The sequence below is a fragment of the Salvelinus namaycush genome, chromosome 40 (genome assembly GCF_016432855.1).
Source record: "Salvelinus namaycush isolate Seneca chromosome 40, SaNama_1.0, whole genome shotgun sequence".
Taxonomy (NCBI): domain Eukaryota; kingdom Metazoa; phylum Chordata; class Actinopteri; order Salmoniformes; family Salmonidae; genus Salvelinus; species Salvelinus namaycush.
The window spans coordinates 22,276,848-22,348,936 of NC_052346.1; the positions used below are offsets into that span (position 1 = coordinate 22,276,848).

Here is a 72,089-nt window from a genome sequence, read left to right on the forward strand (position 1 = left end):
AAAACGAAGGTTGTAAAAGTATGCTAGACATTTAAAGTATAAACCATATCTATTTTTATATTTCTGTGACAATCAATGAATTAGTTACAGATTTCTACAATGATTAATGGCTTTTCGCAAATGTCTGCTGAATGTCCGAATGTGTGAATATAAAAGCAACTTTACCTCGGTAGTAGGCAGATTATCTTCTTCAAACAACGGTAAAACTGATTGACTTTCTTCCTTCTTTCCATCTACTACACGGTTTAGTGCTCCAACCACTCGTGGAATCTTCTGCTCAAGACGATGAAACTCAATATATAACAAAACCCCAGATATAACACCCTTTTATTGCTGACCTGCTCCGAAAAACACAATGCTTTCTCCTTCTGCTCTTCTGAGACGCATGAAATCAAAACAAAACCACTACTGGTCACTCTGACTGACTACCTTTCCTAATGCCTCCTTTATCATCTTTCTGGCCTCAAATTATCTCCCAAAAATACATAATTGTTGATGAATCGCGCTCCAAAAGAAACCGATGTTCGTTTACAATATAACAACGGAATGTATTACAATGTATAACCGTCATGCCTCAAAACTGGGAGAAAGAAGCAAGTCATTCACCCGCCATTTGTTCCTCAAGACGTAACACAACGACACGCGGATAATTGTAAGCGTCAACATTTTTGAAAACATTTGTAATTTGATAAGGTTGCTATATTAATGATCAGTTTCCGTTAATGTCGCAAACTATTATTTCTCTAGGCCAACATAAGAAACTCTGCCTGGATACTTGCATGCTAGCTAACATTAACACTAACTTAGCCTTTTCTCAATAGGGGGTGCTGTTTGCACTTTGTAATAATTTCGTTCCCAAATTAAACTGCCTCATACTCAATTCTTGCTCGTACAATATGCATATTATTATTACTATTGGATAGAAAACACTCTCTAGTTTCTAAAACCGTTTGAATTATATCTGTGAGTAAAACAGAACTCGAGTTGGAGCAATTTTCCTATGAGGAAGTGAGAAATCTGAAATCTGCAGGCTGTTCTGAGGTCAGTTTATTAATTTGCATGTATTCTATTGGTTGAGATGCACTGCATCGCCTTCCCCTGGATGTCAGCAAATAGTGAGAATTGGAATGGAGTTGCTAGGCAGATCTGAAGCCTTATAAATGGGCTGGCAACGTGGTGTCCTTTCTTTTTTCCCTTCGCCATGGCGCAAGACAGACCTCAGGATGGCGTTCTAGAAAGCTCCCGTTATAGCCCTTAGATATATCCGGCTCTGATTTTATTCGATATAGGTGTTAAAGACATCATAATGTTGTTATTTTAAACCGAGTTATATCAGTTTATATCAGTATATTGCGATTTTCGGGTATTTATTTGTGCTGCGTTCTAGGGAGTTGGACACGTCTGGCCCACATGGCTAATGTTTACTGCTAATTCCAACGTTGAAGGCGACAATCTACAACCGAGCAACGATTCTTTTGGAAAAAGGACAACTTGCCCAAGATTCTGATGGGAGCTCATCAAAAAGTAAGAACTATTTATGATGTTAATTCGTTGTTCTGTTGAAAAATGTAAAACTCATATTCCGCCATTAATTTCGGGTGCGGTCTCGCTTTAACGCACGCTGTATGTCGTAGTAACGTTAATTTTAAAAATCTAGCATTAAGAACTAATGTATCTTTCATTTGCTGTCCAACCTGTATTTTTTAGTCAAGTTTAGGATTAGTTACTGATTAGACTAGGTGCCTCTCCCAAGATTTCTCCCGACATATTGTTGGCAGCTTGGCTACTATTCTCATTGTATAACCACGATTTGTGCCGCTAAATATGCACATTTTCGAACAAACTCTATATGTATTGTGTAATATGATGTTATAGGACTGTCATCTGACGAAGTTTGAGAAGGTTAGTGAAAAAATTAATATCTTTTGCTGGTTTATTCGTTATCGCTATTGTTGGCTTGAATCAATGCTGTTGTGTGGTTGGCTATTGTAGTAAGCTAATATAATGCTATATTGTGTTTTCGCTGTAAAACACTTAAAAAATCTGAAATATTGTCTGGATTCACAAGATCTTTGTCTTTCATTTGCTGTATGCTGTGTATTTTTCATAAATGTTTTATGATGAGTATTTAGTTAATTCACGTTGGTCTCTGTAGTTATTCTAGTTGCTTTGGTGAGAGTTGTGATGGTGGCTGCAATGGTAAACTATGATTTATACCTGAAATATGCACATTTTTCTAACAAAACATATGCTATACAATAAATATGTTATCAGACTGTCATCTGATGAAGTTGTTTCTTGGTTAGTGGCTATTTATATCTTTATTTGGTCGAAATTGTGATAGCTACCTATGCAGGAAAAAAATGGTGGGAAAAAAAGTTGTGAGTTGTGAGTGTCCTTTGCTATCGTGGTCAGCTAATAGATTTACATATTGTGTCTTCCCTGTAAAACATTTTAAAAATCAGAAATGATGGCTGGATTCACAAGATGTGTATCTTTCATCTGGTGTCTTGGACTAGTATTTAGTATTTACTTGTGTGTTTTGTGTATTTAGTATTTACGTCACTAGTATTTACTTGTGACGCTATGCTAGGCTATGCTAGTCAGCTTTTTCACTGATGGGGGTGCTCCCGGATCCGGGATTGTGTCCAAGTAGAAGTTAGCTGCTCTAGCCTACTATGGTCATGTCCCTCTGGCCTGGATAAACAAAGCGGCAATGTTGTGTATTGTATATTTTCGTAGCTGAATCAGAATTAGTTAGATAACATAGAGGAATAAGATGTTTTATTTACTTTATACTTGTCATTAGAATGTCTTCTTTTGGACTATACTGTTGGCAGTTGCATTTTCCTATCTCCTCTAGGGAAAAGTCACTTGGGGCCCAGAGAGGGGAGAGGTCAGGCTTGTCTTTTACATGTCTGGTAATAGGCAGAATATCAGAAAGGGAGAAGTCAGGTTTGAACATTGTCTTCATTATGAATATATCTGTGAAACCATGTGAAGGGCTCCATTATGTCTGTACTCCAGTCATTCCCTCCTTTTCCCATTGGGGGGAGGAGTATGGCAGTGTCTGGAACCCTTGTATGCCCCCTCTGATGTTGCATGAATCTTGAGATAGTATATGACCTAGAAGTCACTCCCCCCAGGGAGCTTGTCCAGGGGTGGGTTGTATTTGAGATGGGGTATCTAGAATTGACAATTGATATATGCCATTGGATGAGGTAATGTTTTGGTAATATGAAGTACCAAGAACGAGAAGTAGAACCTCGTCTAAGAGACCAAACTGAACGATAATTTATAGCTAACGCTATCTGGCTATGGGATAATCCTCTTTCAAGTAAAAGGCCCTTTGTGAAGTTCCTGAGATATGTGGTTCGTCATGTGAGTTGAGAGGGGTGTATCTTGGCTATAAAAGATACAAAGTATTCTTTTGTAAGCACTCTCAGAGAATTCATTTATAGACACTGAATTGATCTGAGAGTCAAAGGGCTATGGTGAAACTCATATAATTAAAGATGGAGTTTAAAATATAACTGACTTGTGTGTGGTTTGTAAACTCATCATTTAGTAATACAGGAAATTACCATGACAATATACAGTATTTAACTAAAATCAGTTTATTTCATTTAATTATACACATGAGAAAAAAGTGGCTGCCCAGCATGAATTCATGTACAAACATTATTTTTCATTACATTCTTGTCATTTAGCAGATGTTTTTATCCAGAGAGACTTACAGGACAAATAAGAGTTAATTGGCTTGCTCAAGGGCACAATGACAGATTTTTCACCTAGTCGGCTCAGGATTCAAACCAGCAATCTTTCAGTTACTGGCCCAACACTCTTAGCCGCTAGGCTACCTGCCGCCAGATCAATTAACTTCAATACAGTTATTCAAATACATTCATCATCAATGACTAAAATAATGAATCAAGTATTAAAAGACAAATTAATAAACACAAGTAGTCGATTCATAGCCTGTTTATCATTAAACAAAATTGTTTAGTAATATAAAATAATCCACCCAAACTAATGCTGAAAAGTGATCACCACAACATCTTTATCTGATATACACTGAGTGCACAAAACATTAGGAACGCCTTCCTAATATTGAGTTATACCTCCTTTTGTCCTCAGAACAGCCTCAATTAGTCGGGGTATGGACTCTCCAAGGTGTTGAGAACGTTCCACATGGATGCTGGCCCATGTTGACTCCAATGCTTCCCACAATTGTGTCAAGTTGGCTGGGAGTGGATCTCTACTCCGAATAGCTTGATCCATCTCCTCCCACAGATGCACAATTGGATTGAGATCTGGTGACTCGGCAGGCCACTGCATTAAGCTGAATTCCCTGTCATGTTCTTGGAATCAGTTCTGGACAAGCCTTGTGGCGTAATCCTGCTGAAAAAAATCTATTTGCAGATGGATACACTGCCACCATGAAGGGATGCACCTGATTGGCAATGATTTTTACACAAACGTTGCTCCACTTTTATCAAGGGGCCCAATATGTGGCATGAAAACACACCATCATACCACCACCACCAGCCTGCAATGTTGTACTCGTGGTTTCCTCCCATCAGCGTGAAACAGCAGGAACAGGGATTCATCAGACCAGGCAATGTTTTTAAAATTCTCCAGTGTTTTCATTCCTTAGCCCACTGCAACTGCAGTATCTTGTTTTCTACTGAAAGCTAATGGGGATCCAAAATAAATACAACAACAACTACATCATTAAGGATTATAGTTTTCACCTGGGTTCAGCTGGTCAGTCTATGTCATGAAAAGAGCAGGTGTCCTTAATGTTTTGCAAAATCAGTGTATGTTGTGTCTACCAGCTCATTCCCACAGAAAACTGCAGAGGGAAGCAGTACCACCCAGTCACCCATCAGAATCCATTGTGAGACGCCTCACAGATGATATTCAACCCTAAAAGCAAATTCAAGGTAATCTCAATATCTTTACAGTAGAAGCTAACAAAACTGACAAGTGGCTAACATTCTATAACACTCCCTTTCCTCTGCATTGTTCTCTCACAGTGAGAAACTATAGGATTACAATAGTGTTCTACACTTTCTTCATTTGATCCAATTCAACGTTGCCAATTATTTAATGACATGAGAATTAAGTGGAGTGTCTAATCTTAGCTGGTCTTGAGAAAACTGATGAGGTTTCTCTCCTTTATGTATACATTGGTGTCTTTTTAAATGGCCCAATCTGTAGAATCTCTTCCCACAGTCAGTGCAGTGATAAGGCTTCTCTCAAGTGTATATCCGTTGGTGTGTTTTTATTTTGCCCAATTGGGAAAAACTCTTGCCACATTGAGAGCAGAAGGCTTATCTCCTTTGTCTTTTCTCTAATGACCTTTAAGCTCAGCTGGTGTTTAACATTTTCTATAGTCAGATCAGTGGTAAGGCTCCTCTCTTGTGTTTCCCTTGGTGTCTTTTTAAATGGCACATTCAAGAGAAACACTTTCCACAGTCAGAGCAGGAGTAAGGCTTCTCTCCTGTGTGTGTATATGTTCAGGTCATTTTAAGGTGTCCGGACGAGAGAAACTTGCCCCACAGTCAGAAAAGGAGTAAGGCTTCTCTCTTTTGTGTATACGTTCATGTTGTTTTAAGTTTCCCAGGTGAGAGACAGTCTTTCCACAGTCAGAGCAGGAGTAAGGCTTCTTTCTTGTGTGTATACGTTCATGGTTTTTTAAGGTGTCCGGACGAGAGAAACTCGCTCCACAGTCATAGCAGGAGTAAGGCTTCTCTCCTGTGTGTATACGTTCATGTATTTGTAAGGTGCACGGTCGAGAGAAACTCTTTCCACAGTCAGAGCAGGAGTAAAGCTTTTCTCCTGTGTGTATTTTTAGGTGTATTTTTAGCTTTGATAGAAATGGGAAAATCTCCTCACAATGTGGGCAGTGGTGAGACCTCTTTGCTCTGTGTTCTTCCTGCTGTTGCTCTCTGGATGTAGAGAATGTCTCAACATGGTCTCCTGTGTGAACAATATCAGAACAATCAGTCAATTGGTGTGATATACATGTCAATCAAATGTATTTTATGAAGCTCTTTTTACATAAGTTGTAACAAAGTCCTTTACAGAAACCAACCCGAAATCCCCAAAGAGCAAGCAATGCAGATGTAGAAGCACAGTGGCCACAAAAAACTCCCTAGAAAGCAGGAACCTTGGAAGAAACAGAGAGGAACCAGGCTCACAGGGGTGGCCGGTCCTCTTCTGTCTGTACCGGGTGACATATGTATTCATATCAGTAGGCTGTACAATACAGGGGAATAAAACTATTCTAAAAGTGGGTAAGAGATGAAAGCTAAAAAGGGGCGTGTCATCCTCCACTCACTGTCACAAGGGTTAGTAACTACACAGACTCACTTCATAGAACTTTAAAACACTGGCAGTTTGTCTACTTCACTTCTTTAGTCTACTCTCTGATCACTCCAGATAGCTCAGTTAATAAAACAAATGCTGGCAATACTGGTGTCAAACCATGCAAGTCTCAGTAGCATGAAATAACATCTACCTTCTCATTGAAACAGTTCATCATGAAACAGTTCTACTGCAACTTTTCATACACAGTGGGAATGTTGGAATGAACAACAAACTTAGTTAGAAAGAACCCTGCTCTTACCATGATTAACAGATGTCCCGATCTTCATCTTTAATGTTGACATTCAGCTCCAGTGTTTGACTGCAGTCTTCCAGTTTCACTGATGCCATCTCTGGATCCTGCAGTGCAAACTGGTCCCCACTGTCACAATCAGGACCCAGTAACTGTGGGTTTGGACTCAGTATGGAACGAGAGAGGCAGGCTGGGTTTGTCGTTACTGTTGATGTTACCGGCCTCAGACTTAATTCTAGTCCTGTAGTAACAATGTGAGAAACACACACAAAACGTTATTGTCTTGACAGTTCTGGCACTTTCTTTATTCTCAAAAAATATATTATATGTTCAATTATCTAATTCAGTGCTTGACTTGGACTGAAATAGGTGCCGGTACTGTTTATATTTAGGCACAGGAGCTCCACAATACTGTTGAGCTAATATTCTATAAGAGGAACTGTCACGACTTCCGCCGAAGTCGGTCCCTCTCCTTGTTCGGGCGGCGCTCGGCGGTCGACGTCACCGGTCTACTAGCCATCGCCAAATCATTACATGTTCAGTATTTAACCCTCTGTTTCCCACATGTATGTGTGCGTGTTTGTTCTATGTTGATGGCTGTATCTGACGGCTGGTATTTTGTTGCCGGGCTTTGTATGAACGCCCGTTTATTTGTGGTACCGGTATATTTCACGGAACGTTGTATTGTTTCTATACTGGTGTTTTTTCGTGTATTAACTAACTTGTCCACGCATCTCAACTCTCCTGCGCCTGACTCCTTTTCACCAGTTACCCAAAGCCTTGACAGGAACATGAGCTCAAACAGTAGACATTTGAGGTGCCGGTTCTCAGCTCCAGTGAGCTCCTGTCCAAGTCAAGCACTGATCTCATTTCAATGGATCAGGTAGCTAAGCATTGACAACAAAACATTAATTAATTCATATTACACAAAGTACACACTTTAAAATTAGTCTACACAAAGTAAGTGCACTTAAACTAAAGTAGATTTCCCAAATTCACATAAATGGCAAAAAAACATTTAGTACAAGTTTAGTTTTAACCTTGTCTTCACTTTATTATTTTAATCAAAAACCAATTGTATTTCCCGTTCACACCATAGTAACATTTATAGATAAAGATAGAAGCAACTGAAGGTGTCTGAATATTAGTACACATGTAGAAAACTGATGATCATTACATTCAGCTTCAAAACTGTAATGTGACCGTGAAATTGTCTCTCTGCACCAGCACTGAAGTCCGTTGGCGCAGACAGAGTGAACAGCTCCATTTTACCAGCTCGTGAATTTTACACAAAACCAATAACATGCTATAAACAAACTCAGAAAGCTCAAATACTTGTATTCTTTATTAAAACTACCATGAGGAAATTATGTAAATGTATTCAGACAAACCAAAAGCTTCTAGCTATGTGACTTGTAAAATAGTTGATCATAATCACTCGGTTTCACACAAAAATAAAACATCAAACCTTTACCAAACGTGATAATACCTTAACGGGATTGCAGCCCTAAAAAGTTAACGGGATCGATATGACAACAGCCAGTGAAAGTGCAGGGCGCCAAATTCAAACAACAGAAATCTCAGAATTAAAATTACTCAAGCATACAAGTATTTCACACCATTTTAAAGATACACTTCTTGTTAATCCCACCACAGTGTCCGATTTCAAAAAGGCTTTACAGCGAAAGCACCACAAACTAATATGTTAGGTCACCGCCAAATCACAGAAAAACACAGCCATTTTTCCAGCCAAGGACTGGAGTCATAAAATTAAATCATTAACCTTTGATGATCTTCATCAGATGACACTCATAGGACTTCATGTTGCACAATACATATACACTGCTCAAAAAAATAAAGGGAACACTTAAACAACACAATGTAACTCCAAGTCAATCACACTTCTGTGAAATCAAACTGTCCACTTAGGAAGCAACACTGATTGACAATAAATTTCACATGCTGTTGTGCAAATGGAATAGACAACAGGTGGAAATTATAGGCAATTAGCAAGACACCCCCAATAAAGGAGTGGTTCTGCAGGTGGTGACCACAGACCACTTCTCAGTTCCTATGCTTCCTGGCTGATGTTTTGGTCACTTTTGAATGCTGGCGGTGCTTTCACTCTAGTGGTACCATGAGACGGAGTCTACAACCCACACAAGTAGCTCAGGTAGTGCAGCTCATCCAGGATGGCACATCAATGCGAGCTGTGGCAAGAAGGTTTGCTGTGTCTGTCAGCGTAGTGTCCAGAGCATGGAGGCGCTACCAGGAGACAGGCCAGTACATCAGGAGACGTGGAGGAGGCCATAGGAGGGCAACAACCCAGCAGCAGGACCGCTACCTCCGCCTTTGTGCAAGGAGGAGCAGGAGGAGCACTGCCAGAGACCTGCAAAATGACCTCCAGCAGGCCACAAATGTGCATGTGTCTGCTCAAACGTTCAGAAACAGACTCCATGAGGGTGGTATGAGGGCCCGACGTCCACAGGTGGGGGTTGTGCTTACAGCCCAACACCGTGCAGGACGTTTGGCATTTGCCAGAGAACACCAAGATTGGCAAATTCGCCACTGGCGCCCTGTGCTCTTCACAGACAAAAGCAGGTTCACACTGAGCACATGTGACAGACGTGACAGAGTCTGGAGACGCCGTGGAGAACGTTCTGCTGCCTGCAACATCCTCCAGCATGACCGGTTTGGCGGTGGGTCAGTCATGGTGTCGGGTGGCATTTCTTTGGGGGGCCGCACAGCGCTCCATGTGCTCGCCAGAGGTAGCCTGAGTGCCATTAGGTACCGAGATGAGATCCTCAGACCCCTTGTGAGACCATATGCTGGTGCGGTTGGCCCTGGGTTCCTCCTAATGCAAGACAATGCTAGACCTCATGTGGCTGGAGTGTGTCAGCAGTTCCTGCAAGAGGAAGGCATTGATGCTATGGACTGGCCCGCCCGTTCCCCAGACCTGAATCCAATTGAGCACATCTGGGACATCATGTCTCGCTCCATCCACCAACGCCACGTTGCACCACAGACTGTCCAGGAGTTGGTGGATGCTTTAGTCCAGGTCTGGGAGGAGATCCCTCAGGAGACCATCCGCCACCTCATCAGGAGCATGCCCAGGCGTTGTAGGGAGGTCATACAGGCACGTGGAGGCCACACACACTACTGAGCCTCATTTTGACTTGTTTTAAGGACATTACATCAAAGTTGGATCAGCCTGTAGTGTGGTTTTCCACTTTAATTTTGACTGTGACTCCAAATCCAGACCTCCATGGGTTGATAAATTTGATTTCCATTGATAATTTTTGTGTGATTTTGTTGTCAGCACATTCAACTATGTAAAGAAAAAAGTATTTAATAAGAATATTTCATTCATTCAGATCTAGGATGTGTTATCTTAGTGTTCCCTTTATTTTTTTGAGCAGTGTATGTTTTGTTCGATAAAGTTCATATTTATATCCAAAAACCTCAGTTTACATTGGCGCCATGTTCAGAAATGCCTCCAAAATATCCGGAGAAATTGCAGAGAGCCACATCAAATAACAGAAATACTCATCATAAACTTTGATGAAAGATACATGTTTTACATAGAATTAAAGATAAACTTATTCTTAACTTCTCTAGGGTACGTGAGACGGTAGCGTCCCACCTCTTCAACAGCCAAATTAAAATACAGAAATACTCATTATAAAAATTCAGAAGACAAAACATATTTTACATAGGTTTAAAGATTAACTTCTTGTGAATCCAACCACGGTGTCAGATTTTTTAAATGCTTTACGGTGAAAGCATACCTTATGATTATTTGAGAACATAGCCCAGCAGACAAATCACTACAAACAGTAACCAGCCAAGTAGAAGAGTTACACAAGTCAGAAATATAGATAAAATTAATCCCTTACCTTTGATGATCTTCATATTGTTGCACTCAGCAGACATTCATTTACTCAATAAATGTTCCTTTTGTTCGATAAAGTCTCTTTATATCCAAAAAACTCAGTTTTGTTCGCGCGTTTTCTTCAGTAATCCACAGGCTCAAACGCAGTCAAAACAGGAAGACAAAAAATCCAAATTGTATCCGTAAAGTTCATAGAAACATGTCAAACGATGTTTATATTCAATCCTCAGGTTGTTTTTAGCCTAAACAATCGATAATATTTCAACCGGACAATAACGTCGTCAATATAAAAGGTAAACAAGAAAGGCACTCTCTCCGTCGCGCGCATGAAAAAGCTCTGTGACACTTTAGGGTCCACTCATTCAGACTGCTCTTACGTCCTCATTTTTCAGAATACAAGCCTGAAACAATTTCTAAAGACTGTTGACATCCAGTGGGAGGCATAGGAACTGCAATTTGAGTCCTAAGTCAATGGATACTGTAATGGCATTGAATAGAAAACTACAAAACCAAAAAAAAAACTACTTCCTGAATGGATTTTCCCCAGGTTTTCGCCTGCCAAATCAGTTCTGTTATACTCACAGACACTATTTTAACAGTTTTGGAAACTGTAGAGTTTTCTATCCAAATCTACCAGTTATATGCATATCATATCTTCTGGGCCCGAGTAGCAGGCAGTTTAATTTGGGCATGCTTTTCATCCAAAATTCCGAATGCTGCCCCCTACCCTAGAGAAGTTAATGCAACCGCTGTGTCAGATTTCAAAAAAGCTTTACGGCAAAAGCACAATATTCAACAATCTGAGAACAGCGTTCAGCCACAAAAGGAAGCCATACAGTTAGCCGCCAAATTGTGGAGTCAACAAAAGTCATAAATAGCATTATAAATCTTCACTTACCTTTGCTGATCTTCATCGGAATGCACTCCCAGGACTCCCACAAGAAATGTTTGTTTTATTCGGTAATGTCCATAATTTATGTCCAAATAGCTACTTTTGTTAGCGCGTTTGGTAAACAAATCCAAAGTCACGAGGCGCGTTTGCTAAAAGCAGACGAAATGTCAAAAAGTTCCGCAACAGTCAGTAGAAACATGTCAAACGATGTATTGAATCAATCTTTAGGATCTTTTTAACCTAAATCTTCAATAATGTTCCAACCGGAGAATTCCATTGTCTTCAGAAGTGCGATGGAACAGAGCTCCCTCTCATGTGAACACGCATGGTCAGAGCATGGTCAGCTCATGGCAGACCTTACTCATTCCCCTCTCCTTCGGCCCCACTTCACAGTAGAAGCATCAGACAAGGTTCTAAAGACTGTTGACATCTAGTGGAAGCCGTAGGAAGTGCAAACTGGCCCATATCCCACTGTGTATTCGATAGGCGATGAGTTGAAAACCTACAAACTTCAGATTTCAGACTTCCTGGTTGGATTTCTTTCTCAGGTTTTTGTCTGCCATATGAGATGAAAATTACAGGCCTCTCTCATCTTTTTAAGTGGGAGAACTTGCACAATTGGTGGCTGACTAAATACTTTTTTGCCCCACTGTATATATATATATATACACACACATTTTGTAAAATGTCTAAAAAACTGTTTCTTATTTGTCATAATGAGGTATTGTGTGTAGATTGGTGAGGGAAATTAAAAAATATAGATATTTTAGAATAAGGCTGAAATGTAACAAAATGTGGAAAAAGTCAAGGGGTCTGAATAATTTCCCAAATGCACTGTGCTGAATCCTTTCAGCAAGGTTGCTTCCCCTCCTCTCTAAGGAGTGTTTTACTCTCATTCTGAAGCCTGATAAATCCCCAACAAGATGTGAAAGTTCAGACTGATTTCTATTCTGAACTAAAGAATTAGTGCTAAAGCCTTGGCCAGGAGATTGGATGGAGTTCTCCCATATCTAATACACAAAGACCAAAATGGCTACGTGAAAAACCATCAAGGTTTTCACAATGTGAGGAGAGTACTAAACATGGTGCACATGTCACGGGTCCCCTGACCCTCCTACTGCCATACTCTCACTTGATGCAGAGAAGGAATTCCATAGAGTTGAGTGGTCTTATTTCAAGTGCTTAAGAGATTTGGGTTTGGGAACTACTTCTGTAAATGGAATAAGATATGATATACCGACCCCACTGCAGAAGTTGCAATTAACAACTTGTTTTCACAACCTTTTAAGGTTTTTCGGGGGACGAGATAAGGACAAGTCCAGGACTCTTTCTTTTAGCCATTGCAGTAAGGGCCCACCCGTCAATTAGTGGAATTAAAACAGATTTTGAACATTGAGTGGACCTGTATGGTGATGATACCCTCTTATTCCTAACAGATCTAAAGAACTCTTCCTTCTCCAATTGAATTAATAACTGGTCAGTTTTTTGAGTTTAAAGTTAATAAAACCAAATCTTCTATCCTTTTCCTCAACAAGAAAGATACTGAATCCAGTTGTACAGCATTTATTTGTGAATACAGAACAAGGTTTCACATATCTTGGTATTAAAATCACACCAGAAATTAGCTCCCTGAGCTCAACAAATTATGAACCCATGGTAACGAGTGTAACATAATCCATCAACAGATGGACATCATTGCCTATATCTATTACTGGTAGAATAAATATCATTAAGATGAATATTCTGCCCAAATGTCTTTATCTATTTCAATCAATTCCTCTGGCTCCACCAACTTTATTTTCCCCAAAGATCTGAAAGATACCTGGAGCAACAGAAAACAAAGGCTGAGACTTTCTCTTCTTTATTTGGCCTATGACAGAGGGGGGTTGCAACATCCAAACCTACAGTGGTATTGCTGGGCTGCACAAATTAGGGCTGCAATGTTTTGGTTCTCCAAGAAACCATACCTACCCTGGCTACACATGGAAATGCTATCCACAACAGGCTTAACTTTGAAGAATAGTACTAATCCCTTTGTTAAAAACACCAACTATATGGCACAAAGTACAGCAATATCTGGGTGTATTATCCAGTTTTACACCAATTTGGGACAATGACAATTTCACAGCTGGTAAAATTGATTGGGGTTAAAAGAATGGACAAGAAAGGGACTAATACAATAAAAAGGGCTCATGTCATTTGAAGAACTAAAGGGAAGATTTAACTTACCACAGCATTTTTTCAAATACTTACAAATGAGAAGCTTTTCCAGTCTAAAACAATCAGACCTTGTTATTGGAATTTTATGAATAATGACTAAATAAGGTATACATTTAATACAGAATTGTTACATTTAATGCAGAATTGTTACATTTAATGCAGAATTGTTACATTTAATGCAGAATTGTTACATTTAATGCAGAATTGTAACAAACAGAATTCTAACCAGTCTGATAAATGCATGTTTCTACACTTAAAATAGGAAGTGTTAAACAGACACATTTAGACAGACAACTTGTGACCATTGTGAAACTGATAACAGGAAGAAAGTCACCCCACCCAGGGAGGGGAAGAAACCGTTAGGCATGTAGATCAGCAGCTTTGTCATTTGTCAGAGAGGAGGAGGGACATATAAGACGTGATGACGTAATGTGTGATATATAAGCCAATGTACGTTGTAATAAGTTTAAGAGCTCTCAGAATAAACGGCACTGACTATTTTTTAAACTGGTCTCCGTCTGTTTCACTTCCCCAGAATCTTACAAACTCTGGGTGCAGACTGAGTGTTTTAATTGAATTGGTTAATGAATATATAGGAATTAAAATTCCTCCATCAGACCTACAACCTCCTTTGACCACTTTAGAAACGCTCTCTGTTAATGTGTGTTATGGGAGGGGTCACATGACATCATTATATGGGAAAATGGTAGCTACTCATGAAGACAACACTGATAGTAAGAGACTTCAGTGGATACAAGATATGCAGGAAGATATTTCAGCAGAGGACTGGGGTATGATATGCTCTAGAGCTCAGATACAGACAATAAACACCCCCCTGAGATTGTTGCAATACAATTGGACAATGAGAACATGTATCACCCTTGTTAAGCCCCACAAATTTGACCCCAATACCTCAGACCTGTGTGTTAAATGTAACACACATTTATGCACCTTGTATCATTGCCTGGAGGAATGTGCTGAGATACAAACGTTTTGGAGCTCAGTATTGCGCTATAGCTCTGAGATGACCTTTACCCCAATACCACTAATCCCTAAACTATGCCTCCTAAATCTTTACCCAGAGAATCTCTCTTTACATAGGAGAGAAAAGAAAATGGTTGACCTCTGTCTATTACAAGCTAGACGTTCAATTGCTCTCCACTGGAAGTATGTCAGTTGCCCCTCACTTGGTCATTGGTTAAAATAATTAACATCAAGTCTAACTTTGAAAAATGTACTTATATAGTGAAAAAGAAAGCCCCAGAGTTTCATAATATTTGGGATCTGTTTTGTGAGTTTTTGCAAACCGGTGATATTGTAGAAGCATTGGAACTGTAAATCTGTATATTCTCTATATTTTATGTGTCACGATCGTCAAAGGGACTGAGAGAGGACCAAGGCGCAGCGCGTGGAAAGTACATCTTCTCTTTATTAGAAGAAGGAAAAAACCGAAACAAAAACAACAAACAGACTAACGTGAAGCTAAGCAAGAACTAAGTGCATACATGCAACATAGAACATCGACATAGACAATTCCCCACAAACAGCTAAAGCCTATGGTTGCCTTAAATATGGCTCCCAATCAGAGACAACAATAACCAGCTGTCTCTAATTGAGACCCAATTCAGGCAACCATAGACTTTCCTAGATACCTACACTCAACCATAGACACAGCTAGACTTCTATACTAAACATGAACCCAACTACTCTAATAAACCCCCTAAACTTTACAATCACCCTAGACACTACAAAAAACACATACATTCCCCATGTCACACCCTGACCTAACTAAAATAATAAAGAAAACAAAGAATACTAAGGCCAGGGCGTGACATAACCCCCCCCTTAAGGTGCGAACTCCGGGCGCACCAGCACACAGTCTAGGGGAGGGTCTGGGTGGGCGTTCGTCCACGGCGGCGGCTCCGGCACTGGTCGTGGTCCCCACCCCACCACAGTCACTACTCGCCTCCGTAGCCTCCTCCAAATGGCCACCCTCCACATTAACCCCACCGGACTAAGGGGCAGCACCGGACTAAGGGGCAGCACCGGACTAAGGGGCAGCACCGGACTAAGGGGCAGCACCGGACTAAGGGGCAGCACCGGACTAAGGGGCAGCACCGGACTAAGGGGCAGCACCAGGATAAGGGGCAGCACCAGGATAAGGGGCAGCACCAGGATAAGGGGCAGCACCAGGATAAGGGGCAGCTCCGGACTGAGGGACGGCAGCTCCGGACTGAGGGACGGATCCTGGCTGGATGACTGCTCTGGCGGATCCTGGCTGGACGGCTCTGGCGGATCCTGGCTGGACGGCTCATGGTTGGCTGACGGATCTGGCTGCTCCTGGCTGGCTGACGGATCTGGCTGCTCATGGCTGGCTGACGGATCTGGCTGCTCATGGCTGGCTGACGGATCTGGCTGCTCATGGCTGGCTGACGGATCTGGCTGCTCATGGCTGGCTGACGGATCTGGCTGCTCATGGCTGGCTGACGGATCTGGCTGCTCATGGCTGGCTGACGGATCTGGCAGATCCTGTCTGGTTGGCGGCTCTGGCAGATCCTGTCTGGTTGGCGGCTCTGGCAGATCCTGTCTGGTTGGCGGCTCTGGCAGATCCTGTCTGGTTGGCGGCTCTGGCAGATCCTGTCTGGTTGGCGGCTCTGGCAGATCCTGTCTGGTTGGCGGCTCTGGCAGATCCTGACTGACGAATGGCTCTAGCGGCTCCTGACTGACGAACGGCTCTGACGGCTCGGGACAGACGGACGGCTCTGACGGCTCGGGACAGACGGATGGCTCTGATGGCGCTGGGTAGACGGATGGCTCAGATGGCGCTGGGTAGACGGATGGCTCAGATGGCGCTGGGTAGACTGATGGCTCAGATGGCGCTTGGCAGACGGGTGGCTCAGATGGCGCTTGGCAGACGGGCAGTTCAGGCCCCGCTGTGCAGACGGCAGACTCTGGCCGGCTGAGGCGCACTGTAGGCCTGGTGCGTGGTGCCGGAACTGGTGTTACCGGGCTGGGGACACGCACCTTCAGGCTAGTGCGGGGAGAAGGAACAGGGCATACTGGACCCTGGAGACGCACATTAGGCCTAGTGCGTGGTGCCGGAACTGGTGGTACCGGGCTGGGGACACGCATCTCAGGGCTAGTGCGGGGAGCAGCAACAGGACGCACAGGACTCTGGGGACACACAGGAGGCTTGGTGCGTGGTGTAGGCACCGGTGGCAAAGGGCTGGAGACACGCACCATAGGGCTAGTGCGTGGAGGAGGCACTGGTGGTACTGGGTCGGGGCGGGGAGGTGGCGCCGGAAATACCGGACCGTGCATGCGTACTGGCTCCCTTGAGCACTGAGCCTGCCCAACCTTACCTGGTTGTATGCTCCCCGTCGCCCGACCAGTGCGGGGAGGTGGAATAACCCGCACCGGGCTATGTAGGCGAACCGGGGACACCATGCGTAAGGCTGGTGCCATGTACGCCGGCCCGAGGAGACGCACTGGTGACCAGATACGTTGGACCGGCTTCATGACATCCGGCTCAACGCTCAATCTAGCCCGGCCGATACGTGGAGCTGGAATGTACCGAACCGGGCTATGCACGCGTACAGGAGACACCATGCGCTCTACTGCGTAACACGGTGTCTGCCCGTACTTTCGCTCTCCACGGTAAGTACAGGGAGTAGGCGCAGGTCTCCTACCTGACTTCGCCACACTCCCTTTAAGGCCCCCCCCAAGAAATTTTTGGGTTGTACTCACGGGCTTCCAGCCTTGCTTCCGTGCTGCCTCCTCATATCGCCTCCTCTCGGCTTTAGCTGCCTCCAGCTCTTCACGAGGGAGGCGATATTCTCCCGGTTGTGCCCAAGGCCCCTTACCATCCAGTATCTCCTCCCATGTCCATGAATCCTGTGTAGGTGGATCCTGTTGCCGCTTGACACGCCGCTTGGTCGTAGATTGGTGGGGAATTCTGTCACGATAGTCAAAGGGACTGAGAGAGGACCAAGGCGCAGCGCGTGGAAAGTACATCTTCTCTTTATTAGAAGAAGGAAAAAACCGAAACAAAAACAACAAACAGACTAACGTGAAGCTAAGCAAGAACTAAGTGCATACATGCAACATAGAACATCGACATAGACAATTCCCCACAAACAGCTAAAGCCTATGGTTGCCTTAAATATGGCTCCCAATCAGAGACAACAATAACCAGCTGTCTCTAATTGAGACCCAATTCAGGCAACCATAGACTTTCCTAGATACCTACACTCAACCATAGACACAGCTAGACTTCTATACTAAACATGAACCCAACTACTCTAATAAACCCCCTAAACTTTACAACCACCCTAGACACTACAAAAAACACATACATTCCCCATGTCACACCCTGACCTAACTAAAATAATAAAGAAAACAAAGAATACTAAGGCCAGGGCGTGACATTATGTGAATATTGGCTCTAGTCAAAGCGTAATCTGCATTATCTACAACTGTGTATTATACTTTATTTATTTATATTATTGGATTTCTTTATGTTTGGTTGTTATGTTTTCATCTCTCTTTGGGTTGGGGGGGTGAAAAAGAAAATACAATTGTATTTATGTAATTGTTCTACTTGGAACTAATAAATATTTGTGTAAAAAAAAAGAATGATGAGGGCACTGTGTTCTTGGGGACCTTCAACGCTTCAAGGGGCTCCCGAGTGGCGGGAAGCACTGCATCTCATGAAAACATTTATTTTATTTTATTTATTTAATTCATTTTTAGAAATGTGGGAAAAGTCAAGGGGTCTAAATACTTTCCGAATGGGAGAGGGGATACCGCGTCAGTTGTACAACTGAATGCATTCAACTGAAATGTGTCTTCCGCATTTAACCCAACCCCTCTGAATCAGAGAAGTGCGGGGGGCTGCCATAATGGACATCCACGTCTTTGGCGCCCGGGGAACTGTGGGTGCCTTGCTCAGGGGAAAAAGACAGATTTTTACTTTGTCAGCTCAGGGATTCGATCCAGCAAACTTTCAGTTACTGGCCCAACGCTCTAACCACTAGGCTACCTGTAAGTATTCATATCAGTAGGCTGTGCAATGCAAAAGGGGAATACAACTATTCTAAAAGTATGTCAAGGTTCATTTCATAGAACTTTAAAACACTGGCAGTTTGTCTACTTCACTTCTTCAGTCTCCTCTCTGATCACTCCAGATAGCCCAGTGAATAAAACAAATGCTGGCAATGCTGGTATCAAACCATGCAAGTCTCAGTAGCATGAAATAACATCTACCTTCTCATTGAAACAGTTCATCATGAAACAGTTCTACTGCAACTTTTCATACACAGTGGGAAGTTGGAACGAATAACAAAATTAGAAAGATAGAACCTGCTCTTACCATGACAAAGAGAATTCCCAATCTTCTCCTCCTCTTCTTCATCTTTAATGATGACATTCAGCTCCAATGTTTGACTGCAGTCTTCCAGCTTCACTGATGCCATCTCTGGATCCTGCAGTGCAAACTAGGCTCCACTGTCACAATCAGGACCCAGTGACTGTAGGTTTGGACTCAATGTGGAAGGAGAGAGAGGCAGGCTGGGTTTGTCCTCACTGTTGATGTTACCGGCCTCATACCTGAGTCGGCAAGTAGAAGAGAAACGGACACAAAAGTTATTGTCTTGACAGTTATGGCACTTACTTTACTCTCTATTAAATATATGATATTTTTTATTGTTCAATTATCTAATTCAGTGCTGGACTTTGACTGAAATAGTTGCCGATACTCATTTTGGGTGCCGGTACTGTTTATATTTAGGTGCAGGAGCTTCATAATACATTTGAGCTAATACTTAACCTGTAGTAGATAAATGCATAAATGACTCAAAAACCATTTAGTACAAGGTTAGTTAGTTTTATTTTCCTTAATAACCTTGTATTCACTGTATTACTTCAAAAACACAACACAGTTGTGCAACCGTAAAACGTGTAGAAGGAGAGAGGCAGGCTGTCTGTCCTCTGTTGATATTACCAGCCTCAGACTTAATCTGAGTCAGCCAGTAGTAATAAAGAGAAACGGACACAAAAGTTAGTCTTGACAGTTCTGGCACTTAATTTATTATCTAAAAATATTGTTTATATTTAGCTGCAGGAGCACCACAATACTGTTGAGCTAATATTCTATAAGAGGAACATGAGCTCAAACAGTAGAAATGTGAGGTGATGGTACTCAGCTTCGGTGAGCTCCTGTCCAAGTCTAGCACTGATCTCACTTCAATAGATCTGGTAGCTAAGCATTGACAACAAAACATTAATTAATTCACACTAGACAAAGTATACACTTTAAATTAGACTACACAACTTAAACACACTTAATCTATAGTAGATATCCCCTATACACATAAATGCATAAATGACTCAAAAAACATTTAGTACAAGGTTGTAGTATGTTGTAGGCAGCACTATGTACTATTTTCCTGAATAACCTTGTCTTCCCTGTATTATTTCACATCAAAAATCAATGATATTTCCCGTTCACACCATAGTAACATGTATAGATAGACAGAAACAACTGAATGTCTCTGAATATTAGTTCACATGAGGAAAACTGATAATCATTACATTTAGCTCGAAAACAGTAGCTCAACCGTAAAATTGTCTTTCTCTCCTGCACCCTCACTGCCTGCACTGAAGTACGTTAATGCAGACCGAGGGGGAACCGCCATTTTACCACCTCGTGAATCTTACACAAAACCAAAAACGACACGTAAAACGAACCCAGAAATCTAAAATAAATTGATCCTTTATGAAATTACCTTGACAAAATGATATAACGTTACATCCACTCAGAGACTAACTTTAACCCAAAGTCTCTATGTGACTTGTAAACAAGAAATCACGTTCACTCACGCTGTTTTGACACCAAAATAGCACATAAATCCTTCACCAAACGTGATAATACCTTGACGTATTTGTTACCTAGCATGTTATGACATGTTCTTCTGTTGGTGTTTCAATTACTGGAGAGTGAGACCAAATCATGGACACTGGACAGAGTGGATTTCAGTTGTAGCAAAATGGCAGGTTTATTAAGTCAACGATATTTTGTCCTGCAGTTTAGCGTGCACGGACCTAGTCATATGGCTCAGTATCGAGTCAGCTGAAAAAGGCTAGCCTAAACAGAGATTACATCAGATTTTATACATGGAACAATGTAGGTAGAGTCTCTTCGTGTTGGTCTTCTGACTGGTCCTGAAGAGTTGGAGGCGGGTCTGCTCTGGCCATACCAGGAGCCCCATTGGTGCACAGCAGAGTCCTCTGCTCTTGGCACCCGACCAGTAGAGAGGGGAGTGAAGTGTGTGTGTTCATGCGATGAAATGTTTGTGTGTCCAGGAGTCTTAGCAATGGGGTGTGTTGTGCAAGCTTTAATCCTATGGTCACAAGCAGGCTCTAAATCAGTCTAGGCCACCTAAATGATATTTAATATATATGCTTGATTTATGAGCTATGTATATGAATATATGTATATATGACACTTCCGATATTAGAACGTGCTATTACATACCAGTAGTAATACATTTGAAACGGACACAGAAGTTGTCGTCTCGACTGCACAATTCTGGCGTATCCTTTATTCTGAAGAATGATGCGCACCTGCGCGGAACTTCCTGTTCCCCCACTACCAGTTTCTAAACCCAGAGACGTAAAACCGCGAGACTTCTGAGAAGGCCTGCAAAGCAGACCAAGCCGGGGTTTGAGAAGTCAATGAGAGAAGTGAACAATTGTGATACTTTTGCAGCGGCTAATGGAGATCCTAATAAATACCCCAAATATTCTGTCGTCACACACTTGAAACATGGCCATTCTTTTATCAATTTCATAACTGCAGTGGCTTATTCACAATAGCTCACACTGCATATCATATATATCCTAGCATCACAGTTAGCCTAGTGGTTAGAGCGTTGGGCAAGTAGCTGAAAAGATGCTGGGTCGAATCCCTGAGCTGACAAGGCAAAAATCTGTTCTTCTGCCCCTGAACAATGCAGTTAACCCACTGTTCCTTAGTAGGCCGTAATTGAGATAAAGGTAACGTCATTGAGGTACTTTTTAAAAAATCGCATGAGTAGCCAGACCGATTCATTCACCAAAAGCCATTTAAATGCAAAAAATCTATAATTAATTGATTGTCACAGAAACGAAAATAGATATGGTTTATTCTATAAAAGTCTAGCATAAAATCTATCAAATATCATTTAAAACTGTATAAGTCAATAACTAATTCACCGTTTGTCACAGAAACATCAAACTATGTATGATTCATTCTATAAATGTCTAGTATACTTTTACAACCTTTGCTTTGAGTAGAAATTCCCGTTTTGATTTCCGTTTTGATTTGATAGAAATACATAAAATCTCAAATATTGCATTTAAAGATGAAGAAATCATTAACTAATTCAGTGATTGTTTCTTGAAAAAAGTGAGAATATGCATTTATTTAAATTACCTTAAAATAAATGTTCATTTCAAGTGCAATTTGTTCTATATGAAGCTAGACAATGTTTACATAAAGTTGTACAATGTTTACAATATTAAATTGTATGTCAAATCAATGTTTGCATTTTTAGGGCAACAGTTCCACATGTTAAAGTAGTTACAAAGCACAACAGTCATTCTTTCATACGTCTCTAATTTAACAGCAAAGAGGCCCCTTCCAATCATTTTCTGTTTTGGCTTTGTTGAAGTCCTTCATTGTCATCCCCAGACAAGCTAAATGGAACCATCTCTGGCACACAAAGCATTCTATCTGCAGTATTAAAGTCATAAAACAGGGTTATGTTGATTTACATGTAAATAACAGTTCTGGAATACCTCAATTTTGTTACATGTTTTTGCAATTAGGAACAATTTCAAATTGAAATGGATTTTTGTTCAATTGCTAAATTGACTTTAAAGGACATTTGACCACAACCCTGACAGAAGCACCACATAACTGAGGTGCTAATCATCGTTGAGTATTCAGGCAATATAAATCGTATAGTAATAAAGGCATACATTTGCAAAAAACGTATTTGTTGATAAAAAAGGTATCACATATCAATGTTGTAATATCAAACATTACTAGAATGGCATCTAATAGATTTTATATATTTCTATCAAATCAAAACTGGATTTTTTAAATTCAAAACGAAGGTTGTAAAAGTATGCTAGACATTTAAAGTATAAACCATATCTATTTTTATATTTATGTGACAATCAATGAATTAGTTACAGATTTTTACAATTAAGAATGGCTTTTTGCAAATGTCTGCTGAATGTCTGTTGAATGTCTGTTGAATGTCCGAATGTGTGAATATAAAAGCAACTTTACCTCGGTAGTAGGCAGATTATCTTCTTCAAACAACGGTAAAACTGATTGACTTTCTTTCTTCTTTTCATCTACTACACGGTTTAGTGCTCCAACCACTCGTGGAATCTTCTGCTCAAGACGATGAACCTCAATATATAACAAAACCCCAGATATAACTCCCTTTTATTGCTGCCCTGCTCCGAAAAACAAAATGCTTTCTCCTTCTGCTCTTCTGAGACGCATGAAATCAATACAAAACCACTACTGGTCACTCTGACTGACTACCTTTCCTAATGCCTCCTTTAACATCTTCCTGGCCTCAAATTATCTCCCCAAAATACATAATTGTTGATGAATCGCGCTCCAAAAGAAACCGATGTTCGTTTACAATATCACAACGGAATGTATTACAATGTATAACCGTCATGCCTCAAAACTGGGAGAAAGAAGCAAGTCATTCACCCGCCATTTGTTCCTCAAGACGTAACACAACGACACGCGGATAATTGTAAGCGTCAACATTTTTGAAAACATTTGTAATTTGATAAGGTTGCTATATTAATGATCAGTTTCCGTTAATGTCGCAAACTATTATTTCTCTAGGCCAACATAAGAAACTCTGCCTGGATACTTGCATGCTAGCTAACATAAACACTAACTTAGTTGCTCTAGCCTACTATGGTCATGTCCCTCTGGCCAGTTTTGTATATTTTCGTAGCTGAATCAGAATTAGTTAGGTAACATAGAGGAACAAGATGTTTTATTTACTTTATACTTGTCATTAGAATGTCTTCTTTTGGACTATACTGTTGGCAGTTGCATTTTCCTACCTCCTCTAGGGAAAAGTCACTTGGGGCCCAGAGAGGGGAGAGGTCAGGCTTGTCTTTTACATGTCTGGTAATAGGCAGAATATCAGAAAGGGAGAATTCAGGTTTGAACATTGTCTTCATTATGAATATATCTGTGAAACCATGTGAAGGGCTCCACTATGTCTGTACTCCAGTCACTCCCTCCTTTTCCCATTGGGGGGGGAGGAGTATGGCAGTGTCTGGAAGCATTGTATTACCCCTCTGATGTTGCATGAATCTTGAGATAGTATATGACCTAGAGGCTCACTCCCCCCAGGGAGCTTGTCCAGGGGTGGGTTGTATTTGAGATGGAAGTATCTAAAGTAGACAATTGATATATGCCATTGGATGAGGTAATGTTTTGGTAATATGAAGTACCAAGAACGAGAAGTAGAACCTCGTCTAAGAGACCAAACTGAACGGTAATTTATAGCTAATGCTATCTGGCTATGGGATAATCCTCTTTCAAGTAAAAGGCCCTTTGTGAAGTTCCTGAGATCTGTGGTTCGTCATGTGAGTTGAGAGGGGTGTATCTTGGCTATAAAAGATACTAAGTATTCTTTTGTAAGCACTCTCAGAGAATTCATTTATAGACACTGAATTGATCTGAGAGTCAAAGGGCTATGGTGAAACTCATTTAATTAAAGATGGAGTTTAAAATATAACTGACTTGTGTGTGGTTTGTAAACTCATCATTTAGTAATACAGGAAATTACCACGACAACATACAGTATTTAACTAAAAAACAGTTTATTTCATTTAATTATACACATGAGAAAAAAGTGGCTGCCCAGCATGAATTCATGTACAAACATTATTTTTCATTACATTTTTGTCATTTAGCAGATGTTTTTATCCAGAGAGACTTACAGGACAAATAAGAGTTCATTGGCTTGCTCAAGGGCACAATGACAGATTTTTCACCTAGTCGGCTCGGGATTCAAACCAGCGACCTTTCAGTTACTGGCCCAACACTCTTAACCGCTAGGCTACCTGCCGCCAGATCAATTAACTTCAATACAGTTATTCAAATACATTCATCATCAATGACTAAAATAATGAATCTAGTATTAAAAGAGAAATTAATAAACACAAGTAGTCGATTCATAGCCTGTTTATCATTAAACAAAATTGTTAGTAATATAAAATAATCCACCCAAACTAATGCTGAAAAGTGATCACCACAACATCTTTATCTGATATACACTGAGTGCACAAAACATTAGGAACGCCTTCCTATTATTGTGTTATACCTCCTTTTGTCCTCAGAACAGCCTCAATTAGTCAGGGTATGGACTCTATTCTATTCTCTACTCTACGTTCCACATGGATGCTGGCCCATGTTGACTCCAATGCTTCCTACAATTGTGTCAAGTTGGCTGGGAGTGGATCTCTACTCCGAATAGCTTGATCCATCTCCTCCCACAGATGCACAATTGGATTGAGATCTGGTGACTCGGCAGGCCACTGCATTAAGCTGAATTCCCTGTCTTGTTCTTGGAATCAGTTCTGGACAAGCCTTGTGGCATAATCCTGCTGAAAAAAATCTATTTGCAGATGGATACACTGCCACCATGAAGGGATGCACCTGATTGGCAATGATTTGTACACAAACGTTGCTCCACTTTTATCAAGGGGCCCAATGTGTGGCCTGAAAACACACCATCATACCACCACCACCAGCCTGCAATGTTGTACTCGTGGTTTCCTCCCATCAGCGTGAAACAGCAGGAACAGGGATTCATCAGACCAGGCAATGTTTTTAAAATTCTCCAGTGTTTTCATTCCTTAGCCCACTGCAACATCTTGTTTCCTACTGAAAGCTAATGGGGATCCAAAATAAATACAACAACTACATTAAGGATTATAGTTTTCACCTGGGTTCACCTGGTCAGTCTATGTCATGAAAAGAGCAGGTGTCCTTAATGTTTTGCAAAATCAGTGTATGTTGTGTCTACCAGCTCATTCCCACAGAAAACTGCAGAGGGAATCAGTACCACCCAGTCACCCATCAGAATCGACTGTGAGGCGCCTCACAGAGGATATTCAACCGTAAGGTAATCTCAATATCTTTACAGTAGAAGCTAAAAAAAACACACCAGAGAGAATAAAGTAGACGGCACACGTCAAACGTTTGATTTATGACCCTATGTCCGGATGCTGTGTGCATGCCCATATTTGGGCATCCGGTCAGGGCATCCTGGCGGGAAGTGATCACGTGGTTATGCCCATATATGGGCATCTTGTTCCTGTTCTCACGCCTTAGAGTGAGTGCGACAATATGTATATAATGCCTTTGAAGTTGTCATGATGATTGATGTCTAGGGACCTCTTTGAACTGGGGAGATGAACATTTCGAAGAGTATGGCCCCCCACCCCCTGTTTTATTGACCTTAGTGTTGTTGTCTATGAAACACGAATGTCCTGGGGTATTGGGGTTGGCAGACACCTTATAAATAAAACCCAGAACAAGACATGCGGCCCCAGAACACTAAACAAGATTTTTAAAAATAAACCCTGAACATTAAACAGAAAATTATGTCTCCTAGGCCAATTCTCGGGATGCTATGCGTCTCGTGTCAGGAAGCCAGTGACAAAAGCCTCGAGGAAGTTCTGTGTGAAGCCCCAGAATGTTTTAAAGGAGTTTTGGGTACGAGTGAGGGACATATGTCTTACATATTCCAACCGGAGGATTCTACGGTTAAGATATTCACAGACAGTGGCCCCAAACCCCTTTATCAGGCAAAACCTGGGAGTTTTTCTCCTGCTCTGCAGATGAGAGAATGGCTTAAGATTAGGCTAGCGCTCTGTAAAATTGAACAGGCCCTGAGTGGTACAACTGTGCCCGGATATGCACTGGAAGAACAGGTCTGCGGACGCAGTGATCTGAAGGCCCTAAGAATCGCTTCAATGGCCTATAGCCCTGACTCCAAAGTGACAATTTTAGCATGTGAACAATTTGATAGTGCAAATGCGACAAAGTCTGTCAGTTCTCATGTATCTTCCAAAGCATGCATGGATGTCAACTTTTTTATGCCAGTGTTTAGCTTTAAATGGATTTATCCCATATTCATAACCCTTATGAATAAGCTGGACAGTCTTTCCCAAAATCGTGAACAATTACGGCGCTGGCCGCGTCTATCCTTGAGACATACCCAGGATCTACATGCCCGACGGATTATCTACCCATGGAGTGAAAACTTACGGAGCTTTGATGGTGCGTGCAAGAGAGCCAGGCATGGCGATGGTGAATTGGATACGGATAATGGTCAGGGCTAACCAGGCCCTTTATCTGTAAGAAAGGCATAGTAAAAAGGTGTAATTAATTATGACATGCTTTAAACTGTGTGTACTTTACCCAATGGCGAAGCAGATCTTGAACAATTTATCGCCCTGCTAGAACGACTTGTTCAGTCAAATTTATCCGTCATAGCCGATAGGACCCTCGAGCTTGTAGTGCAAATAATACGTCAACCCCAGGGTGGTGGGGGTCAGAGACGGAAGCTAGATAGCCTAATGCAATCAGAAATCATAAGCAATAAAAGGGCCTACCTCATAAACGTTCACAATCCTGGTAATAAGCTATGCTTTGCAATAGGTCAACACCACCTCTGTATGCTGAATTATTGAAGACAATAAAAATCAAGTTTGTTGAAGGAATACCTGAATCTCTGTCTGATGATGAACTTCTCCCTCCTCATAAAAACAATCTGCTGGTTTTGGACGATATGCTATTTGCAGGTAGCGAACATCCCGAAATTGCACGAGCTTTTACCCAATATACTCATCATAGAAACCTGTCCGTGCTTTACTTGGTGCAGAACGTGTTTCACCAAGGTAAAAATAGCCGTACCATTAGCTTGAACGCCAATTACATGGGTTTGTTCAAAAATCCTAGATACAAACTGCAAATTAGCACTCTAGCTCAACAGATGTACCCGGGAAGGAAATCCTACTTTATGGAGAGCTATGAGGACGCTACCAAGAACGGAAGGCCATCTTGGGTCGCTGTTCTTCAGATCTGATATTATCCCTATGTGAGATTGCTTTGAATCTTCTCAAAGGATGCATTCCACTCACCCTGACCCAATTGAAAAAATTAAAGAGACAAAAGACCGCAATCAAACGCTTTGCCAATAAAAGGGCCAGTCTTCAAAAAAAAAGACATAGCATACAACAGTCTGGGGGTTTTCTTCTACCTTTACTAAGTATAGCTGTGCCCTTCATCACCAGCCTTATTGCTGCCAGACGTGGGGGGTGAACACCGAGCGTGATGGCCAATAAAATGTATTTGGTGCCACAACAAGAGTTGGATAGACTTAAAAAACAAATGCAGGGTCCTGAAAATATCAAACATCGGAAAATGATTTGGATACGGCCATGAAGGATATTTTGAACCGAAAAGGATTGAACCCCTATGATAAGATCCAAAAATACACAAACCTATTGCAAAGGTATTTGGCCTTGGTAAAACAAGGGGAGAGAGAGACCAACCATTTAACGCTTTCCCTACCGGACCCTTTAAAAGATGACGGGCCTAGCGAGAGCCAAGCCCCTGTAACTGCGATCTTACCTGTTGAAGATCAAATGCCTGTTGAAGATAAGGTTATGCAGGACATGTTGACACATGTTCTGGCACGTAACAGGAAAGATGTTAGATACATTATGAACAAGATAAAAGACTCAAAGGGGACCGCTACTTGGAATGACAAAGGAGAGTTTATCCTTCAGGGCGCTGTTGTCAGGGGTTCACATATGCTTGACTTGCTTAAAAGTACCACGGCTGCCCACAAGGTTGCTGATGACAGAAGACCTCCCGGGTGGCGTCAGTTTCTTAAGGCCCTGGCAATCCTCAACATTCCCCTCTCGGGTGTACCCAACTATAAGCTACGTCAACAGATTCAAGCTTTAAAACAAAAACCTTCAACGAGATACAGCACCCCTAAAGATGCCCCAACAACCCCGCCCCCATATGAAAGGGATGATGATAACTCATTTACCCCCCTGAGAACGTCTCAGGACCTTTTCCTAATCCCGATCTCTCTGGGTGGTTAGACTTTTGAATGACTTTTGAATGACTATGTTTAAATTCAATACATTTTATTTGAAAAAATAAGCAATTTAACATTTGTGGTATTCTTGAAACATTTGACGTGAGCATACGCCTTGATTACACGGTCTTAAAGGACACACATTTGAACACTTTTGATATTTTCTAACAAAACAAGCTACAACGTTATCATTACTTCTTAAATCATCCTTATAAAGAGACATAACATCTTCAAAAGAAACTCCCCGGGCTCTTTGGCATAGGTAGAATATGCAGTGTTGACCACATGTAGCGGAAAGGTTATCTTGCACTTGTTTGATGCTGTAGTATATCTTTGATCCGTTTTTGGTCAAAAATTCTTTAGTAGATTTGGGGAAATGTGAAAAACCGGGGGGAAAGCCGTAGGAATCAAAAAAAGTTTCGATTTTTCTTCCTCCTTCCTCTTCTAATGTCATAGCGAGCCAATGTTCACCCGGCATGTGTTTAGGATGGGTATTGACAATAAACATGACAGGCCGCTCCGGCCATTTCTCAATAGGTAATTCATCACAAGCCAACACTCCACAAAATTGTTTTCCAATCAATCGGCTCATGAGCCCTTCCAACTCTTGCGTATTCATGTCTTTGCTCAACAATCCTTAATAATAATCCACTAAGACCTGTCTTCGGGCATTCACTTCCAAGATTGAATCAGAGCATGCATAAACAATCATGCTAACTGTACAGGCTAAAGGTGTATGGAAACGCATTTCCAGCCCGAGGTTACCTTGGGACACCACAGACAGATTTCCTGAGGTGTCATCATCAGGTGATAAATTGAAAGCATACAATGTGTAACCCTCTGCAAAATCATTTCTGTCAATAGGTAAAGAGAGATCTTTTAGATGCCGCCCTGTAGCCAGGAATAGATTGTAAAATTCTCGCACAGATATCCGGTTATTAAATTGCGGTTGGAAAGCCTTAGCAGGGACCTGACGTCCTTCCTGACGGAGAGCTACATACTCTGCATTGAAGTGTTGAAAAGTAAAGTTTTTTTAATCTAAGCTGCCCGTATTAGAGGCGTGATCAACCAGACCTATAACCACGTATCGAGGTAAAGGGCCTAGAAATAGGTTTTCTTGACTGCAGATTCTACTGCCCACAGGTATGCTAAAGGTTTTCATGGTAATTCTTTGGAGAGGGTAAAGGGCATTTCCTTTCATCAAAGCCTGTGAGTGACCCAGACGAACTGCCGGAGATACAGACACTTTTTTAATAAAAAGCGTTGCCCCCAACACTTTTAAACTAAAGTCCCCGTCCTGGGCAGACATCAGGCAAAACTCATCCTTGGCCCTGGTTAATTTTACTCTTAAATCAACCCGAATTTAAGAGTAAACGTTCTTGAAAGAAAATGTCAGAGTGTATAGGCCCTAGCAAATGAAACTCTCGAGATTCGGCGCAGTAGCGAGCGCGTGCCTACAGTCTTTTGTTTGCACCAGTGGAAGGGTCTGTCGATTCCATAGAGCCTCCTGCAGTATCCTTGCTAAACAGCCCGGCGCTGAATTGTGTCTTGAGAGTGTCTTCGGAGTAGTTGAGTAAACACTCCATGATGGCCCTATAAGGGTATGTGGCACTGCTTTGACTGATTAGGCGTTCGTCCACTTCGGAGAAGATGGTGGCCACGGGGTAATTAATGAGACTCACTTTGGCATCGCCTGCAATATTAGTGCCATCTCTTTTGGTCACTTTTAGACGCAAATGCACCAAGGTGTTGTTGAAGTTCAGATAGTTGTCACCGTGGCCTGGTATGAAAAATTCTATAGGACCGTTGTCAGTAATGGCAGAGAGTGGGGCTATCTTCACATAACTGGAGCTCTCTATTGAATGTTGGGTTAAGGGGGCCGTGAAAAGATCGAGCTCTGTCTTTATAGCTTCAGAGGACATGCGGTGTAAAAGAGCCATGTTGCTTGTTCTTTTAGAAAATACTTCCGAGTATTCTTTTTGTCGTTTTTGGTCCAGACCTCCTCACTTTACCACGTCTTTGACTTACTGAGTTTCTTTTAACTGTTAACCTCCGCTTTTTAGGGGCAAGCCTGCGCCTTATACCCGGAGGTCTCTTTTTTGGTCTTCGAGACAACATCATAAGCCCCGAGCCTTCTTGATGCTCGGCATCTGGTGACGCCCTTCTGGTCTTAGCATTGGCTACAACCTCACTTACTATATTTTTAGCCGCTGATTTTAAATGTGGTTTGGCTATGCTGAAGCCTCTCTTCATAAACGGTAAAACCATCCTAAAGAGGTTACGAAATATACCTCCTATCCCCGAACCGTACATGGTCGGGGATCCATAATAGCCGGGTAGTCCATTACCCACTTGATCAACATAGTATGAGACATAGCGGTTAGGGTCGAGATGTTGATGGTCCATAACCCTTTTTAAATGTATTTGTATTATGTTTAGAAATATATATAATACAAATATTATATATGTAGAGGTTTTGGAGGGTCTAAAGTGGAGTTTTACAATCATTTTACCATAAGTAAATTCAATGTTTTCGTTCTGATCCGTTTTAAGCTCAACCAGAATGTTTTCAATATATTTCTTGCTTACAGGTACGTAGTGTGGCTTGTCGTAGGTGACAGTGACTATGTCCCCATCCTTTTCGTCTATATGAACTGTTCTCAGGAGGGGCACACAGCTGTCTCCGACCCTTTGATAGGATATGATGTCGGTATACACAAATATGTTGTAAAATCCTGCATGTATATCCGCAAGGAATGGGAATAATTTATCTTTCACATACGTCCATTTATTGGGACCCATCCCCAACATGTAGGCTAAATTACCGCTGGTCTTTATACCCCCGTCAGCATCCCCTGAGATTTGTACCCGTTTATGTATATAGGGTTGTAGATCAGGAATATTTCCATATTGTTCAGGGTTAGGAGTTCATTCAACTCTGAGACGATCCTGTCGACGGTTCTATAGAATCCTTTTTTAAGCTTAATAAGTTTTGCAGGTTCAGATAACTTTTTGCAATAAAAATCACGGTCCTTATCTTTGATATTATACCAACTATGGGGGTATGTAATCTCGCTGAGACCTACTTCCCAGGCCTCTGATAACTCTATAGGCTTTGGAAAATTGGTTGTATAATTCGAACTCTGATTATTACGATATATATGTGCAGACGCATAAGTGGGGAAAGTCAGGTAGAAGCCGGTGTGTACCATGATTTTTTTTACCCTTTTCTCTCTTTTGATCTAGAATCTCCTCCACGTGAAAGACTTTGTCTTTACCCAACTGTACCTTCTGTAATTCCTTCTCATAAAAAGATCCCGCTATAAGTTCCCCGTCATAATCTTTTAACTTGTAGACCGGGAATATGCGTGGCAGACACTCTGTAACGGTGAACAACTCATCGCTGTAACCTTGCTCATATTTTTTGTCAAAAACACCCCTCAGCTTGGATATATGCACCAAGTCCCCCACTATGAATAGAATTTTTATTTTTTTCTTACGACGAAAGGGGAACAAACCATACAGATTTTTAAAGACTTGAAAAGAGTTTTCAGAAGAGACCTCGGAGGGCTTCATACGTATACTCTTATGGTAACTGCTGTTGTATCCCTTCACTAAATCTTGAACTATATCGATATATCTATGCGTGTTGTGAGCTGTAAAATATCTCCACATCCGCTCCTTCAGAGTTCTGTTAAAGCGTTCAACAACTGAAGCTTTCAAATCCGAGCCTGTAGCAAAATGTACGATATTGTGCTTCTTCATGAGTTTCTGAAAAGTATTATAAAAAAATTATTTTCCGCCATCAGTCTGCACTTTCTTGGGGGCTCCTCCTTCCTTCAAGATAGTCAAAGGCCCGGGTCACCTCTGCCCCGCTCTTATTTTTTTAAGCCCCTTACAAATGCTATTTTAGAGAAAATATCTATAACCGTTAGCATGTAGCGATTTCCATCATTTTTATCTGCAAGGGCCTGCATGTCACATAGATCCGCCTGAAATTGGGACAAGGGATGCGTAGAAAAAACTATATTTCTTGGAAATTGTTTTCTTACAGGTTTATGGAGAGTTAATGCATCCTGCTCTGATGCATCCTAATGCATCCTGCTCTGACTTATTCACTTTAGCATCGCTTAACAGGCTACCTGTTTCTTCGGCTATAGCTCTCTGGAAATGCTCTTTACCCCCATAAGACCCGGGGTTAGAGGGATTATAATAAATGTTTTTCAACATCTGCTCCGCCATCCTTCTTGCCTCGCTGAGGTACAATAACGTTAATGAGCCACTTTCAAATAACGACAACATTTCACTTTCATTTTAGAATTTTTATTTTATGCATCTAGTATTACGTATACAGACAATTCAGGATTCTTTGCAGGATACATGTCCCAGTTTTCTCAACGATCACAGCATGCAACACCCTGTATATTTGGTTTAGATTTACAGGCTTGTGTCGCTGAATTTTTAAATACACACATGTCCGATATATAAGCATATAAACAACAAATATGATACACGTTACAATTAAATGGTGTTTCAAACAAATAAAGTAAAATCTTAGACAAAGTTGTTTCTAATTCTTCAGAATCATCCACAAGACGTGATACCAGTTGTGTCCATTGCAGACTCTCGCCCGTATGTCGTACATGATTCATGATTTGTTCCATTTTCAGCACACGCTCTTCATTAACCCAGGCATTGTGTGTCGTGTAGAACGATACATTGTTCACTTTATTTTCAATAATCTGATGCATAACATTTGTAAGTTCTCTCAAAAGAAGAATTTTATTTATTCTCTCTAACATCGTAGACACATAGTTACCCATTGCTTTACAACTAAATAACAAAATGTCACTCGGTCTCTTGGGGTTTATTGAGCCAGAAAGTCATCACATCAGCCACCACAGCTTCCCGGTATTTATTGTCGGATTTCTTTGAGTTTCTCGTGGACGTAGATTGCCTCCTTCAGTTCATGTAGGAATGCCTCGGTTACCCCGTAAACTCTGGGGATAGACGGCACAAGACCCATAGACTCCAGGGCTCTGACCAGCGATGGTATAAACCTGCAGGACCACAGTCTTTTCACCAGCTCCTCAAAATGGTTGAAGAAGTAGTATCTTGGCGGGTCGTATAGGCACGGATGACGCGCTGGCTGGTTTGATTGATCTCACAACCGATGCATTTTTCTCTTATATATTCTCCAATCACCACGTCTAAAAGTGTGGCTACAGAGGCCTCGATGGTGTCCACAAAAATAGTACTGACTACCCCATCAAACACATCCTCAGGCTGTGTAAATGTAGGGGGTGTCGTGGGTCTCGCCAGGGGGGAGTAGAATGTCGGGCTGCGAGGCATAGAGTCCTTAGGGTCTGGCCCCCATGTCGTATCGGAGTCCTGGTATGCTGTATGAATATTCATGGTGTATGATGAAATGAAGAACTGGAGGCTTTAAGGGCACTCCTTTTATTGTTGAACCAGTCCTTTGGGTATCAGGGCGTGGTTAACGCAGCCGCGTACTTAGTTTTCTTCGGAGGCTGTCCCTTCTGAGGATGTACCTTCTTGGGGCTCCTTTGAATCATAATCCTCAGGATTCGTATATAATATGCACTTCTTTACATGAACAATGCTCTGCCGCTGTTGGCTCTGTACAAAGAGAGCGTCCAACAGCTGTAACATTTTCAATTCCATTAGATCCCAAATTTGAAAAGGAATAAGCATGCGCAACCTAAAATCCCCAGTCAGGCCACCATCACGAATGTTTTGGTTGCGGGTTTCCTCGTTGCTGATATAGAACTCCACGTAGCCACATGGAAGTCCATTCTTTCTTTGTATTTTCACCCTGTGAAATATTCTTCCTGAGGAGTCAGGGGCACCTTCCCAACGGGTCTCGTAGCCCGTGAACAAGCTATAACCCTTGGTGATAAGGCTCAGTTCGGGACACACAACCTTGCGAAAAACCATCCAGTCTTCAAGCCCGTAGTCCACTCCTAAAGTCTGGTCTGTATATTCTTCTCCTTCGGCTACCGTATAGAGGTTCACTCTACAGGCCAGGTAATCAAACCGATACCCCCATTGAAGTCCATTAGACATCAGCACTTGATCTTTCAGAGCAGTTGCGGGCGGTATTTGGGTTCTATACACACTTAGAAACCGCTTTTTTGGCGCATCGTATATTGTGGCTTGATACTTGGCCCTTTCTCTATGTTTTAACCGAGGTCCTGCTTCCGTTGTTACAGTTATCACTGCTTTGCCACCGATCACAAAATCCATGCTGATTTTTAAAATCTTGTTTAGTGTTCTGGGGGTTCAAACTCTTTGAAATGTTCATCCCCCCCAGTTCAAAGAGGTCCCTAGACATCAATCATCATGACAACTTCAAAGGCATCATATAAATATTGCCGCACTCACTAAGGCGTGAGAACAGGAACAGGATGCCCATATATGGGCATAACCACGTGATCACTTCCCGCCAGGATGTCCTGACCGGAATGCCCAAATATGGGCATGCACACGTCATCCGGACATAGGGTCATGAATCAAACGTTTGACGTGTGCCGTCTACTTTATTCTCTCTCACACCAAAACTGACAAGGTGCACACTGATCAGTAAAGAGAGGCTAACATTCTATAACGCTCCCTTTCCTCTGCATTGTTCTCTCACAGTGAGAAACTATAGGATTACAATAGTGTTCTACACTTTCTTCATTTGATCCAATTCAACGTTGCCAGTTATTTAATGACATGAGAATTAAGTGGAGTGTCTAATCTTAGCTGGTCTGAGAGAACTGATGAGGCTTCTCTCCTTTATGTTTACATTGGTGTCTTTTTAAATGGCCCAATCTGTAGAATCTCTTCCCACAGTCAGTGCAGTGATAAGGCTTCTCTCAAGTGTGTATCCGTTGGTGTGTTTTTACATTGCCCAATTGGGAAAAACTCTTGCCACATTGAGAGCAGAAGTAAGGCTTCTCTCCTTTGTCTTTTCTCTAATGACCTTTAAGCTCAGCTGGTGTTTTAACATTTTCTACAGTCAGATCAGTGGTAAGGCTCCTCTCTTGTTTCCCTTGGTGTCTTTTTAAATGGCACATTCAAGAGAAACACTTTCCAGTCAAAGAAGGAGTAAGGCTTCTCTCCAGTGTGTGTATATGTTCAGATCGTTTTAAGGTGTCCGGACGAGAGAAACTTGCCCCACAGTCCGAAAAGGAGTAAGGCTTCTCTCTTTTGTGTATACGTTCATGTTGTTTTAAGGTGCCCAGTTGAGAGAAACTCTTTCCACAGTCAGGGCAGAAGTAAGGCTTCTCTCCTGTGTGTATACGTTCATGTTGTTTTAGGTGGCATGGCCGAGAGAAACTCTTTCCACAGTCAGAGCAGAAGTAAGGCTTCTCTCCTGTGTGTGTTCTCTGATGAACTTTTAGTGCAGTTGATGTTTTGAAGCATTTTCCACATTCAGAGCAGGAGTAAGGCTTCTCTCCTGTGTGTATACGTTCATGTTGTTTTAGGTGGCTTGGTTGAGAGAAACTCTTTCCACAGTCAGAGCAGAAGTAAGGCTTCTCTCCTGTGTGTATACGTTCATGTTTTTTTAAGGTGACCAGTTGAGAGAAACTCACCCCACATTTAGAGCAGGAGTAAGGCTTCTCTCCTGTGTGTATACGTTCATGATGTTTTAGGTTGCTTGGTCGAGAGAAACTCTTTCCACAGTCAGAGCAGGAGTAAGGCTTCTCTCCTGTGTGTATATGTTCGTGATGTTTTAAGGTGTTCCGATGAGAGAACCTCTTTCCACAGTCAGAGCAGGAGTAAGGCTTCTCTCCTGTGTGTATATGTTCATGTTGTTTTAGGTGGCTTGGTTGAGAGAAACTCTTTCCACAGTCAGAGCAGAAGTAAGGCTTCTCTCCTGTGTGTATACGTTCATGTTTTTTTAAGGTGACCAGTTGAGAGAAACTCACCCCACATTCAGAGCAGGAGTAAGGCTTATCTCCTGTGTGTATATGTTCATGTTGTTTTAGGTGGCTTGGTTGAGAGAAACTCTTGCCACAGTCAGAGCAGAAGTAAGGTTTCTATCCTGTGTGTATACGTTCATGTTTTTTTAAGGTGTCCAGTCGAGAGAAACTTGCCCCACAGTCAGAGCAGGAGTAAGGCTTCTCTCCTGTGTGCATATGTTCATGTCGTTTTAAGGTGTCCCGATGAGAGAAACTCTTTCCACAGTCAGAGCAGGAGTAAGGCTTCTCTCCTGTGTGTATATGTTCATGTCGTTTTAAGGTGTCCCGATGAGAGAAACTCTTTCCACAGTCAGAGCAGGAGTAAGGCTTCTCTCCTGTGTGTATATGTTCATGTCGTTTTAAGGTGTCCCGATGAGAGAAACTCTTTCCACAGTCAGAGCAGGAGTAAGGCTTCTCTCCTGTGTGTATATGTTCATGACGTTTTAAGGTGTTCCGATAAGAGAAACTCGCCCCGCAGTCAGAGCAGGAGTAAGGCTTCTCTCCTGTGTGTATATGTTCATGTCGTTTTAAGGTGTCCCGATGAGAGAAACTCTTTCCACAGTCAGAGCAGGAGTAAGGCTTCTCTCCTGTGTGTATATGTTCATGTCTTTTTAAGGTGTCCCGATGAGAGAAACTCTTTCCACAGTCAGAGCGGGAGAAATGCTTCTCTCCTCTGTGTGTTCCATGATGAACTTTTAGCGCAGTTGACGTTTTGAAGCATTTTCCACATTCAGAGCAGGAGTAAAGCTTTTCTCCTGTGTGTATTTTTAGGTGTATTTTTAGCTTTGATAGAAATGGGAAAATCTCCTTACAATGTGGGCAGTGGTGAGACCTCTTTGCTCTGTGATCTTCCTGCTGATGCTCTCTGGATGTAGAGAATGTCTCAACATTGTCTCCTGTGTGAACAATATCAGAACAACCAGACAATTGGTGTGATATACATGTCAATCAAATGTATTTTATGAAGCTCTTTTTACATAAGTTGTAACAAAGTCCTTTACAGAAACCAACCCGAAATCCCCAAAGAGCAAGCAATGCAGGTGTAGAAGCACAGTGGCCACGAAAAACTCCCTAGAAAGCAGGAACCTTGGAAGAAACAGAGAGGAACCAGGCTCAAAGGGGTGGCCGGTCCTCTTCTGTCTGTACCGGGTGACATATGTATTCATATCAGTAGGCTGTACAATACAGGGGAATAAAACTATTCTAAAAGTGGGTAAGAGATGAAAGCTAAAAAGGGGCGTGTCATCCTCCACTCACTATCACAAGGGTTAGTAACTACAGACTCACTTCATAGAACTTTAAAACACTGGCAGTTTGTCTACTTCACTACTTTAGTCTACTCTCTGAACACTCCAGATAGCCCAGTTAATAAAACAAATGCTGGCAATACTGGTGTCAAACCATGCAAGTGTCAGTAGCATGAAATAACATCTTCCTTCTCATTGAAACAGTTCATCATGAAACAGTTCTACTGCAACTTTTCATACACAGTGGGAAGTTGGAATGAACAACAAACTTAGTTAGATAGAACCTGCTCTTACCATGATTAACAGATGTCCCAATCTTCTCCTCCTCTTCTTCATCTTTAATGTTGACATTCAGCTCCAGTGTTTGCCTGCAGTCTTCCAGCTTCACTGATGCCATCTCTGGATCCTGCAGTGCAAACTGGGCCCCACTGTCACAATCAGGACCCAGTGACTGTGGGTTTGGACTCAGTGTGGAAGGAGAGAGGCAGGCTGGGTTTGTCCTCACTGTTGATGTTACCGGCCTCAGACTTAATTCTAGTCCTGTAGTAACAATGAGAAAGACACAAAAAGTTATTGTCTTGACAGTTCTGGCACTTTATTCTCTAAAAATACACTGCTCAAAAAAATAAAGGGAACACTTAAACAACACAATGTAACTCCAAGTCAATCACACTTCTGTGAAATCAAACTGTCCACTTAGGAAGCAACACTGATTGACAATACATTTCACATGCTGTTGTGCAAATGGAATAGACAACAGGTGGAAATTATAGGCAATTAGCAAGACACCCCCAATAAAGGAGTGGTTCTGCAGGTGGTGACCACAGACCACTTCTCAGTTCCTATGCTTCCTGGCTGATGTTTTGGTCACTTTTGAATGCTGCCAGTGTTTTCACTCTAGTGGTAGCATGAGACGGAGTCTACAACCCACACAAGTGGCTCAGGTAGTGCAGCTCATCCAGGATGGCACATCAATGCGAGCTGTGGCAAGAAGGTTTGCTGTGTCTGTCAGCGTAGTGTCCAGAGCATGGAGGCGCTACCAGGAGACAGGCCAGTACGTCAGGAGATGTGGAGGCCGTAGGAGGGCAACAACCCAGCAGCAGGACCGCTACCTCCGCCTTTGTGCAAGGAGGAGCACTGCCAGAGCCCTGCAAAATGACCTCCAGCAGGCCACAAATGTGCACGTGTCTGCTCAAACGGTCAGAAACAGACTCCATGAGGGTGGTAATGAGGACCCGACGTCCACAGGTGGGGGTTGTGCTTACAGCCCAACACCGTGCAGGACGTTTGGCATTTGCCAGAGAACACCAAGATTGGCAAATTCGCCATCTGTGCTCAGCACAGATGAAAGCAGGTTCATACTGAGCACATGTGACAGATGTGACAGTCTGGAGACGCCGTGGAGAACGTTCTGCTGCCTGCAACATCCTCCAGCATGACCGGTTTGGCGGTGGGTCAGTCATGGTGTGGGGTGGCATTTCTTTGGGGGTCCGCACAGCCCTCCATGTGCTCGCCAGAGGTAGCCTGACTGCCATTAGGTACCGAGATGAGATCCTCAGACCCCTTGTGAGACCATTTGCTGGTGCGGTTGGCCCTGGGTTCCTCCTAATGCAAGACAATGCTAGACCTCATGTGGCTGGAGTGTGTCAGCAGTTCCTGCAAGAGGAAGGCATTGATGCTATGGACTGGCCCGCCCGTTCCCCAGAACTGAATCCAATTGAGCACATCTGGGACATCATGTCTCGCTCCATCCACCAACACCACGTTGCACCACAGACTGTCCAGGAGTTGGCGGATGCTTTAGTCCAGGTCTGGGAGGAGATCCCTCAGGAGACCATCCGCCACCTCATCAGGAGCATGCCCAGGTGTTGTAGGGAGGTCATACAGGTACGTGGCGGCCACACACACTACTGAGCCTCATTTTGACTTGTTTTAAGGACATTACATCAAAGTTGGATCAGCCTGTAGTGTGCTTTTTCTCTTTAAATTTTGAGTGGGACTCCAAATCCAGACCTCCATGGGTTGATAAATTTGATTTCCATTGATCATTTGTGTGTGATTTTGTTGTCAGCACATTCAACTATGTAAAGAAAAAAGTATTTAATAAGAATATTTCATTCAGATCTAGGATGTGTTATTTTAGTGTTCCCTTTATTGTTTTGAGCAGTGTATATTATATGTTCAATTATCTAATTCAGTGCTTGACTTGGACTGAAAAAGGTGCCGGTGCTGTTTATATTTAGGCACAGGAGCTCCACAATACTGTTGAGCTAATATTCTATAAGAGGAACTGTCACGACTTCCGCCGAAGTCGGTCCCTCTCCTTGTTCGGGCGGCGCTCGAAGTCACCGGTCTTCTAGCCATCGCCAATCCATTACATGTTCAGTATTTAACCCTCTGTTTCCCACATGTATGTGTGCGTGTTTGTTCTATGTTGATGGCTGTATCTGACGGCTGGTATTTTGTTGCCGGGCTTTGTATCTACGCCCGTTTATTCGTGGTACCGGTATATTTCACGCACCGTTCTATTGTTTCTATACTGGTGTTTTTTCGTGTATTAAATACCTTGTCCACGCATCTCAACTCTCCTGCGCTTGACTCCTTTTCACCAGTTACCCAAAGCCTTGACAGAAACACGCACCTCAAATGGAGTCAGCAGGAGCAGGTGCCCCTGCAGTAGGGGTCGAGGAGCGAGTCCAGCAGGCCTCTACTATTCCCCAGCATCTCGGCAGCGCCATGGACCGCGTGCTGCACACAATGGAGCGATGGAAGAGAGGAGGAGTTCCTCCAGCGTCTCCACCAGCACCACCAGTTTCACCTATAATGACCCCTCCTTCACCTGGTCCCAGTGGGATCCGGCTCGCCCTCCCGAGGGAGTATGATGGTACGGCGGCGGGATGTCAGGGGTTCTTGCTCCAGCTAGAGCTCTACCTGGCAACCGTCCACCTGGCTCCCTCAGGCCGTGAGAGCGTGTCCGTCCTTGTCTCCTGCCTCTCAGGGAAGGCCCTGGAGTGGGCCAACGCCTTATGGATTTCACCCGCCGCTTTCGGGCAGTCTTTGACCACCCGCCTGAGGGTAGAGCGGCGGGTGAACGTCTCGTGCACCTGAGGCAGGGGACGAGGAGCGCACAGGAGTTCATGATGGAAGGACAAGGCCCTAATCGATCACTACCGGTGCAGTTTGCACGAGGACGTCCGTCGGGAGTTGGCCTGCAGGGACACCACTCTCACATTCAAGCAGCTGGCGGACCTGTCCATCCGGCTGGATAACGTGCTGGCTACCCGCGGACATCCAGATCGGGGTCTGTCGATTCCATCCCCCATCACCACCGCGCCGACGCCCATGGAGCTGGGAGGTGCTGCACTTAGGGCGACAGGAGGCGGGGCCATCCCATGCACCATCTGTGGCCGCAGAGGGCACACTGCCAGTCGGTGCTGGGGAGGTTCCTCTGGGAGTCGAGGCAGCAGACAGGGCACTCTCGTGTCACCCCAGGTGAGTCGGCACCAGGCTCACCCAGAGTCCCTGGTTGCTCACATGTTTTTGTTTATTAATTTTCTTGAGTTTTCCCCGCATTCCCAGCTTAAGGCGCTCGTAGATTCAGGAATTTTATTGACAGATCATTTTTAGGGATCCCCATTGTTCCTGTGGATATGCCCTTCCCTGTGCACGCCCTAGATAGTTAGCCCTGACCCTAATGGTCGACTATGGAGGCCACCGCTCCCCTGGGCATGGTTACGCAGGAGGGTCACAAGGAGAGAATCAGTCTCTTCCTTATTGATTCTCCTGCGTTTCCGGTGTTGCTGGGCCTACCCTGGTTAGCCTGTCATGACCCCACTATTTCGTGGCAACAGAGCGCTCTCACGGGGTGGTCACGAAAGTGCTCGGGGAGGTGTTTAGGGGTTTCCATCGGTGCTACTACAGTGGAAAGCCTAGACCAGGTCTCCACCGTGCGCATCCCCTCTGAATATACCGATTTGGCTCTCGCCTTCTGTAAGAAGAAGGCGACTCAATTACCACCCCATCGACGGAGGGATTGTGCGATAAATCTCCTGGTAAACGTAGCACTTCCCAGGAGTCACGTGTATCCCCTGTCGCAAGAGGAGACGACGGCTATGGAAACATATGTTTCCGAATCTCTGGGGCAGGGTTACATTCGGCCCTCCACGTCACCTGCCTGCTCGAGTTTCTTTTTTGTGAAGAAGAAGGATAGAGGTCTGCGCCCGTGTATTGACTATCGAGGCATTAACCAAATCACTGTGAGGTACAGTTACCCGCTACCTCTCATAGCCAGTGCGATCGAGTCAATGCACGGGGCACACTTCTTCACAAAATTGGATCTCAGGAGCGCTTACAACCTGGTGCGTATCCGGGAGGGAGAAGAGTGGAAGACGGCGTTTAGTACCACATCAGGCCATTATGAGTACCTTGTCATGCCATACGGGTTGATGAATGCTCCATCAGTCTTCCAATCCTTTGTAGACAAGATTTTCAGGAACCTGCACGGGCAGGGTGTGGTGGTGTATATCGATGACATTCTGATATACTCCGCTACACGCGCCGAGTATGTGTCCTTGGTGCGCAGGGTACTTGGACGACTGTTGGAGTATGACCTGTACGTCAAGGCTGAGAAATGCCTGTTCTTCCAGCAGGCCGTCTCCTTCCTAGGGTATCGCATTTCCACATCAGGGGTGGAGATGGAGAGTGACCGCATTTCAGCTGTGCGTAATTGGCCGACTCCCACCACGGTAAAGAAAGTGCAGCGGTTTCTAGGGTTTGCCAACCACTACCGGAGGTTCATCCGGGGCTTTGGTCAGGTAGCAGCTCCCATTACCTCACTGCTGAAGGGAGGACCGGTGCGTTTGCAGTGGTCGGCTGAGGCGGACAGGGCTTTTGGTCACCTGAGGGCTCTGTTTTACCTCGGCTTTACCACACTGCTTCTCTCTACACTCAGCTCCTCCCTGACTACACTACACCTGCCGTCGCAGTTAATTCATCCTCACTCGTCACATTCACTTCGCTCCTGTAGCTCTTCTAAAGGCTCTGTGTCATCCTCCATTCCATATTCACTCAAAACATTCCACTTTTCTTCTTGTCCACCATCTTCTCCTTCATCAGATCTTCCAGAAAGCTTGTGCAATCCCCCATTGAAATCCCATTTTTTTCTTATCCGCCGTCTCACCTCATCCACACCCAAGTAGCTGCATACCAATAGAGTACCACAGTATAAATCATAATACCCATAAAACCTAGCAGCCAAACATGAAATGGTTCCAATCCTGTTTCCACCATTCATTTTTTCCCGTTGGGGATTTTATAAACACTTAAATAAGGGCTGTGGTTCATGTAGGCTTACCCTGGAATGACGTTTTGATAACCGTGTAAATTTCTGGGACAAGATGACAAAGATAGTCATCTGTATTTACCCCCACAAAAATGAAATATAATTAGCTGCTAATGTGGCTATTGAAAGGGTTAAACCTTTTAAACGGTTAATACATTGTGTTATGATAAACTGTAAGGTCTCCTCTTCAGGAGACCTCTGTGTGTGTGTGTTAACACCTGTTTTGAGTGTTGTGCCCTTCAGACACGATCAGAAGGCGGAAACCGCCTACGTTCATACTCCTCATGTCTGGGCCACACCTGCCTATGAGGTTCTGAGAATACGACTGGTTTCCTGAGAACACAAGGCTACCGCAGGCCTAATGAAAACAGCCACCTGTCAGAAGATGCTTGGACTCGTTCACCTTATGATCCTATACTTGTGATGAAAGATCAAGTTTCAGTCAAACCCACTTCTGAGCTTTTAATTGCTGACAAGATGGTTGCTGCTGTCATGGGGAGGTTAGATTTATTAAAATGTTGTTGCCAGGGAAAGTCACACGGAGGACTGGGGAGGCTATATGAGTTACAGGATGTCTTAGACATTTTGCAGAACCTGGGGAGAGCTATCATATACTGTACCAACAGCTGCCTACAATTGTATTATTAAAGGAGAATTTTAATACTTAACCTCTAACGCCTACCAAACCCGGATCCGGGAGCACCCCCATCACAAAAGCTGACTAGCATAGCCTAGCCTGAAGCCACAGGGATATCATATAATAAAATGTTCATGAAATCACAAGTCCAAGACACCAAATGAAAGATACACATCTTGTGAATAAAGCCATCATTTCTGATTTTTAAAATGTTTTACAGGGAAGACACAATATGTAAATCTATTAGCAAACCACGTTAGCAAAAGACACCACTTTTCTTACTCCACCATTTTTTTACTCCATCAGTAGCTATCTCAAATTCGACCAAATAAAGATATAAATAGCCACTAACCAAGAAACAACCTCATCAGATGACAGTCTGATAACATATTATTGTATAGCATGTTTTGTTAGAAAAATGTGCATATTTCAGGTATAAATCATAGTTTACCATTGCAGCCACCATCACAACTCTCACCAAAGCGACTAGAATAACTACAGAGACCATCGTGTATTAGCTAATTACTCATCATATAACATTTCTTAAAAATACACAGCGGGCAGCAGATGAGACACAGATCTTGTGAATCCAGACAATATTTCAGATTTTCTAAGTGTTTTAGAGCGAAAACACAATATAGCGTTATATTAGCTTACCACAATAGCAAACATCACAACTGCATTGATTCAAGGCAAAAATAGCAATAACGTATAAACCACCAAATATATTAATTTTTTCACTAACCTTCTCAGAATTCTTCAGATGACAGTCCTATAACATCATATTACACAATGCATATAGAGTTTGTTCGAAAATGTGCATATTTAGCGCCACAAATCGTGGTTATACAATGACAAAAGTAGCAAAGCTGCCCAGAAAATGTCAGGAGAAATCTTTGAAGAGGCACCTATTCTAATCAGTAACTATTCCAAAACTTGACAAAAAATACAGGTTGGACAGCAATTGAAAGACAAATTAGTTCTTAAAGCAAACGCTGGATTACATTTTTAAAATTAACGTTACTTCAAAATACAGCGTGCGATAAAGCAAGGCTACACTGCAAGTAATGGCGTCTTATGCATTTGACTTTTTTCAACAGAACAATGAATTATCAGCATAAATAGATCTTACTTTTCGATGAACTCTCATCAGAATCTTGGGATAGGTGTCCTTTGTCCAAAAGAATCGTTGCTAGGTTGGAGAACGTCGTCTTCCACGTTGCAATTAGCAGTAAACAATAGCATGAGAGCGAGATACCCAACTTCCTACAGCGCCAAGAAAATAAATACCCGAAAATCGCAATATACTGACATAAACTGATATAATTCGGTTAAAAATAACAAGATTACGATGTCTTTAAAGTATATATCGAATAAAAACACCGCCGGAAATGTCTAAGATCTATAACCGATGTTTCCAGAAGAACGTGCCAAGGTCCTCAGTGCGTCAGAGCGAAGGGGAAAAGAACGATACACCTCGTTTCCAATCAATTTATAGACTTTCAGCTCTGCCTAGAGACTCCATTTCAAGACCCTCTATTCGCTGACACCCAGAGGAAGGCGTATGCAGTGCATCTCAACCAATAGAGGACAGGCAAATTAATAAACTGTTCTGGGAACAGCGAGCAGATTTGAGCATTTTCAAATCCTCATAGGAAAATTGCTCTAAGTCCAGTTCTGTTTCACTCAGACATAATTCAAACGGTTTTAGAAACTAGAGTGTTTTCTATCCAATAGTAATAATAATATGCATATTGTACGAGCAAGAATTGAGTACGAGGCAGTTTAATTTGGGAACGACTTTGTACTATGTCGAAATGGCACCCCCCTAGTGGCAAGAAGTTAAACAAAAAGTATTTCCGTTCCATTACTAATGTATGTTTGATAATTATATAGACCTGATCATCTGTTGAAGAAATTGACCAACACTATCATAAAACTACAAATGCCATGATCTGAACAAGACTGACAAATCTAGGCAACGGTAAGGATCTCTGGGTTAACTAATGTTAGCTACATTTAGTAATGAATAAATAGGCTACATTTATTTAAAATGTACAATTCTGTGAACTGTCTTGTGCAAGTTTTAAATTGACACAATACCTGTTAGCAAAGGTGTCAGCTAGAGATGACATGCAGGAGCTTGCGGTGATTGGTTGTTTTGCATGATGTCTACTTTGATGCTAATTAGCATTTTATAATCTGAGAGGAAATAAAGACTAATATATTGATAAGTCACCTTGTCCGAGAGAGATTTACATGGTTATCAAATCGTCACGCCAGGGTAAGCCAACACGAAACACAGCCCTTATTTTAATTGTTTCTAATATCAACGAAAAATGATTGGAACATTTACATTTTTTCCCGAAACGGAAATATCACATTTACATAAATATTCAGAACCCTTACTCCATACTTTGATGAAGCACAGTTGTCAGCGATTACAGCCTTGAGTCTTCTTGGGTATGACGCTACAAGCTTTGGCATAGCTGTATTGGGGAGTTTCTCGCATTCTTCTCTGTAGACGTGTCGCCGCACAGCTGTTTTCATATCTCTCCAGAGATATTCGATTGGGTTCAAGTCTGGGCTTTGGCTGGGCCACTCAAGGACATTCAGAGACTTGTCCCGAAGACACTCCTGTGTTGTCTTAGCTTTGTGTTTAGGGTAGTCGTCCTGTTGGAAGGTGAACCGTCACCCCCAGTGTGAGGTCCTGAGTGCTGTGGAGCAGGTTTTCATAAAGGATCTATCTGTACTTCGTTGAACTTTGCGCCGTTCATCTTTCAATCGATCCTGACTAGTATCCCAGTCCCTGCCGCTGAAAAACATCCCCACAAATTGCTCCTGCCACCACCATGCTTCACTGTAGGGATGGTGCCAGGTTTCCTCCAGGCGTGATGCTTGACATTAAGGCCAAAGACTTCAATCTTGGTTTTATCAGACCAGAGAATCTTGTTTCTCATGATCTGAGTCCTTTCGGTGTCTTTTGGCAAACTCCAAGCAGGTTGTCATGAGCCTTTTACTGAAGAGTGGCTTCCATCTGGGCACTCCACCATAAAGGCATGATTAGTGGAGTGCTGCAGAGATAGTTGTCCTTCTGGAAGGTTCTCCCTTCGCCACAGAGGAGCTCTGTCAGAGTGACCATCGGCTTCTTGGTCACCTCCCTGACCAAGGTCCTTCTCAACTTATGTCTCAGTTTGGCCGGGTGTCCAGCTTCCTAAAAAAGTATTGGTGGTTCCAAACCTCTTCCATTTAGGAATGATGGAGGCCTTTCGATCATATCCTTGGACTAAAATGATTGACACTCACATGCAAAGGAACTTTGGGTAATGTAGCACATATTCAATGGCATCTTTTTCTCACGTAGGCTGTTCATTTCTGATCTTTGATACTTTTTTTGGTTTGTAAACGTATCATGGTATACTACATGAATGCTATATGGGAGGGCCACTGTTACTTGGTAGCTACTAGCAAAAGACCCTGTGTTGTGGATCATCTACAACTATTTTGGACTGTCCATACTGTAACGTTAGTCTCAGGCTTCACTAACTAGCGTTACTGTTATAGGTGGAGCTATTCTTTGCTAGTTTTCAAACAAATACTGTAATATTTCACATATCTTGCTAGATATGTATCTTTTTGTGATATTACACATAACTAATATGTGCTTTGAAAGCCTTCCATCTGGTACTCGCTGTCGTTTGGTCAGTGTTCAATGTAAAATAAACATCTTTATGCACTCCAACGTAATGTAAGAAGTCTGGGTCCTGTAACCATCTGGGACGCAAACACCATACTAGTTTTGTATGCCTATAAAATAATGACTCATGGGAACGGTCACTCAGAACAATACTATCATAGCCACGCCCTGCTACATTGGGAAGCAATGAGCAAGAAACTAAAAAGTAGTCTGTATGAGAAAATTATTTAAAATGTTGACGAGTAACAGGAATACTCCCTTTTACTCTGGTTCTGAGTCCTCCAAGGTTCACATAGATTTAAGTCCTTAATGAAAAGCTGTAATTTCTTTCTACTCTGCTAGTGGGAAGTGTCTAAACCAGAGGAGTGATCTAGATGAGGATCAATTAAAATCCCCTGCCATTAGGACTTTACCAGGAAGGGAGGTTATCAACAGAAATAAATTCTCAAAAAATGTGGGATTTCATCATTAGGACCATAAACATTAACATGCTCATTCAAAGAGTTCCCTCCCTGATACAAGATGTATCAGTTATAATATTATTCACTTGAAACGGAACAGATTTATGAATTAAAACCATAACACCATGAGAATGAGAGGAGAAACAGGATGCTATTACTTGCCATCTCCTGCATACTTTAAGTAGCTCATCCTTCAACAAGTGAGTGTATTGTAGGAACACAATAGATTAATGAAGCTGTTTAAGCCTAGTAATAACCTGTTTAAGCTTGGATAGTTTACAAACTCCACAGACATTCCACAAAGTACATTTCAGTTTAACCAAAGATGTAAACATGGAATAAGCTATAGCAAAAAGACATGTCTACAATATGTTTAGTAACCAGAAGGAACGCAGGAATATTTTGTAGTGAGAAAAATATGTAAAGATCTGTTGGAACAAACAAAAATAAATCTATGCTAACTGTAAAACACTGCACCCCATTCTACTGTCTACCTAACCGAGACATCCAACGCTTCCTCTCCCACCTCCCCCAATCGTAGAGTGTAGCCTGGTAGACGACTGATCCATTAAAACCTGTTAGGGATCAGTGTACCGCTAGCAGTCCACCTGCGACAACATCCGGTGAAATTGCAGAGCGCCAAATTCAAAATATTAATATTAAACATTCATGAAAATACAAGTGTTATACACCATTCTGTAGCTTAGAATCTTGGTAATCGAACCGCGTTGTCCGATTTACAATAGGCTTCACGGCGAAAGCAGAGCATTCGATTATCTGAGATCAGCACCCCACAACAACATATTTTTCAAACCAGCACAGGCGTCACAAGATCCCAAATATTTATTTTATCGCTCACTTACATTTGAAGATCTTCCTCTGTTTGCAATCCCAAGGGTCCCAGCTACAAGATGAATGGTCGTTTTGTTCGATAAAGTCCTTCTTTATATCCTAAAAAGTCAGTTTAGTAGGAGTCATTGAGTTCAGTAATCCACCAGTTCAACATGCAGACAAAGTCCCAAAAGTTACCGGTAAAGTTCATCCAAACCAGTCAAACAACACTTCTAATTAATTGTCAGGTAGTCTAATATCTAAATAAATGATAGTACTTCATACGGCGTCTAGTATTTTCAATAGGAAAGGAAAATTACAAAGAGCGCACCCTCGTTCACGCGGGCAAAGAGACTACTTTTCCCTTAGTGCTCCCCATGGACAAATAACAATTACTCAATGGTTTTTCAAAAACCAAGCCTGAAACCATGTATAAAGACTGTTGACATCTAGTGGAAGCCATAGGAACTTCAATTTGGGAGCCAGAAGTCAGTTTTCAATAGCTTTACATTTGAAGTGGCTGGAAGCTTAAAAAGAAAAAGCTTGGTTTTCGCCTGCCATAACAGTTCTTTTAGACCCACAGACATTATTTTAACAGTTTTAGAACTTCAGTATTTTCTATCCAATTCTACCATTTATATGCATATCCTAGCTTCTGGGCCTGAGTGACAGGCAGTTTACTTTGAGCACGTCAGACAACCGAAATTCAGGATACTGCCCCCTAGACCAGAGAGGTTTTAAAGGGAGCAGTTTAACCCAAGCGACTCTAAACATGACAAAGTGTCTCCTGCCTTCTCTCGGTCATTAATCCTCACGAACAGAATAAAAGGCGTATCTTGTACCAAAGCCACTCCTGCGTTGTCTTGGCTGTGTGCCCAGGGTCGTTGTCCTGTTGGAAGGTGAACCTTCACCCCAGTCTGAGGACCTGAGCGCTCTGTAGCAGGTTTTCATCAACGATCTCTCTTTGCTCTGTTAATCTTTCCCTTGATCCTGACTAGCCTCCCAGTCCCTGCCGCTGAAAAACATCCCCACTGCATGATGCTACCACCACCATGCTCTACAGACAATTACTTCGACATCATGGCTTGGTTTTTGCTCTGACACGCACTGTCAAATGTGGGACCTTATATAGACAGGTGTGTGCCTTTCCAAATCATTTCCAATCAATTGAATTTACCACAGGTTGACAATCAAGTTGTAGTAACATCTCAAAGTTGATAAACGGAAACAGGATTCACCTGAGCTCAATGTCGAGTATCATAGCAAAGGGTCTGAATACCTATGTAAATAAGGTTTCTGTTTTTTTTATATAAATGTGAAAACATTTCTAAAAACCTGTATTTGCTTTGTCATTATGGGGCATTGTGTGTAGATTGATAAGGAACATTGTTTATTTAACCTGTCTGGCACCGGCGTTCCGCTAGCGGAACTCTTCCCACATTCCACTGAAAAGGCAGAGCGCGAAATTCAAAAGATATTTTTTAGAAATATTTAACTTTCACACATTAACAAGTCCAATACAGCAAATGAAAGATACACATCTTGTGAATCCAGTCAACATGTCCGATTTTTAAAATGTTTTACAGCGAAAACACCACATATATTTGTGTTAGCTCACCACCAAATACAAAAAAGGACAGACATTTTTCACAGCACAGGTAGCATGCACAAAGCCAACCTAACTAACCAAGAACCAACCAAACTAACCAAGAAACAACTTCATCAGATGACAGTCTTATAACATGTTATACAATAAATCTATGTTTTGTTCGAAAAATGTGCATATTTGAGGTATAAATCAGTTTTACATTGCAGCTACCATCACAGCTACCGTCACAAATAGGACCGAAGCAGCCAGAGTAATTACAGACACCAACGTCAAATACCTAAATACTCATCATAAAACATTTCTGAAAACTCGATGGTGTACAGCAAATTAAAGACAAACATATTGTGAATCCAGCCAATATTTCCAATTTTTTAAGTGTTTTACAGCAAAAACACAATATAGCATTATATTAGTTTACTACAATAGCCTACCACACTACCGCATTCATTCATCAAGGCACGTTAGCGATAGCAATATTCACGTTAGCGATAGGGAATAAACCAGCAAAAGATATTAATTTTCACTAACCTTCATAAACCTTCATCAGATGACAGTCCTATAACATCAGGTTATACATACACTTGTGTTTTGTTCGAAAATGTGCATATTTAGAGCTGCAATCAGTGGTTATACATTGTGCTAACGTAGCATCTTTTCCCCAGAATGTGCGGATATTTTTATGACACTCAACTATTCTGACCAAATAACTATTCATAAACGTTACTAGAAAATACATGTTGTATAGGAAATGATAGATACACTAGTTCTTAATGCAATCGCCGTGTTAGAATTCTAAAAATAACTTCAGTACGACGTACTCTCTCTCAGCGAGAGAGTACCCAAAATCTGGGCGCAAACAACTATTTCACATGTTCGACAGATATATGAAATAGCATCATAAAATGGGTCCTACTTTTGATGATCTTTCATCAAAATGTTGTACAAGGGGTCCTTTGTCCAGAACAATCGTTGTTTGGATTTAGAATGTCCTCTTCTCCAGTCAATTAGCACGGAAAGCTAGCAAAGTGGTGCGAAGCTCTCCTTCCTGAACAAAGGCACACAAAGCAACACGCCTAACGTCCCGAATAAATTTCAATAATCTAATAAAACTATATTGAAAAAACATACTTTACGATGATATTGTCACATGTATCAAATAAAATCAAAGCCGGAGATATTAGTCGTCTATAACGGCAGCTTTCCAGAAGGCAAAACCAGGTCCCCTCACGCGCTCTCCAGAAAACTGGTGACACGTCATACAAAGAGCTTTTATTCAACCCCAGATCAAGTTATACACTCCATTTCTTCTCTCACTGCCTGTCGACATCTAGTGGAAGACGTATGAAGTGCATCTATACTAATAAATATCAAGGACATTTATAGGCAGGCCCTAGAACAGAGCATCGATTTCAGATTTTCCACTTCCTCACAGGAAGTTTGCTGCAAAATGAGTTCTACTCACAGATATAATTCAAACGGTTTTAGAAACTAGAGAGTGTTTTCTATCCAATAGTAATAATAATATGCATATTGTACGAGCAAGAATTGAGTACGAGGCCGTTTAAATTGGGCACGATTTTCCCCCAAAGTGAAAACAGCGCCCTCTGTCCTCAACAGGTTGATCAATTTTAGAATAAGGCTGTAACGTAACAAAACGTGGAAAAGGTCAAGGGGTCTAAATACTTTCCAAATGGGAGAGGGGATACCGCGTCAGTTGTACAACTGAATGCATTCAACTGAAATGTGTCTTCCGAATCAGAGAGATGCGGAGGGCTGCCATAATCGACATCCACGTCGTCGGCGCCCGGGGAACAGTGGGTTAACTGCCTTGCTCAGGGGCAGAACAGATTATTACCTTGTCTTCGGGGATTCGATCCAGCAACCTTTCGGTTACTGTCCCAATGCTCTAACCACTAGGCTACCTGTACATATTCACACAAGTAGGCTGTGCAATACAAAAGGAGAAAAAAACTATTCTAAAAGTATCTCATAAGTCAAGAAAATTATGACCTATATCATCCTCCACTCACTACCACAAGGGTTAGAAACTACACAGACTCATTTCATATAACTTTAAAACACTGTTAGTTTGTCTACTTCACTTCATCAGTCTATTCTAAACACTCCAGATAGCCCAGTTAATAAAACAAATGCTGGCAATACTGGTGTCAAACCATACAAGTCTCAGTACCATGAAATAACATCTTCCTTCTCATTGAAACAGTTCTACTGCAACTTTTCATACACAGTGAGAAGTTAGAATGAAAAACAAACTTAGTTAGATAGAACCCTGCTCTTACCATGAGAAACAGATTTCCCAATCTTCTCCTCCCCTTCTTCATCTTTAATGTTGGCATTTAGCTCCAGTGTTTGACTGCAGTCCTCCAGCTTCACTGATGCCATCTCTGGATCCTGCAGAGCAAACTGGGCTCCACTGTCACAATCAGGACCCAGTGACTGTAGGTTTGGACTCAGTGTGGAAGGAGAGAGGAGGGCTGGGTTTGTCCTCACTGTTGATGTTACCGGCCTCATACCTGAGTCGGCAAGTAGTAGAGGAGAAACGGACACAAAAGTTATTTTCTTCACAGTTCTGGCACTTTCTTTATTCTCTATTAAATATATTATATTTTTTGTTGTTCAATTATCTAATTCAGTGGTTGACTTGGACTGAAATAGTTGCCCATACTCATTTTGGGTGCCGGTACTGTTTATATTTAGGTGCAGGAGCCCCACAATACTTTTGAGCTAATACTTAACATGTAGTAGATAAATGCATACAAGACTCAAAAACCATTTAGTACAAGTTTACAGTTAGTTTTTGGCAGCACCATGTACCATTTTCCTTAACCCTCTTCACGGTATTATTCCAATCAAAAAACAATTGTATTTCCGTTCACACCATAGTATCGTTTATAGACAGAAACTGAATGTGTCAATATTTTACACATGTAGAAACGGATAATCATTACATTTAGCTTCAAAACAGTAGTGCAACCTGAAAATTGTCTCTGCTGCACCCACACTGCCTGCACCGAAGTCCGTTGACGCAGACCGGATGAGCGCCGCCATTTTACCAGCTTGTGAATTTTTCCTTCCATGGACCTCTACGGACAATTCCTTCGACCCCGTGGCTTGGTTTTTGCTCTAACATAGGGCTGGGCAACGTGGCAAAAATATCATACCATGGTATTTTTCACATTTTTGACGGTATTTTATGTTTTTGATTAATAAAAGTTCTACATTTGCTTTATGAGTAGTGCGTGACCCTAGGGTGGCAACACTTATATTCAAAAAAATGTTCAATGGGACTTTCTCCATTCTGATTGTTTTATAGTGTTCAATTCAACTTCAACCTAAAATAATTTCCTGCACTCATTTGAGAATTTACACACTGGGCAAAGATACTAGTGCATATTTTTAACCAAATGTTGCAATTTAGATCAAAACACCAAGGTGATCTTTTGGAATCATGGAAATAGAATGATTATTCTAATTCTATAGTCTATAAATAGTGGGCACTTCTACCTTCTCATTGAAACAGTTCATCATGAAACAGTTCTACTGCAACTTTTCATACACAGTGGGAAGTTGGAACGAACAACAAACTTAGAACCTGCTCTTACCATGAGAAACAGATATTCCAATCTTCTCCTCTTCTTCATCTTTAATGTTGACATTCAGCTCCAGTGTTTGACTGCAGTCTTCCAGCTTCACTGATGCCATCTCTGGATCCTGCAGTGCAAACTGGGCTCCACTGTCACAATCAGGACCCAGTGACTGTAGGTTTGGACTCAGTGTGGAAGGAGAGAGGGGAGCTGGGTTTGTCCTCTCTGTTGATGTTACCGGCCTTATACCTGAGTCGGCAAGTAGTAGAAGAGAAACAGACAAAAGTTATTTTCTTGAAAGTTCTGGCAACGTCTTTATTCTCTAAAAATATATTATATTTATTTTTGTTCAATTATCTAATTCAGTGCTTGACTTGGACTGAAATAGTTGCCAGTACTGTTTATATGTAGGTGCAGGAGCTCCACAATACTGTTGAGCTAATATTCTATAAAGAGGAACATGAGCTCAAACAGTAGAAATTTAAGGTGAACTCTTGTCCAAGTCAAGAACGGATCTCATTTCAATAGATCAGGTAGGTGAGCATTGGCAACAAAACATTATTGCATTAACATTAAAACACAACGGACACAACGTTAAGATCACTTAATATATAGATTTCCTAAATTCACATAAAATGACTCAAAAACCATGAAGTACAAGGTTAGTTTGTTTCAGGCAGCACTATGTATTATTTTCCTGAAGAACCGTGTCTTCGTTGTTTCAATCAAAAACCAGTAGTATTTCCGTTCACACCATACTCAAATGTATAGATAAAGATAGAAACAACTACATGTGTCTGAATATTAGTAGACATGTAGAAAACCAACAAGCATTACATTCAGCTTCAAAACAGTAGCGCAACCGTAAAATGGTCTGCACCCACACTGCCTGCACTTTAGTCCGTTGACCCAGTCCGAGGCGGCGCCGCCATTTTACCAGCGTGTGAATTTTACACAAAACCGATAACATGCAGCTCAGAAATCTCAAATAAAAGGATTCTTTATGAAAATTAACATGAGCAGAATATGTACTTCCACTAAGACAAACCCAACGTCTCTAGGTACGTGACTTGTAAAATACTATAACGTCACCACGTTCTTCACTCGGTTTGACACAAAAATATCACATCAAACCTTTACCAAACGTGATAATAATTTAATGGATTTGTTACCTAGCATGGAATGACATGTTTTTTCGAAATTAGAAAATGTAAACGTGCTATTACGTACCTGTAGCAATAAAGGGAAACGGGCACAAAAGATACCTTCTTGACTGCACAGTTCTGGCGCTTTTTTATTCTGAAGAATGGTGCGCGCCTGTCGGGAACTTCCTGTCCCCCCACTAACACCGTCCGTGCATTGCGGGATCCTTGGAAAGGCCCTACCCTGTTACATGAGAAGGGGTAGCTGCTGCTCTGCTGCTGCTCCCGCCCTCTCCTCCTCCCAAATGTATTACTTGGGTCTCGGGACGATTGGGGCTACTCTCTGGCAGATGATTAAACGGGCGTCTGTATATAATTAACATTTCATTATTTATTTGTCCATATTTTTTCATTGTTTCTGTGATTTAAAAAAATACAATTAACATTTAAATTAAATAATTTTAGAGTCCGGTTTAAGTTGTATTTGACTATTTTGATACTTTGTACATGGCAACTGATAAGCATTAACGCAGCAGTCGCAGTGCGAACTGCATTGCTACAAGTACGATGCCAGTGCCGGCCGTGACCAGGAGACCCATGAGGCGACGCACGATTGGCCCAGCGTCGTCTGAGTTAGGGGAGGGTTTGGCCGGCCAGGATGTCCTTGTCCCATACAGCATTTCCTCTGACGTTATTTTTGGGGGGTGGAGGGGTATAATTTGTATGCATACAATGTATAATAGTAATATTTAAAATTACTGTCTGGTAATTTTGTATACATTTATTTCAATTTGCATCTGGCCGCTTCTGGGGGGATTCTGGTAAGATGCCAGCAAAGCTGGCTCAATTCCGGTAGATGGAAACAGCCTGATGTACTTGGGCCGATTCTTGGCAGTCATTAATTCTGATTCCGGGCCGAGTCAATCAGTTCCGGCCCACCGGAAGAGGGCCGCTTCTGGGCCTATTCCTCATTGCGAAGTTGCTATATATTGGCAGGAACTGGAACAAGCTGTGGTACACGTCGATCCAGACCACCCCAAACAGGCTCAATGGGTGACATGTCTAGTGAGTATGCAGACCATGGAAGAATTGGGGCATTTTCAGCTTCCAGGGATTGTGTACAGATCCTTCGGTGGATGAATGGCAGGACGATGGGCCTCGGGATCTTGTCATGGTATCTCTGTGCATTCAAATTACCATTGATAAAATACAATTGCGTTCGTTGTCTCCCATACCATAACCCAATGCTACCATGGAGTACTTTGTAGACAACAGCAAACCGCTCCCGACACAACACCCTACACGTGGTCTGCAATTGAGAGGCTTGTTGGGCATACCGCTAAATTCTCAAAAACAACTTGGAGGCGGCTTATGGTAGAGAAATGAACATTAAATTATCTGGTAGCATCTATGGTGCACATTCCTGCAGTCAGCATGCCAATTACATGCTCTCTCAAAACTTGAGACATCTGTTGGATTGGGTCGTGTGACATAACTGCACATTTTAGTGGCATTTTCATTTTATATTTATTAGGGATCCCCATTAGCTGCTGCCAAGGCAGCACCTTCTCAGCTACTCTTGTCCCCAGCACAAGGTGCACCTGTGTAATGATGATCATGCAATTTAATCAGCTTCTTGATATGCCACACCTGTCAGGTAGGCGGATTATCTTGGCAAAGGAGAAATGCTCACTAATAGGGATGTAAACAAATTTGTGCACAACATTTGAGAGAAATAAGCTTTGTGTGTGTATGGAACATTTATGGGATGAAACATGGGACACTTTACATGTCGCGTTTATATTTTTGTTCAGTACATACGGTATAAAAAATAAATAATACAAACTAAAATCAGCCTGCTTTTCTGTTCTAATCAGGTTCCTACACAGGCTCAAAAGGATCCTCTAAGGCTGGAACATTTTCTGGCGACAGTAGTCTGTGAAGTCTTGGAGGCCAAAAACTTCTCAGCTGTAGATATAATTATGTCCAGGAAGCTTGGCCCCAGTGATGTACTGGGCCGTTCGCACTACCCTCTGTAGTGCCTTGCGGTCGGAGGCCGAGCATTGCCATAACAGGCAATGATGCAATAGGTTTTGTCATGCCTGCTTCACGGCTGTCTTGGTGTGCTTGGACCATGTTAGTTTGTTGGTGATATGGACACCAAGGAACTTGAAGCTCTCAACCTGCACCACTGCAGCCCCGTCGATGAGAATGGGGGTGTGCTCGGTCCTCTTTTTCCTGTAGTCCACAATCATCTCCTTTGTCTTGATCACGTGGCATTTTCTTCACAATAAGTGTATCCAGATCACTTGATTGACGTACAACATTTGCAACTGGTTGCGTTGCATCCACCACCATATCTTCTTCAGAACTGTGGCTCCTTGCCCCTCTTCACTGCCTCCACATGGCAGATTTGCTGAACAGTCCTGATCCTTGACACCTCAACCTCTTTCACCCTAACAGGGCACTCTGGGAATTCGGGAATATGATCCCCACCACAGTTGCAACATTTTACATTCAAACTTCAATGCCCCTCAAAAATGAAATGCCAATTAGCTGCTAATGTAGCGTTGTTCATCTCCGCGTCTACCGCTTCATAGTAATGTAAGTTATGTAAATTACTTGAATGTGGCTTATTGTGAGGTCAATAACTATGTGCAATGAAACATTGTTTTCATTCAAACCAATTATAGCCGTAGCTCTAGTTTTCCTCATCTTCAGGTTCTCAAACTGAACAGGACATCACTAGTCCGCATGCACAGATATTTATATATAAAGTCTATTTATCTCAAATCAATGTCACGTGGTTAATCAAAATTATATCTAAAATAAAATTACACAAATCTAAAAGTAACTTCTATTGCCATTGCCAAAACTAGCTTACATAAAGCCAACAAATAAAAACAATCGCAGCCTGCAGGTAGAAAATATCCTGATGAAATAAATATCATATGAATCAAATTGGCTACACATGGCCTGTCTGCAAGAAACTTGAAACATTGTATCAACTATTAATTTGGTCTGGCCTGTGCTAGTAAACTTGCAACATTGTATAAAATATTTTGGGCCCTCAGTTTCCCATGACAGCGAGCTCCAGACAGACAGACGTAGGGATATTTTGCACAAAGGATAAGAAGTAATTAGGTAGGCCTGTTTTATGACGTTTCCACCGGATCAGAGCATGACAGTTTTGGTGGTTATCAAAAGGGAGAGAGCTGGACATTTTCAAATAGGCTACGTTGAGGAACTATTATCATTCTCAATGGATGTAGAAACAGACTTCACATACTTGCTGTTTGAGCTGAACATTTTTATATTTGATTAACTCCACAGTGACGGTGAGTTAAGACAATCAGAAAAAGCATCAGATCCCCAAATGGGCACATTTATAGGCCTACATTTACACAGAGGCCAGCTAGTCTATAGGACTACTTCAATGAGTAATCACGTGTGTGTGTCCTTACTCAACATTGACAGGAGCACACTAAACAAAACACAATGAATAAATTGACAACTCCTAAATGGAATGAAATACACCAAAACTTCTCAAGTGTAGACTAAGTTATACGCTCTGCAAACAATGTGTCCACTCCTACAATGACAATGGTAAGACTGTAATAATAATGTATTGAATGCATTACCGTAACCAAACAAACATTGTAGATTAGAAATGATGGTGATAGTGGTGTGCCATTCCCTCCGCAATGGACGAGTCCACTCAGACAGACAATGGATTAGTCCACTCAGACAGCCGTGAATCAGACAGATGGCTCATGTGCCATACATTTTTATACACTGCTCAAAAAAATAAAGGGAACACTTAAACAACACAATGTAACTCCAAGTCAATCACACTTCTGTGAAATCAAACTGTCCACTTAGGAAGCAACACTGATTGACAATAAATTTCACATGCTGTTGTGCAAATGGAATAGACAAAAGGTGGAAATTATAGGCAATTAGTAAGACACCCCCAAAAAAGGAATGGTTCTGCAGGTGGTGACCACACACCACTTCTCAGTTCCTATGCTTCCTGGCTGATGTTTTGGTCACTTTTGAATGCTGGCGGTGCTTTCACTCTAGTGGTAGCATGAGACGGAGTCTACAACCCACACAAGTGGCACAGGTAGTGCAGTTCATCCAGGATGGCACATCAATGCGAGCTGTGGCAAAAAGGTTTGTTGTGTCTGTCAGCGTAGTGTCCAGAGCATGGAGGCACTACCAGGAGACAGGCCAGTACATCAGGAGACGTGGAGGAGGCCGTAGGAGGGCAATAACCCAGCAGCAGGACCGCTACCTCCGCCTTTTTGCATGGAGGTGCACTGCCAGAGCCCTGCAAAATGACCTCCAGCAGGCCACAAATGTGCATGTGTCTGCTCAAACGGTCAGAAACAGACTCCATGAGGGTGGTATGAGGGCCCGACGTCCACAGGTGGGGGTTGTGCTTACAGCCCAACACCGTGCAGGACGTTTGGCATTTGCCAGAGAACACCAAGATTGTCAAATTCGCCACTGGCGCCCTGTGCTCTTCACAGATGAAAGCAGGTTCACACTGAGCACCTGAGCACATGTGACAGACGTGACAGAGTCTGGAGACGCCGTGGAGAACGTTCTGCTGCCTGCAACATCCTCCAGCATGACCGGTTTGGCGGTGGGTCAGTCATGGTGTGGGGTGGCATTTCTTTGTGGGGCCGCACAGCCCTCCATGTGCTCGCCAGAGGTAGCCTGACTGCCATTAGGTACCGAGATGAGATCCTCAGACCCCTTGAGACCATATGCTGACACATGCACATTTGTGGCCTGCTGGAGGTCATTTTGCAGCGCTCTGGCAGTGCCACTCCTTGCACAAAGGCGGAGGTAGCGGTCCTGCTGCTGGGTTGTTGCCCTCCTACGGCCTCCTCCACGTCTCCTGATGTACTGGCCTGTCTCCTGGTAGCACCTCCATGCTCTGGACAATACGCTGACAGACACAACAAACCTTTTTGCCACAGCTCGCATTGATGTGCCATCCTGGATGAACTGCACTACCTGAGCCACTTGTGTGGGTTGTAGACTCTGTCTCATGCTACCACTAGAGTGAAAGCACCGCCAGCATTCAAAAGTGACCAAAACATTAGCCAGGAAGCATAGGAACTGAGAAGTGGTGTGTGGTCACCACCTGCAGAACCATTCCTTTTTTGGGGGTGTCTTACTAATTGCCTATAATTTCCACCTTTTGTCTATTCCATTTGCACAACAGCATGTGAAATGTATTGTCAATCAGTGTTGCTTCCTAAGTGGACAGTTTGATTTCACAGAAGTGTGATTGACTTGGAGTTACATTGTGTTGTTTAAGTGTTCCCTTTATTTTTTTGAGCAGTGTATATATACTGTATATATATATATTTGCCACTGCTTGACTAAAAAAAGCCTGGTTGACCAACAGCCTATCTATCAACCAAACAATCTACCAGTTGACTAAATGGGGTCTCAGTCCTAAAATCTTTTCAACAGTCAAAGACAAAAAGAATGAAAATTATTAGTATTTTCATCCTCCTCTCACTCATTTCAACTATACAGACTCATTTCCTAGAACTTTAAAACACTGGCAGTTTGTCTACTTCACTTCTTTAGTCACTCCAGATAACCCAGTTGTTCAGGGATGTGATGTCAGAATTACAGAAGTCAACCTATCAATAGACTGGGTTATAACTTAAGGAGGTCTAATTTACAGATAGATAGAACCTGCTCTTACCAATCTTCTCCATCTTTAATGTTGGCATTCAGCTCCAGTGTTTGACTGCAGTCTTCCAGCTTCACTGATGCCATCTCTGGATCCTGCGGTGCAAACTGGGCTCCACTGTCACAATCAGGACCCAGTGACTGTAGGTTTGGACTCAGTGTGGAAGGAGAGAGGCAGGCTGGGTTTGTCCTCACTGTTGATGTTACAAACCTCAGACTTAATCTGAGTCAGCCTGTAGTAATAAAGACAAACAGACACAAAAGTTAATCTTGACAGTTCTGGCACGTTATTAATTCTAAAAGAATATTGTTTATATTTAGGTGCAGGAGCTCCACAATAATTTTGAGCTAATATTCTATAAGAGGAACATGAGCTAAAACAGTAGAAATTTGAGGTGTCGGTACTCAGCCCGGGTGTGCGGGCTGAGTGCAGGCAAGTCAAGCACTGATGTAATTGCAATAGATCTGGTCGCTAAGCATTGACAACAAAACATTAATTAATTCACATTAGACAAAGTATACACTTTAAATTAGGCTACACAACTCTAAACGCACCTAATCTATAGTAGATTTCCTGAATTCACATAAATACATAAATTACAAAAAAAAAACATTTAGTACAAGGTTGCAGTATGTTGTAGGCAGCACTATGTACTATTTTCCTGAATAACCTTGTCTTCACTGTATTATTCCAATCAAAAACAATAGTAGTTCCGTTCACACCATACTAACATGTATAGATAGACAGAAACAACTGAATGTCTCTGAATATTAGTTTACATGTAGAAAACTGATAATCATTGCATTTAGCTCCAAAACAGTAGTGCAACCGTAAAAGTGTCTCTCTGCTGCACCCTCACTGCCTGCACTGAAGTCCGTTGATGCAGACCGAGTGGGAACCGCCATTTTACCAGCTCGTGAATTTTACACAAAACCAAAAGCGACATGTAAAACGAACCCAGAAATCTCAAATAAATTGATCCTTTATGAAATTACATTGACGAAAGTATACACATCCACTCAGAGACTAACCCAAAGTCTCTATTGACAAATTATCACGTTCACTCACGCGGTTTGACACAAAACATAGCACATAAAACCTTTATAAAACGTGATAATAACTTGACGTAATTGTAACCTAGCATGTTATGACATGTTCTTTCGATATTAGAACGTGCTATTACATACCAGTAGTAATATATTTGAAAAGGACACAGAAATTGTCGTCTCGACTGCACAATTCTGACGTATCCTTTATTCTGAAGAATGATGCGCGCCTGCGCGGAACTTCCTGTTCCCCCACTACCAGTTTCTAAACCCAGAGACGCAACAACGCGAGACTTCAAAGAACGCCTGCGAAGCGGACCAAGCCGGGGTTTGAGAAGTCAATGAGAGAAGTGAACAATTCTGATACTTTTGCAGCGTTTAATTAACTTCTTATGGCTGGGGGTAGTATTGAGTAGCTTGGATGAATAAGGTGCCCAGAGTAAACTGCCTGCTACTCAGGCCCAGTTGCTAATATACGCATATTATTAGTAGATTTGGATAGAAAACACTCTGAAGTTTCTAAAACTGTTTGAATGATGTCTGTGAGTATAACAGAACTCATATGGCAGGCAAAAACCTGAGAAAAAATCCAACCAGGAAGTGGGAAATCTGAGGTTTGTAATTTTTCAACTCTTTGCCTATCCAAGATACAGTGGAATTCTGGTCATATTGCACTTCATAAGGCTTACACTAGATGTCAACAGTCTTTAGAACCTTGTTTGATGCTTCTACTGTGAAGGAGGAGGGAATGGGAGCTGATTGAGTCAGGGGTCTGCCAGAGTGGCATGAGCTGATCACGCGCGCTCATGTGAGAGCGACCTGCGTTCCATCGCATTTCTACAGACAAAGGAATTCTCCGGTTGGAACATTATTGAAGATTTATGATAAAAACATCCTAAAGATTGATTCTATACTTCGTTTGACATGTTTCTACGAACTGTAATATGACTTTTCATCAGAACTTTCGCCTGGACTTGCCTCGTGAGCTTGGATTGTGTACTAAACGCGCAAACAAAAAGGAGGTATTTGGACATAAATGATGGACTTTATCGAACAAATCAAACATTTCTTGTGGAACTTGGATTCCTGGGAGTGCATTCCGATGATCATCAAAGGTAAGTGAATATTATTAATGCTATTTCTGACTTCTGTTGACTCCACAATATGGCGGATATCTGTATGGCTTGTTTTGTTGTCTGAGCGCTGTACTCAGATTATTGCATGATGTGCTTTTTCGGTAAAGCTTTTTTGAAATCTGACACAGCGGTTGCATTAAGGAGAAGTGGATCTAAAATTCCATGCATAACACTTGTATCTTTTAGCAATGTTTACTATGAGTATTTCTGTAAATTGATGTGGCTCTCTGCAAAATCACCGGATGTTCTGGAACTACTGAACATAACGCGCCAATGTAAACTGAGATTTTTGGATATAAATATGAACTTTATCGAACAAAACATACATGTATTGTGTAATATGAAGTCCTATGAGTGTCATCTGATGAAGATCATCAAAGGTTAGTGATTCATTTTATCTCTATTTCTGCTTTTTGTGACTTCTCTCTTTAGCTGGAAAATATGGCTGTGTTTTTCTGTGACTAGGTACTGACCTAACATAATCAGATGGTGTGCTTTTGTCGTAAAGCCTTTTTGAAATTGGACAGTGTGGTGGGATTAACAACAAGTTTATCTTTAAAATGGTGTAAAATATTTGTATGTTTGAGGAATTTTAATTACGAGATTTCTGTTGTTTGAATTTGGCGCCCTGCACTTTCACTGGCTGTTGTCATATCGATCCCGTTAACGGGATCTCAGCCATAAGAAGTTTTAATGGGGATCCTAATAAATACCAAAAAGATTCCGTCGGCACACACTTGGCTACATGGCCATTATTGGCCATTATACATGGCCATTCTTTTATACATTTCATAACTGTAGTGGCTTATTCACAATAGCTCACACTGCATATCATATATATCCTAGCATCACAGGTAGCCTAGTGGTTAGAGCGTTCGGCCAGTAGCTGAAAAGTTGTAGGCTCGAATCCCCGAGCTGACAAGGCAAAAATCTGTCGTTCTGCCCCTGAACAATGCAGTTAACCCACTGTTCCTTAGTTGGCCGTCATTGAGGTAAAGGTTAAAAAAAAATCACATGAGTAGCCAGACCGAGGTGAAGTTGGTTTTATATTCAGACATTTATTCGCCAAATATAATTTAAAACTTTATAAATCAATTAATAATTCCCCGTTGGTCACAGAAACATCAAACTATGTATGATTTATTCTATTAATTTCTGGTATACTTTTACAACCTTTGCTTTGAGTAGGAATTCCCGTTTTGATTTGACAGAAATAAATAAAATCTCAAATATTGCATTTACAGATGAAGAAATCAATAACTAATTCAGTGATTGTCTCAGAAAAAAGTGAGAATATGCATTTAAAACCTCTTTGGGCTGCAGGGGCAATATTGAGTAGCCTGGATAAAAGGTGCCCATTTCAAACGGCCTCGTACTCAATTCTTGCTCGTACAATATGCATATTATTATTACTATTGGATAGAAAACACGGGCCTCCCGGGTGGCGCAGTGGTCTAGGGCACTGCATCGCAGTGCTAACTGCGCCACCAGAGTCTCTGGGTTCGCCCCCAGGCTCTGTCGCAGCCGGCCGCGACCGGGAGGTCCGTGGGGCGACGCACAATTGGGCTAGCGTCGTCCGGGTTAGGGAGGGTTTGGCCGGTAGGGATTTCCTTGTCTCATCGCGCTCCAGCGACTCCTGTGGCGGGCTGGGCGCAGTGCGCGCTAGCCAAGGGGGCCAGGTGCACGGTGTTTCCTCCGACACATTGGTGCGACTGGCTTCCGGGTTGGAGGCGCGCTGTGTAAAGAAGCAGTGCGGCTTGGTTGGGTTGTGCCTCGGAGGACGCATGGCTTTCGACCTTCGTCTCTCCCGAGCCCGTACGGGAGTTGTAGCGATGAGACAAGATAGTAATTACTAGCGATTGGATACCACGAAAATTGGGGAGAAAACAGGATAAAATTTTTAAAAAATAAAATAAAATAAAAAAACACTCTCTAGTGTTTAAAACCGTTTGAATTATATCTGTGAGTAAAACAGAACTCATTTTGCAGCAAACTTCCCGATAGGAAGTGGAAAATCTGAAATCGATGCTCTGTTCTAGGGCCTGCCTATAAATGTGCTTGATATATATTAGTATACATGCACTTCATACGCCTTCCACTAGATGTCAACAGGCAGTGAGAGAAGAAATGGAGTGTATAACATGATCTGAGGTCAAATAAAAGCTCTTGGCATGTTGTGACCCCAATTTCCTGTTTTCTGGAACGCGCGAGAAGGGACCTGGTATTGCCTTCTGTAAAGCTGTCGTTATAGACGACTAATATCTCCGGCTTTGATTTTATTTGATAAATGTGACAATATCATTGTAAAGTATGTTTTTTCAATATAGTTTTATTAGATTATTATAATTTTTTCAGGACGTTAGGCGTGTTGCTTTGTCTGCGTTTGTTCACGAAGGAGAGCTTCGCGCCACTTTGCTAGCTTTCCGTGCTAATTGACTGGAGAAGAGGACATTCTCAAACCAAACAACGATTGTTCCAGACAAAGGACCCCTTGTACAACATTCTGATGGAAGATCATCAAAAGTAGGACCCATTTTATTATGCTATTTCATATATCTGTCGAATATGTGAACTAGTAGTTTGCGCCCAGATTTTGGGCACTCTCTCGCTATAACTAAGCTGGATGTCGTAATGAAGTTATTTTTAGAATTCTAACACGGCGATTGCATTAAGAACTAGTGTATATATCATTTCCTATACAACATGTATTTTTTAGTAACGTTTATGAATAGTTATTTGGTCAGAATAGTTGAGTGTCATAAAAATATCCGCACATTCTGGGAAAAAGATGCTACGTTAGCACAATGTATAACCACTGATTTCAGCTCTAAATATGCACATTTTCGAACAAAACATAAGTGTATGTATAACCTGATGTTATAGGACTGTCATCTGATGAAGCTTATCAAGGTTAGTCAAAAATTATATATATTTTGCTGGTTTGTTACGATCGCTAACTTTTGCTGCTGGTAAATGGCTTGTGTTTCTGGCTATTGTGGTAAGCTAATATAATGCTATATTGTGTTTTTGCTGTAAAACACTTAAGAAATCGGAAATATTGGCTGGAATCACAAGATGCTTGTCTTTCATTTGCTGTACACCATGTATTTTTCAGAAATGTTTTATGATGAGTATTTAGGTATTTCACGTTGGTGTCTGTAATTACTCTGGCTGCTTCGGTGCTATTTGTGACAGTAGCTGTGATGGTAGCTGCAATGTAAAACTGATTTATACCTCAAGTATGCACATTTTTCGAACAAAACATAAATTTATTGTATAACATGTTATAAGACTATCATCTGATGAAGTTGTTTCTTGGTTAGTTTGGTTGGTTCTTGGTTAGTTAGGTTGTTTTTGTGCATGCTACCTGTGCTGTGAAAAATGTCTGTCCTTTTTTGTATTTGGTGGTGAGCTAACATAAATATACGTGGTGTTTTCGCTGTAAAACATTTAAAAAATCGGACATGTTGGCTGGATTCACAAGATGTTTATCTTTCATTTGCTGTAGTGGACTTGTTAATGTGTGAAAGTTAAATATTTCTCAAAAATATTTTTTGAATTTCGCACCCTGCACTTGAGCTGGCTGTTGTCATAAGTGTACCGACATCGGGCTTGCAGCCCAAAGAAGTTAAAATAACTTAAAATAAATGTTAATTTCAAGTGCAATTTGTTCCATATGAAGTTAGACAATGTTTACAATATTACATTTTATGTCAAATCAATGTTTGCATTTTTAGGGCAACAGTTCCAAATTTTAAAGTAGTTACAAGGAACAACAGTCATTTATTTATACGTCTCTAATTTAACAGCAAAGAGGCCCCTTCCAATCATTTTCTGTTTTGGCTTTGTTGAAGTCCTTCATTGTCATCCCCAGACAAGCTAAATGGTACCATCTCTGGCACACAGAGCGTTCTATCTGCAGTATTAAAAACATAAAACAGGGTTATGTTGATTTACATGTAAATAACAGTTCTGGAATACCCAAATTCTGTTACATGTTTTTGCAATTAGGAACAACTTCAAATTCAAATAGATTTTTGTTCAATTGCTAAATTGACTTTAAAGGACATGCATTTGACCAGAACCCTGACAGAAGCACACATAACTGAGGTGCTAATCATCGTTGAGTATTCAGGCAATATAAATCGTATAGTAATAAAGACATACATTTGCAAAAAAACGTTTTTGTTGATACAAAATCACATATCAATGTTGTAATATCAAACATTACTAGAATGGCATCTTATAGATTTGATATATTTCTATCAATCAAAACTGGAATTTGTATTCAAAACAAAGGTTGTAAAAATATGCTAGACATTTATAGAATAAATCATATCTAGTTTGATGATTCTGTGACAAAGGGTGAATTAATTATTGATTTAAACAGCTTTACATTGCATTTAAGATTTTATATATTTCCATCAAATCAAAACTGGATTTTTTTATTCAAAACGAAGGTTGTAAAAGTATGCTACACATTTAAAGTATTAACCATATCTATTTTTATATGTCTGTGACAATCAATGAATTAGTTACAGATTTCTACAATGATTAATGGCTTTTCGCAAATGTCTGCTGAATGTCTGTTGAATGTCTGCTTAATTTCTACTTAATATCCGAATGTGTGAATATAAAAGCAACTTTACCTCGGTAGTAGGCAGATTATCTTCTTCAAACAATGGTAAATCTGATTGACTTTCTTTCTTCTTTCCATCTACTACACGGTTTAGTGCTCCAACCACTCGTGGAATCTTCTGCTCAAGACGATGAAACTTAATATATAACAAAACCCCAGATATAACACCCTTTTATTGCTGCCCTGCTCCGAAAAACACAATGCTTTCTCCATCTGCTCTTCTGAGACGCATGAAATCAAAACAAAACCACTACTGGTCACTCTGACTGTCTACCTTTCCTAATGCCTCCTTTAACATCTTCCTGGCCTCAAATTATCTCCCCAAAATACATAATTGTTGATGAATCGCGCTCCAAAAGAAACCGATGTTCGTTTACAATATCACAACGGAATGTATTACAATGTATAACCGGCATGCCTCAAAACTGGGAGAAAGAAGCAAGTCATTCACCCACCATTTGTTCCTCAAGACGTAACACAACGACACGCGGATAATTGTAAGCGTCAACATTTTTGAAAACGTTTGTAATTTGATAAGGTTGCTATATTAATGATCAGTTTCCGTTAATGTCGCAAACTATTATTTCTCCAGGCAAACATAAGAAACTCTGCCTGGACACTTGCATGCTAGCTAACATTAACACTAACTTAGCTGCTCTAGCCTACTATGGTCATGTCCCTCTGGCCTGGATAAACAAAGCGGCAATGTTATGTATTGTATATTTTCGTAGCTGAATCAGAATTAGTTAGATAACATAGAGGAATAATATGTTTTATTTACTTTATACTTGTCATTAGAATGTCTTCTTTAGGACTATACTGTTGGCAGTTGCATTTTCCTATCTCCTCTAGGGAAAAGTCACTTGGGGCCCAGAGAGGGGAGAGGTCAGGCTTGTCTTTTACATGTCTGGTAATAGGCAGAATATCAGAAAGGGAGAATTCAAGTTTGAACATTGTCTTCATTATGAATATATCTGTGAAACCATGTGAAGGGCTCCACTATGTCCGTACTCCAGTCACTCCCTCCTTTTCCCATTGGGGGGGGGGGGGGGGGGAGTATGGCAGTGTCTGGAAGCACTGTATTACCCCTCTGATGTTGCATGAATCTTGAGATAGTATATGACCTAGAGGCTCACTCCCCCCAGGGAGCTTGTCCAGGGGTGGGTTGTATTTTGAGATGGGAGTAGCTAAAGTAGACAATTGATATATGCCATTGGATGAGGCAATATTTTGGATGAGGCAATAATTCATTTATAGACACTGAATTGATCTGAGAGTCAAAGGGCTATGGTGAAACTCATTTAATTAAAGATGGAGTTTAAAATATAACTGACTTGTGTGTGGTTTGTAAACTCATCATTTAGTAATACAGGAAATTACCACGACAACATACAGTATTTAACTAAAAAACTGTTTATTTCATTTAATTATACACATGAGAAAAAAGTGGCTGCCCAGCATGAATTCATCTACAAACATTATTTTTCATTACATTCTTGTCATTTAGCAGATGTTTTTATCCAGAGAGACTTACAGGACAAATAAGAGTTAATTGGCTTGCTCAAGGGCACAATGACAGATTTTTCACCTAGTCGGCTCGGGATTCAAACCAGCGACCTTTCAGTTACTGGCCCAACACTCTTAACCGCTAGGCTACCTGCCGCCAGATCAATTAACTTCAATACAGTTATTCAAATACATTCATAATCAATGACTAAAATAATGAATCTAGTATTAAAAGACAAATTAATAAACACAAGTAGTCGATTCATAGCCTGTTTATCATTAAACAAAATTGTTTAGTAATATAAAATACATCTTTATCTGATATACACTGAGTGCACAAAACATTAGGAACGCCTTCCTAATATTGTGTTATACCTCCTTTTGTCCTCAGAACAGCCTCAATTAGTCGGGGTATGGACTCTCCAAGGTGTTGAGAACGTTCCACATGGATGCTGGCCCATGTTGACTCCAATGCTTCCCACAATTGTGTCAAGTTGGCTGGGAGTGGATCTCTACTCCGAATAGCTTGATCCATCTCCTCCCACAGATGCACAATTGGATTGAGATCTGGTGACTTGGCAGGCCACTGCATTAAGCTGAATTCCCTGTCATGTTCTTGGAATCAGTTCTGGACAAGCCTTGTGGCGTAATCCTGCTGAAAAAAATCTATTTGCAGATGGATACACTGCTACCATGAAGGGATGCACCTGATTGGCAATGATCTTTACACAAACGTTGCTCCACTTTTATCAAGGGGCCCAATATGTGGCATGAAAACACACCATCATACCACCACCAGCCTGCAATGTTGTACTCGTGGTTTCCTCCCATCAGCGTGAAACAGCAGGAACAGGGATTCATCAGACCAGGCAATGTCTTTAAAATTCTCCAGTGTTTTCATTCCTTAGCCCACTGCAACTGCAGTATCTTGTTTTCTACTGAAAGCTAATGGGGATCCAAAATAAATACAACAACAACTACATCATTAAGGATTATAGTTTTCACCTGGGTTCACCTGGTCAGTCTATGTCATGAAAAGAGCAGGTGTCCTTAATGTTTTGCAAAATCAGTGTATGTTGTGTCTACCAGCTCATTCCCACAGAAAACTGCAGAGGGAATCAGTACCACCCAGTCACCCATCAGAATCTATTGTGAGGCGCCTCACAGAGGATATTCAACCGTAAGGTAATCTCAATATCTTTACAGTAGAAGCTAAAAAAACACACCAGAGAGAATAAAGTAGACGGCACACGTCAAACGTTTGATTTATGACCCTATGTCCGGATGACGTGTGCATGCCCATATTTGGGCATCCGGTCAGGGCATCCTGGCGGGAAGTGATCACGTGGTTATGCCCATATATGGGCATCTTGTTCCTGTTCTCACGCCTTAGAGTGAGTGCGACAATATGTATATAATGCCTTTGAAGTTGTCATGATGATTGATGTCTAGGGACCTCTTTGAACTGGGGAGATGAACATTTCGAAGAGTATGGCCCCCCACCCCCTGTTTTATTGACCTTAGGGTTGTTGTCTATGAAACACGAATGTCCTGGGGTATTGGGGTTGGCAGACACCTTATAAATAAAACCCAGAACAAGACATGCGGCCCCAGAACACTAAACAAGATTTAAAAAAATAAACCCTGAACATTAAACAGAAAATTATGTCTCCTAGGCCAATTCTCGGGATGCTATGCGTCTCGTGTCAGGAAGCCAGTGACAAAAGCCTCGAGGAAGTTCTGTGTGAAGCCCCAGAATGTTTTAAAGGAGTTTTGGGTACGAGTGAGGGACATATGTCTTACATATTCCAACCGGAGGATTCTACGGTTAAGATATTCAAAGACAGTGGCCCCAAACCCCTTTATCAGGCAAAACCTGGGAGTTTTTCTCCTGCTCTGCAGATGAGAGAATGGCTTAAGATTAGGCTAGCACTCTGTAAAATTGAACAGGCCCTGAGTGGTACAACTGTGCCCGGATATGCACTGGAAGAACAGGTCTGCGGACGCAGTGATCTGAAGGCCCTAAGAATCGCTTCAATGGCCTATAGCCCTGACTCCAAAGTGACAATTTTAGCATGTGAACAATTTGATAGTGCAAATGCGACAAAGTCTGTCAGTTCTCATGTATCTTCCAAAGCATGCATGGATGTCAACTTTTTTATGCCAGTGTTTAGCTTTAAATGGATTGATTATCCCATATTCATAACCCTTATGAATAAGCTGGACAGTCTTTCCCAAAATCGTGAACAATTACGGCGCTGGCCGCGTCTATCCTTGAGACATACCCAGGATCTACATACCCGACGGATTATCTACCCATGGAGTGAAAACTTACGGAGCTTTGATGGTGCGTGCAAGAGAGCCAGGCATGGCGATGGTGAATTGGATACGGATAATGGTCAGGGCTAACCAGGCCCTTTATCTGTAAGAAAGGCATAGTAAAAAGGTGTAATTAATTATGACATGCTTTAAACTGTGTGTACTTTACCCAATGGCGAAGCAGATCTTGAACAATTTATCGCCCTGCTAGAACGACTTGTTCAGTCAAATGTATCCGTCATAGCCGATAGGACCCTCGAGCTTGTAGTGCAAATAATACGTCAACCCCAGGGTGGTGGGGGTCAGAGACGGAAGCTAGATAGCCTAATGCAATCAG

The 72,089-nt window shown here is 41.8% G+C and overlaps 1 protein-coding gene across 1 annotated transcript; it reads right to left on the minus strand.

Moving 5' to 3' along the window:
* Positions 1-36,320: 36,320 nt before the first annotated feature.
* Positions 36,321-41,450, minus strand: LOC120033492 (gastrula zinc finger protein xLCGF3.1-like). The gene is made up of 3 exons (XM_038979859.1): positions 41,233-41,450; positions 40,993-41,130; positions 36,321-37,607 (listed from the first exon to the last, which is right to left on the minus strand). The coding sequence occupies exons 1-3, from the start codon at positions 41,448-41,450 to the stop codon at positions 36,893-36,895; spliced, it is 1,071 nt and encodes a 356-aa protein (XP_038835787.1). The 3' UTR covers positions 36,321-36,892.
* Between the last annotated feature and the right edge of the window lie 30,639 nt (positions 41,451-72,089).

What these genes read in the sequence shown, in the direction of transcription:
- LOC120033492 (XM_038979859.1), bottom strand. Translation starts at nt 41,450, where the DNA reads ATGGCCCCGCCTCCTGTCGCCCTAAGTGCAGCACCTCCCAGCTCCATG. An exon ending in TCCTCGTGCAAACTGCACCG is followed by an intron (nt 41,131 to 41,232) that starts GTAGTGATCGAT and finishes CTCTACCCTCAG; the next exon opens with GCGGGTGGTCAAAGACTGCC. An exon ending in GCCAGGTGGACGGTTGCCAG is followed by an intron (nt 37,608 to 40,992) that starts GTAGAGCTCTAG and finishes GATTTTCCCATT; the next exon opens with TCTATCAAAGCTAAAAATAC.